General features: G+C 38.6%; 2 protein-coding genes across 3 annotated transcripts; one reads left to right on the top strand and one right to left on the bottom strand.

The window, feature by feature from the left end:
• The first annotated feature begins 18888 nt into the window (after positions 1-18888).
• SPMIP3 (sperm microtubule inner protein 3) lies at positions 18889-32945 on the top strand. The gene is made up of 4 exons (XM_063290401.1): positions 18889-18999; positions 20918-21010; positions 28806-28981; positions 32833-32945. Exons 1-4 carry the CDS (start codon positions 18932-18934, stop codon positions 32943-32945), a joined length of 450 nt encoding a protein of 149 aa, XP_063146471.1. The 5' UTR covers positions 18889-18931.
• A 3108-nt stretch (positions 32946-36053) lies between these two features.
• On the bottom strand, positions 36054-67436 carry ADSS2 (adenylosuccinate synthase 2). Of its 2 annotated transcripts, XM_063306164.1 has the most exons (13): positions 67122-67436; positions 53831-53933; positions 51323-51391; positions 50037-50087; positions 48242-48308; positions 45739-45846; positions 45432-45513; positions 43932-44058; positions 42933-43087; positions 41432-41556; positions 39840-39937; positions 39165-39314; positions 36054-38049 (listed from the first exon to the last, which is right to left on the bottom strand). In XM_063306164.1, exons 1-13 carry the CDS (start codon positions 67293-67295, stop codon positions 37997-37999), a joined length of 1362 nt encoding a protein of 453 aa, XP_063162234.1. In that variant the 5' UTR covers positions 67296-67436; the 3' UTR covers positions 36054-37996. The 2 variants fall into 2 exon arrangements, with proteins under 2 accessions (XP_063162234.1, XP_063162229.1); XM_063306159.1 differs by lacking the exon at positions 45739-45846 and having other exon boundaries at positions 67122-67424.
• Positions 67437-72089: the final 4653 nt, after the last annotated feature.

The raw sequence follows: 72089 nt of genomic DNA, 5'->3' as shown, positions 1-72089 counted from the left end.
CTATTTGGTTAAGATGGGTGGCCATATAAATTTGCTAAATAAATACATGAATATTGCTCCTATCCCTATTTAAAGTTTCCTTGTTTAAAGTTGACATAGAAAGGACATCCTTTTTTAAAATAATTTTTATTGAATACGTTTTTCAACAGAATTAAAAACAACACAAATTTTGAATTAAATAAAGAAAAGTAATAAGTAAAAAAGAAATATAGGAAAAGAAAAGAAAAAAGAAGATTCTAAAGAAGCAGCTTCCAACCTTCTTGACAGCAGTTATACATACATTTATATTTTATCCTCTCTCTCTAAGGTTACATCATAAATTCCTTCTTTCCATAAGCTACCCTTTCTAATCTTCATAAATCACAAGTTCATTTCTCCCTTTTTTCAGCAAAAAGTCCATAAAGGTTTTCCAGTCACTAACAAATGTAGTTATTGATCTTTCTCTAAGCAAACAAGTTATTTTTGCCATCTCTGCTAGTTCTGTCATCTTCACCAACCAATCCTCTGATGTGGGTATTTCAGAGTCTTTCCATTTTTGCACATCTAATAGTCTCACAGCAGTAAGAAGTTTCCCTTCCTTTTGCCTATTAATTGGCCACTCCTGATTCTCCATGTGTGACATTAATGATGTTTGTGGTGAAGGATTAGCACATAAAAAGCCATACTACAGTTGCAGCTACCAGTATCTTCTCTCTTCCTGTGGTGCCTCACCAATATTATCCATCACCAACAGTTAACACCAGTGCACTAAATATTGGCACAGTGCTTGCTACTTTTCCTACTTTGCTAATGGCAAACAGGAGAGCACTGGTAGCCATAAACCAGAGATTCAAACCCTGAGTCTTCAGAGCAAAGTGGGTCTCCAGAGACCTCCAAAAGATGCCACCAAATTATAATGGTTCATGTGACAGAAGAGGAACATTAATAAATAATATTATTATGAATGGAGAGTAATCATATTGCCTGCCTTCCATTTGAATTACATTTAAATGTAAATGAAATTAATTTAATTTTTGTCTTGATCCAGTGAGTCCTTTCATTGCATGGCTGGCTAACTGCATTGTTTTAATGTACAACACTATAGAACAAAGCTGAGGGCACAATTTACATTGCTTGATAAGCAATTAAATAAGCAATAAAATATACAGGTGCTTCTGTCTATGAAACTTTTTGGTGAATTATTCAACTTGGCCAAAAGAGGTCTCTCTTTCTCCACTGTAGTGTAGGCATAGCTTGAATTATTTTAAAAAATACATTTAAAATTCTTTTCAAAAAGTTTATAGAGCAACATTTAGTTATGGATGATCTTACCTGGATGTTCTAGTCATTCTGCTCCTAATCAGTTACTTCCAGCTGGCTTTCCACAATCCTTCTATATGTTTTGGGCTCCACATCACAGACCTTTCCCTTCAGCAGGTTCCCCGCCTATTTGTAAGGTTTGAGCTGCTAGAATGGAAAATCACTTTCTGCCCCGTTTTGGCCACTGTCACTCAGAATTCAACCCTTCCAATCCACTTGGTTATTTAATATGTTCATTTATGTGGGAGTCATCTTTTGTAGTAGATTTAGACATTTAAAGATAATACTGGACCCTTCCATTACACACCCATCACATGAGAGTCATCATCCTGTTACTGTTATAGTAAAAGTTTAGATTGAAATACAGTAAATATTTACGTACTGAATACTATGCGTGTGCATGTATGTGTGTGTTTTGTCTTCCTTCATATGAACATCACTACTAACACTCACTTACTGGATTCTAATATACGCTGTAATCCATTTAAAAGTCTGTCACACCAATTTGACAGCAAGCTGTGTTATGTATAGGTGAAAGCAACTGTGAAGAACAAACACACTATGTCTTTTCTTTGACATATTGCCTTTTGGCATTGTTATTACAGGTGTCCTTACTATACTGTACAGCCTTTAGCATGCAATATAAAGGGTGAAGTTTTGTTTTTTTTTACTAAAATTTGTAAAATTCCATCAATGCCAATGGGACCACTGGCTCATTGCTGTCTATTGGTGAATTGCACTTTTACAACTTAACCTTAAAATCTGTTATGCCAGCACAGAAATCCTCTGAAGAACACAGCATATTAACTGTTGTGTCAGCACATCTTTGGCCATAATATTGGAAGCAACGGTAGTGAGGGAGTACTATTGTAGTAAGAGTTGGCAAATAGAGACAATTGGTTAACGTACGGATCTAAAATGTGTTAGGATATGCAACAGCTAAGGCAAAATTCCCTGAAGGCTAATAAAGCCACTAGATGACACTATTATATTAGCAAAGAGTGTAAGTCAGGGAGGGGACAGCATACACCATTCTTTTTTTTTTTAACTGCTTCCTGTGACTACACCCTTTTTATATGTCTGTACATATATTGTTCTGAGCCTTGTCTTTTCACCAAGTTTGCTGGCCTAAGTTGCCTTTTACCAAGTAAATGCCATTTAAAGACCACTGACTGGCTGAACCACAGGGCAATAAGAACCCCCTGCCCTTAAAATGAGGGCCACTATCATCACCTGAAAATTGTGAACTCTGGGCCTTAGGACCCTGTCACTGAAATATAGCACCAAGGGAATAAAGGTTTTGCTACCTCCAGGTGATCTTTCCAACGTTATGTATCTATTTACTCCATTAGTAGGCTGACCATATTGGGATGGCAAAATGGGACAGGGTTAAACTTATGTAATATTCCATATTCACGAAAAAGACGATAAAAAAAGATATCAACAGTAAGCTGAGAAAGTGCAGGAGGGGGAGGTGTGGCAATGGTTGGATCTGGAGAGGCTGGTGCAGGGGTGGCGTTGGGCAGAGAGGTTGCAGGAGTGCTGAGGGCAGTGGCGGGCTGCGGGCAACGGCGAGCTAGGAGAGGAGGATAGGAACAAGGCAGCAGAAGGCTGGAGAAGCAGAGGGCTGAGAGCAGCAGAGGGCTGGGGCAGAAGAACAAGAGCGGAGGAGTCTAGTGAATAGTTGTCCCCGACAACCTGTTCCTCTCTGGTGCACCCTTTTATTTTATTTTCTTCCCACCATTTTGGCCTGAGAGCCAATTGGCTTCTTTTCTGCTGGGCACGCTTTTCCTACCATCTTCCCCTGCACTGATTGTGGCAGTAACTCTTCCTCTTGCTCACCGCCAATCAGCTGTTCCTGCAGTTCTCGCTCTAGGTTTCCTGCTGGATTGAGAACTATTGCCAAGTCAGCCTCCTTTTCAATTTCAATTTCAATTTTTTCCTGCTTTTCCCAATAACAGCTCCAATGTTTTTTAAAACAGGACAAAATTGACATTTATATTAAAACAACAGGACAGTCGGGAAATTTTTTAAAAATGGGACTGTCCCATTCAAAACAGGACATATGGTCAGCCTATCCATTAGGCAAAAATGGGGCCCAAGGATCTCATGAATTTTTTTATGCTTTCTCAGATTTCCTATAGGTTTAATAGTAGAGTTAACTAAAACTACAGCATTGAAGAGAAAACAACAATAACCACTGAACTAAGTTAAGAAAAAACCCCAAAGCAAGGAATTATGTGTGACAGTTTGAATGACAAATTTGCTGCATTCTCATGCTTTTATTGGAGAACAAAATGGATATTTGTCTAGCCAGTTTAAACTACAATCCTCTAGTTATTTAGAGCCAGTTTGCTGTAGCGGTTAAGGCATCAGGCTAGAAACCGGGATACCATAAGTTCTAGTCCTGCAAGAGGCACAAAGCCAGCTGGATGACTTTGGGTCAGTCACTCTCTCTCACCCCAGGACGGAGGCAATGGCAAACCACTTCCGAAAAACCTTGCCAATAAAACTGCAGTAACTGTCCAGGGAGACTCCAGGAGGCAACATTGACTCAAAGAGACCAAAACAACAACAAAAAGCTATTTCCCAATGATAAGTCACATTCAATTCAATGGTGCCTACTTGACAATGAAGATATTGAAGTGATGGAGAGCTTCTGCCTTTTAGGCTAAACCATCAATAGTAGATGAACAAACAGTCAAGAAATATGTTGCAGACTAGCACTTGATAGAGTAGCAATGAAGGCCTTGGAAAAGATATTCAAATGCTGTGATATTTTTATTTTATTTATTTTATTTATTTATTTTTATCCTGCCTTTATTATTTTTATAAATAGCTCAAGGCAGCGAACATACCTAATACTCCTTCCTCCTCCTGTTTTCCCCACAACAGCAACCCTGTGAGGTGAATTGGGCTGAGAAAGTGTGACTGGCCCAAGGTCACCCAGCCGGCTTTCATGCCTAAGGTGGGACTAGAACTCTCCGTCTCCTGGCTTCTAGGCCAGCACCTTAACCACTAGACCAAACTGGCTCTATATGTCTCTATATGTCTATACCTACGAAGATCGATTCATGCAAGCCATGGTATACCCTGTGGTACTCAATGGAAGTGAAAGTTGGACTTTGAAGAAGCAAAATAGGAAAAGCATTGATGCTTTTGAACTTTGGTGTTGGAGAAGACTCCTGAGAATACCGCAGACAGCCAAAAAAACAAACAAATGGATCATCAAATAAATCAACCCAGAGTTCTCACATGAGACACAAATGACAAGGCTCAAATTATCCTACTTCAGACACATTATATGAAGACCCAGCTCTCTGGAAAAGACTCTAATCCTGGGAAAGGTGGAAGGAAAGAGAATGTCATGAGTAAGGATGGCGAGCAGGGGGCTCCCACCCAGACTGTCAAGCGCATGCGTAGCACTGAGGAACTGTTCAGCCATTCAAAGAGACACAGATCAGGACCGCCTTAACCTTTGGGGTTTATATGGCTGGGTTTTTCCCACGCTTCCTCAGTTTGTTAGGATTCTTGTTAAGTACTAGTAATAAATATTAGAGACCAAGTCATTGTCTCAGTGTGTTTCCTGGTAGTTAGGACATCAATCCTAACAAACTCCTACTCCCATCGAAAGAGGGAGGAACAAGCAATTAAGCAGATACGTTTAGAAATGTCTTCAGAAAACCAAGAAATGTGGCTCGCCATCCAGCAATTGGCAGCAGCCCTACAACAACACCAGCAACAAGTAGATCTCCAGATCAACACATTACAAGCTGCCATGCTACAGCAGTTACAACAACCAGCTCCGATTAACCCACAACCGGCACCAGCAGCAGCAGCAGCCCCACCAGGGCAGTCTACCAGAGAAATTTGGAGGAGAAGCAGGACAGCTGAGAATCTTTCTCACACAGTGTACTATGTTCTTCGACAGCAGACCCGCAGAGTTTCCCACAGACAGAACCAGAGTCACCTTCATCCTAGGCCTGCTGAAGGGACCAGCTGCCAAATGGGCTATTCCCATGGTGGAGAACAACGACCCGATTCTCAACGACTACCAGAACTTTTTGGCAGGGTTCCGAGCACACTTTGACGACCCCATCAGAGAGGCCACGGCCAGCCGGGAGATTCGGAGGCTCAAGCAAGGTAACAAGAGGGTGGGACTCTACATTGCTGATTTCAAGTTGTTAGCAGGAGATCTGGACTGGAATGAGAGTGCATTAAAAGACCAATTCAAACAGGGGCTGGATGAGGAAATTAAGAATGAATTGGTGCACCAGGGAACACCAGCTACGTTAGAAGCCCTATATCAGCTATCGGTGGTCATAGATGCCAGGCTAGAGGAGCTTAGGCAGATGCAGCCGGGGAGAAGCAAGACCCTCCGAGCGTTTTCAGGATTTCCAGCTCCCTCTGTAGCAGCCTCTCACTCAGCACGAGAGGAGCCAATGCAGATTGGGGCAAGCAGGAGACTGATTTCCGAGACTGAGAGGCAGAGAAGGAGAGAGAGAGCCCTGTGTTTCTACTGTGGAGCCCAGGGGTACATGGTGAGAGCTTGCCCAGCGAGAGGCCAAGCAGCTCCAGTAAGACCCCCAGGGCAAGCAGCTGAAACAAGACCCATCCCCGCCTCTGTTTCCAATCAGGGAAACTCCGTTGGTCTCCCTCCCAAGAGCTCAGCAGGGAGACCGTAAATCAATTAAGGAGGGCTCATTCCGAAGATTCCAGGCAAGACTTTTACTACTTACCCGTAAAAGTCCATGTCAACCCAGAGCACCAGGTCAAGCTAGAGGCCCTCGTGGATTCTGGAGCTTCAACTAATTTTATTGGCGCGCAGACCGTACAAGACTGCAACATCCCGACCAGAGAATTACCATGCCCCATAGAAGTGGAGACCATTGACGGCCAGCCCCTCAAGGCAGGGCCGATTAGAAGGCTCACAGAACCAGTGCAGCTGACAGTGGGAGACCACACTGAGTGGATCCAGCTTTATGTTACTGCAGCGCTAAATGTGCCGGTAATCCTAGGCACGCCTTGGCTGAGGATCCACAACCCGTTGATGAACTGGACTACGGGAGCAATCTCCTTCCCAGCTAAGGAATGCCAGCACCACAAGAGTCAAGCCGCTTCACACTCTCCAGCAACCAACGCAGTCACAGTAGCAGGGGGGGTCCACTTGCCAGCCAAGTATGCAGATTTTGCAGACGTTTTCAGCGAGCAAGAGGCCACAGCACTACCCCCCCATAGGGACTGTGATTGCACCATTGAGTTGTTACCAGGAGCCAAGATTCCAGCAAGGAAACAATATCCCATGTCCCCCAAGGAGTTAGCCACCTTAAAGGATTACTTGGACTCCAATCTCCAAAAGGGGTTCATCCGACCATCTACGTCCCCAGCGTCTGCTCCTACCTTCTTCGTACCAAAGAAGCCCGACCCGTTGGCACCTGCAACCCAGGAGACACCCATGAGAGTGGTCCACGACTTCAGTTTTTTAAATAAACAAACAAAGAGAGAATCCTATCCTCTGCCCTTAATCTCGGAGCTGCTAGATCGCTTACAGAAGGCACGCATGTTTACCAGGTTGGATCTCAGGAGTGCGTACAATCTGATCCGGGTGAAAGAGGGGCACGAATACCTGACTGCCTTCGACACCAGGTTTGGAAAATTTGAGTACCTTGTTATGCCCTTTGGCCTGTCTAATGCAGGAGCCATATTTTCCAGATTTATGAATCACGTTTTTGCTGATTTACTAGACAAGTACATGGTCGTTTATCTAGATGACATATTAATTTTCTCTGAGGATGCCACAACTCACGTAACCCATGTACGTAATGTTTTGCAAAGACTGAGAGAGAACAGGCTGTTCACCAAGCTAGAGAAGTGTGTCTTTGATTTAACTGAAGTACATTTCCTGGGCTATATAGTATCCACAGAAGGCATATCCATGGATCCTGCTAAGGTCCAGGCAATTCTCTCTTGGCCACCCCCCCGAAATGTTAAAGATATACAAAAATGGTTAGGATTCTCCAATTTTTATCGGCGTTTCATAAAAAATTACAGTGAACGCACCAGACCATTTACACAGCTCTTGAAGAAAGGCTCAAAATTTGTATGGGGGGAGAGGGAGCAAGCAGCGTTCCAGGAGTTGAAGCAGCTTTTTGCTTCCCAACCGCTCTTAAGGCACCCTGACCCCACGAAGCCATTCATAATGTATTCAGATGCTTCAGATGTTGCCATTGGGGCAGTGTTATTGCAATATACAAACAAGGCAGAGAATACATTGCTTCCTTGTGCTTTTTTTTCACGCCTACTCTCACCAGCAGAGAGAAACTATGATGTTTTTAACAGAGAGTTGCTGGCAATTAAAGCAGCATTCCAAGAGTGGAGGCACTGGCTAGAAGGGGCGACCTTTCCTGTGAAAGTTTGCACCGATCACAAGAATTTACAGCTTCTACAGAACACCAGATCCCTCACCCCACGCCAGATCAGATGGAGCCAGTTTTTCTCCCATTTCAATTTTATTATTTCTTATGTGCCCGGGGCGCAAAACTGCTTGGCAGACGCCCTGTCTCGATCCTTTCAGGCAAAACCCCCCACTCACCAGGAAGTACAGGCTGCTATATTACAACCTCACAACTTTGATCAGCCGATGAGGGGGAGCCAAACAGAGAGTTTAGCAGCAGGCAGCCAAGCAGAGGCCCTATTTTCAAGAGCCAGAGCTCAGCAGCAACAGGACCCGTATGCCAGGGCCAGGATGGATGACCTCCAGAGGGCCCCGCAAGACACTGCCTCCCCATTCAATGTGGAGGCAGGAATCCTCTGGCATAGTGGGCGATTGTATATTCCCCCTTCATTGAGGGAAGAAGTACTGAGACTGTGTCATGACCACCAAACGGCAGGCCACGGAGGCGTTTTCAAAACTCTCCATAGAGCTCTGAGAGACTACTGGTGGCCTAAGATGGTTGCAGACATTAAGGGCTACGTTGCTTCTTGTCACACCTGCAGACGAGCCAAGCCTCTCCCAGGGAAGCCCACAGGACTCTTGCAGCCCCTACCCACCCCCAGTAGGCCTTGGGATACGATCTCCATGGATTTCATCATTGATTTACCCCCGGTCCAGGGCCTGACTTCCATACTGGTGGTGGTGGACCTTTTCACAAAGATGGCACATTTTATTCCTTGCAAGGGCCTCCCATCTGCACCAGCCACAGCGCAGTTGTTCATAGACCACGTTTTTAGGTATAGAGGCATGGTGAATCACTTGGTGAGTGACAGAGGCCCACAGTTCACTTCCAGGTTCTGGAGGGCCCTTTTCCAGTCATTAGGGGTCCAGATCCACCTGTCATCAGCACATCACCCTTCCAGTAATGGGCAGGCCGAAAAAATTAACCAGTGGTTACAGCAGTATCTCAGGTGTTACACCACTTATCGGCAAGACAATTGGCCAGCCCTGTTGCCCATGGCAGAATTTACTTATAACAACTCTGTGCAGTCATCTACCCAGATGTCTCCATTCCAAGCGCTCTATGGGGTTAACCCTCAGGTGTTGCCCACCTCCTCCCAGCAGGGAACTGTTCCAGCCGCAGCTGATTTTCTTAAAGAGCAACAAGCCGCACAGGAGTTGTTAAAGGAGCAGCTGAACAGGGCAAAGAGTGCTTACAAAAGGGCGGCAGACGCTCACAGGCAGGAGGGGCCAGCGATTGCAGTAGGAGACAAAGTGTGGCTCTCTACCAAGTTTTTGATCTCTACCAGACCCTCCAAGAAATTGAACTCTAAGTTTGTCGGCCCTTTCACTGTGGTGCAGCAGATAAATCCAGTAGCTTATCGTTTACAGCTTCCACCATCCATGAAGGTCCATCCAGTGTTTCACAGAGCCTTGTTAGCCAAAGACCCTCCCCCAAGTAACTTGCGATCGCAACTACCCCCCCCCCCCCACCTCCAGTAATTGTGGAGGGAGAGGAAGAGTACGAAGTGGAGGAAATTCTGGACTCTAGGAGGAGGGGAAGGGGCATCCAATATTTCATACACTGGAAAGGGTACCCTGAGGAAGAGCGCACGTGGGAGAATGCCAGAGATGTACATGCTCCAGCACTGGTTCATCGATTCCATCAGCTTTTCCCTCACAAACCCAAGCCTCGCATTTTACCCGAGATTCCTCTTTCGCCTGAGCAGGCCGAAGAAGCCCAAGCTGAGGAGTTTGTGAGTGTGTATTTCCCCCCGCCCCCGCCTGAAGCCTCGACTCCGGTTACAGAGGAGCCGGGTGAACCACAGCCCTCAACCTCGGGCTTGCATTTCCCAGGGGGGAGGGGGGCTGACCCTGCTAACTCTCTAGATGTTTTTCAGCAGCAGCCACCTGGCTCGGAGGCGTTATCGGATTGGGAGAGCAGCACTGCTTCGTCCGTGGAGGAGTTGTCCTTTGAAGAATTGCCTTCTTTGCCCAGTTCCCATGGGACTTTACAAGCAGACAACATATCTTATCAAGACTCTGGAGGGGAGGGGTCTGAAATGGAATATCAATCTGGAGGGGAGGGTGATGTCATGAGTAAGGATGGCGAGCAGGGGGCTCCCACCCAGACTGTCAAGCGCATGCGTAGCACTGAGGAACTGTTCAGCCATTCAAAGAGACACAGATCGGGACCGCCTTAACCTTTGGGGTTTATATGGCTGGGTTTTTCCCACGCTTCCTCAGTTTGTTAGGATTCTTGTTAAGTACTAGTAATAAATATTAGAGACCAAGTCATTGTCTCAGTGTGTTTCCTGGTAGTTAGGACAGAGAAGATGAGCAGCAGCAAGATGAACAGACTCAGTTACAGTAGAGATGAATGTAAATATATTGTTTTCTACTACAGATTAAGGTTACTATGGTAACTAATCATTTTGGCCGGGTGAAGAGGTTGAATTCAACTATCCCCTTTTCGAATGTTAATTTTTGCACCTGGGGAAAGAAGAACTTGCTTGGACTTGTTTTAGTTTCTGTTTCCTTTCTGCACAGGCATGTAGAGAGTCAAGCTGCTCTCACTGAGAGCCAAGCCTTTTAAATATGTTTTGCTTTCTGTAAATAAATTATTTTTATAGAAATGCCTGGTGTGTGACTTTTCTGATCTCTCCTGGGCCAAAGGCTTTCCCAGCAATCTGCCAACAATGAATACACTGTTGGAATCAGGTTAGGGACAGATCATCATGGAGAAAATCTATCTATGCAGTTGCTAAGAGTCAACCTGATGCCATGTAAGCATCGTCAACCACTTCAAAGTAAACATCTATAAACAATAGCGCACTGATAATGTTTCCCTCACAAAACTGCCAACACCAAAGCTTAAGCAATTCAAAATCATTATTAAAACAATGTGTTTTTTTCCTTTCTCTGATTCATTACCCAGGTGACACTGGGTACCAAGAAATGTCTCCCATATCATCTGTCAGCTTGTGGCAGGAGGAGTAATGAAAAAAAATGGAGCCTTTGTGTCCAACTGGCCTTTGACCACCCTTTTTTAAAAAAAATAATTTGAGTAAAAACAAGAGATAGTGATAGTAATGTAAAATACAGATGCACTGAGTAGTTAGCAACTCAGGAATCTCTTAAAATTCAATGGCTTTATTTTGTACTGCTTATTGTGTGCTTAATTTAAACTTTATTAGCAAATGTGTGTGAAATTCAGCATAAATCTTTCCCTGTCCCATACATGCATACACACACACAATGCAAACACACACTCAGATATCTGTCCATATAAGAGAGAAAGACTCAAAAACCAAAGATGTTATTAGGTAACTGTATTATTAAGCAGCTGTACCAGACATTCCAGATTTTGAATGAATAGATAAACTATTGATCTTGAAGGTCAAGACCAATGTGCATAATAGGCTGCAACACTACAGCTCGTTGCCAGTGATATTTCTGGGGCATATTTGGGTTCTGGTTCAAGGGAAGTGGGGACAAGACATGGACTAAGAGCTAGCAAGGTATGGTGGAGGCCACACCGAATCATAGGTACTTCAAATCATAGGTACTTAAACATCAAAAGAAGCTAAAGGGGGGAGTTGAAGATACAAGGGAAGAACTGAGAGAGGTAAACCTCTGAAAAGGAAGATTTTAAGTTATGATAGTAGAAAGAGAGAAAATATCTTTTGGAAAAATCCTGGGTGACAGAGCTTTCCCTGTAAAAGCTGCAAGTGGGAATGAGATAGACTCCTTAAACAGAAAGATGTGGTATCGATTACCAGTCTTGTTCTTCAAAGCCAAAACATCCTGTCAGTATCACAGATCTGTTTGATTAACCTGCAACTGTAGGGGCACTCAGAACGTCTTCCCAGCAGTACCTGATTATTCCTAGATGGATTTCTAAAACATATTGCATCACAATCCCACCTGCATCACAATGCAATGTACAGCTTGCTTTCATGGATATAGACCAAGTTATTATTTCTTTGAAGTGTCCAGTAGAGGTAAGCAGTTGACATGGGTATTTTTCATTAGGTTCACATTTTTCCATTTCCAGTGTGCTCATTTAAGACACCCATAATAAAGTTAGTTATCTAAAGCTATACACATGCATAGAAGAGAGCAGGTATGTGTATTTATACACAGTCTAGTTTGGAATCCAGAAATAGTCTTTTGGAAAATTATATGTATGGTCTGGCTAGACATATTCTTAGCTAAGTTGTAGGAAATCAGTGCTTAATTACTAGGAAACCAACAGACACTGCAAATTTGTCCGGGAAAAGAATCTTAGAATCTCAAGAGCCTTGCCCAACCTGGTGCCCCCCCCTCCATAAAACTATTTCCAGGTTGGGAAAGCGACTCCAGATCCTTTGCTTTCATCTTTAGCAATAGAGGATATGTATCCAGTTCTTTCTATGGACAGTTCTGTCTTTTCATATCCCAGAATTTGGCCCTGGTATTAGAAAGTGATATAATGGCTAAGTCTTTGTAGGTCCAGGCAAAAAATAAAATATAAATTATTTTAAGGGCAATATAAGAAATCCTCTCTTACAAATTAAACTGGAAAAGATGTTTCATGGACTTTGTCAGCATCTTTCTTTAAGCATATTTATTGGCAGTAGTATTACTAGTTGTATAATAGAAGTGAATCAGCACAGAGGGGATTATTTTAGGACAATGAGCTTGTCCTCAGCAAGCTGACATGAGTGGTTTTGTTTCCAGCATCCTTTGATTGAGCTTCTCTCTCTCCACGCTTTGCTTAATTCTATCAAGAACTGAACCTCTGGGGAAAACATATGGAAAATGTTCTTCCCTTCCCTCATTGGTTTTCAGTACTGAACCTAAACATAGATCGGTTAGCTGTTGTTAGTCCCATTTAAAATGGTAGGAAGTGCAATGAAAGGAGAAGGAAGAAACATAACTCAAGACTTTTGAGCCTTGTAATTACAAAGATGGGAATCAATGTCACTGTGCAGTCTTTTATGTGTCTACTCAGAACTCTGCCCCACATAATTCAGTAGGGCTTTCTCCCAAGTAATTCATCAGAGCATTCAAACTGGCAACACTTACGCAGAATAGTATCTTGTGCACCCAGTGGTAACTTGCAATAGGAAGCTTCTCCCCAAACCAATATTTAGTAACACCCTCATTTCATGATATAATCAGTGAATGATTTGAGAGTCATAGCAATATTGTTAATTATCACTAGAAAATGTAATAAAATAAAATGGGCAAGTGAAGTTATGATTGGATTTAAATAATTAGACATTATAACTACAATCTGCCACCCTCCAGCTGTGTTACCTTCTAAAGCTCATCCTATCTAACCATTGCATCCACTGAACATGCAATCTATTCCTAATGGGATTTCTTGTCCATCACAGTTGGAAGGTGGAGGTGGTGGAATGCAGATTTAAGAATCTGTTTATAAAAGCTGCAGTATTTAACTGTCAAATACTACTTTTGGGTTTAAGTAAATGACAAACTGTAAAATGCTCTTAGAGTACACAGTCTGCATCCTCAATAAACTTTCTAAAACAACCTTGCCCCTATACTTATGAATGTCTAGAATTTTAACTAAATCTTGAATAAATGTAATATAATAGCTACAGTATATACTGTACCAAACAGATGCAAAGTCTTGAATGCCTGTCAAAGTCTCTCTCTACTTCAACTCATCCTAATACAATTAAGACAGAGTTGTTTTGAGTTTCTTGTTCCTGCTTTCTACTTTCCCAGGACTCAGATATCTTTTATGTAACAGCTCAGCATTCTTCTCCTCCTTCTTTGAGTCAGACCCACATTTCTCCACAGGTTCAGCCTGAGTATGTTCCTCCCCATCCACATCGTAACTGTGTCCAAGCACTGGGTCAGGACTGCTACCCCATCACTTTCAGTCTTGCAACATTGTTGTCAGCCTTGCAAGCTAGTCCAGACAAGAAGCACACCCAGATGAACTAATCCTACTTTATCGTAAGGTTACATTAACAGAATCTTGCAAGACTGAAAGTATTTCTCCCCTCCTCTCTTTTTAGTCCCTGGGAAACTAGGGAGGGTCCCTTCTGAAATGCTTCCCAAGCTTTTCCCCCACCTGCAGACTGAGCTGTCTCTTAATACAAAATATATATATTTAATCAGACCCCTCACCTTTATCAGACTGTTGCCTAAGCTGCAGGTCTTTGTCCTGGCTCCCAAGGTCATTCCCACATACCATTACAGAAGCAATCTGATGTTGACCTTGAATTCCAGGTGCTTCACAGAACTGTCCACCAAAGCTTCAGAAAACTCCCTAAGAGCCCTTTGAATCATCTCAGGGCCCATCAGGTACCTGGAAAGGTGAGGGGTCTGATTAAATATATATATTTTTATTAAGACAAGGAAAGTAGACATTAGGTTACCAGCCTCAGTCATACCCATTTCAGATGCAGCATTTCCTGCTGATTAACAGTGGCCAATCAGCACAAGCACAACTAAAACCCAGTTTTACTCCAAGCATGCTTATGTTATGTGTGCTAGGATCTCTAGTCTGGAGACTACCTTGCAAGCCAAAATATTATTGACCACATTCCATCAACTGAGAAGTACATGCAGTGTATCAATGGCATTAAACATTATATGCATACATGCTCAGAGTTAGGTTGGAAAATGAAGGACAATAATTGCTTCTCATAAATTTGAAGTGAACACATCTAGTATTTTAATATTTATGTCCACATTCTATAACATAGTGGGAAAACAACCAATATAAGCAAAACTCAATATTGCATAAACTGATACCCACTCATGTCAATAAATAAACAAACAAATAAAGCCTTGCCTATCCTGAAACCTCCCTGCAGCTCTCCAAATCTTCTCCAAAGGATCTACCAGACCTCAGGACCAGAGTTTAAGAGTATAATGGAGGGAAGGACAATAGGCAACCTCTTCAGTCTTTTGACAATTCTAGAATGGGTTAACTGGACACCACCTTCTACCCCCATAAAACTATTGACTTAAACCTCAAGAGTTGATGAAGTAGAAATGTGTGTGAAATGTGCAGTTTCATAAACACCAGATTTATGTTCAAACACCTGTATTTGGCTATGAAATTTAATTTGCATTGAATGACATTTACATGTGTAACCTGAATATGAATACATAATATATAAATCATCATAGACTATAAGAATCATTCAATAGTTCTACAATTTACAAGAAAAGGGTAGGAGCTAAAATCAGAAATGTTGGTATTTGGTATGATGGAGGACTGAAAGCTCTGATGGCATTGCTGACAATTATGAAGACAACAGTTCAAATAGCTGGCTGACAAGAATATGAAAATGTTGATAAATATAACAGATCTCAACAGTTCAGGCTTTGTGTGTGTTAGATCAGAGATGGATCAGAGATGTCACATTTAAACACCATCCTGCTGTTTGTTCTAAGGTTAACTAAAATAACAAAGCTTGAAATATTTTGTAGACAATGGTTGCATTCCATTCAATAGTCTCACGTAAGCTTTATTATGATCATTCAGCTGTTAAGAAGGCAGAGTGTATAACTTGATAAATTAATTATAACTAGCACTCAGTGTTTTTCAAGTGCTTTTTGAAAGACAGCATCCAGCAATATTTTTACTATAAAGTGCCCAGAGAAGTGTGGTAATTGGATGGTATATAAACACAATAAATGAGTCAAAGCAAAGGTCAGGTAGATTTTTACTGAGAGACAAAAAAGGGAGTGACTTTATTTACTTGAGGCAGAAATGTAGAATTTTCTACTGTTCAGCCTCTGACTCATTCAGCTATTAGGTTTATATATTTGCCAGTGTGGCTGTTGTCGTGGAATAACCAAAACATAATTTATCCATGTGGTTGACAGATAATTTATGATGTTTTCCAAATGCTAGTTTGCTGTGTCATTTCTACTGATCAATTGAAAAGCAAGCAAGTTTTTCTGCTGCTTGCTTCACTGAAATTTATAGCAGAACTAACTCTAATGAGACTTTAAGAATTATAACATATGCAGACAGGCCAAGATAACTGGAGTAAGATTACAGGTATATTTAAAAAATAATAACAATAGGCCAGTACACAATACCACTCCTCACCAAGCTTTTTCAATTATGTGCCATTAAGACTCTTAGTGAGCACACGGATAAATTTTATCTGTGATGATCTGTCTTCAACCTGGTTCTTCAAGCTTTCCAATGGTAAACTCATAACTGTTGTAATTGAGTCCATCCATCTTGCTGCTCTTGTCCTCTTCTTCTTTTTCCTTCCACCTTTCCTAGCATTATGGACTTTTCAAGAGAGCTAGGTCTTCACATAATGCATCCAAAGTATGATCATTTGAGCCTGGTCATTTGGGTCTCAAGTGAGGACTCTGGGTTCATTTGTTCATTGATGCATTTGTTTGTTTTCTTGGCTGTCCACAGTATTCTCAGGAGTCTTCTCCAACACCAAAGTTCTAAAGTATCAATACTCTTTCTATACTGTTTCCTCGAAGTCCAACTTTCACTTCCATACAGTGTCACAGAGAAAATAATTGCCTGCACAATTCTGATTTGTGTAGGTATACACATGTTACAGTATCTGAATATCTTTTCCAATGCTTTCATTGCTATTCAAGGAATTGGTAGTTGCAGTGTATTTCTGGAATGGTGGTTCTTTTACTGCTGATAGTTGATCCTAAAAGTAATTTTACTGTCAGTTCTAGGGCTGGTTGCTGTATCTTTTGTCATTAGTTTGGTCTTCCTTATATTTAATCTTGGTCCCAAATTTCACTGTGCTCCTTGACTTTCATTACTAGAGCTTGCAGATCCTTTGCATATTCAGCTATTAGTGTCATTCACAAAGCTCAGGTTATTGATGCTTCTTCCTCCAATTTTAAAACCATGCTCATCTTTCAGTCCAGCTTCCCTCAATATATGTTCCACATATACGTTGAATAGATAAGGGAAGAGTATACAGCCTTGTTTCTCTCCTTTGCCAACCTGGAACTAGTCTGTTTCGCCATATTCTGTTTGTACTGAGTCTTCTGACCTGACTATAAGTCTTGCAGGAGGACAATGAGATGTTCTGGTTCTAAGAACATTCCCCATCAAGATACAGATCCTATTATATTTACAAATCTTGGCACTATGCTGGCTTTGTATAATAATGAGATAATCTTTATTACCACAAGCAGGAATGTGGGTACTTTGGCGGTAAATGCCTCTCGTAGTAATTCAGGAGTTACACTTGCATCTCCATCTACACTAGTCACAACTTCTTCCAGTATTTCTATTTCCTTCAACTTGCCATGTGTTCTCTCCAAATGTTATCAGGAACCAGGGTTTCTCAACCAGGGTTCCATGGAACCCTAGGGTTCTGCAAGAGGTCACTAGGGGTTCCCTGAGAGCACAATTTATTTTAAAAATTCTTTCAGTTTGGGCAACTTCACATTAAAGAGGTAAGTTTCATTCTTTATTTTTTGTTTAAGAAAAACAAAAATGCATATATGTTAATGTTAATGCATATATACAGGCCTATACATGAAATGAATATAATTTTGTAACATCTGACCTGTATTTGAGTCTGAAAGTGCAGGGGTTCCCCGATGCCTGAAAAATATTTCAAGGGTTCCTCCAGGGTCAAAAAGTTGAGCAAGGCTGTCAGGAAAAGTCTCAACAGTATAATAAAGAGGGCCTGCTGCTGCTGCTGCTGCTGCTGCTTTTGGAGATACCACTCCAAAAAAAAGTTATAATAATATAACTTGCTGTGAGTATTTATACTAAGGAACACCTTGGAATTTTCCTCTGCTTCCATCTGTAAATAATGAGGGGAAATTTCTTTCCATGCAAGTACTGGTTGAAGTGTTTATCTCCCAATCAGGTTCAGTGCTCCCCTATTTATGCATAACCTTCCCCAGAGCTGTGATTGAAGATTATGCAAAAGCTGTTGAGTACTCACTGCCATCTTTCATGATGTGTGACATAACTGCACCCATGCTATCTTGCTGAGGCTTCACAAGCCAGTTTCATTGGTAAGCGCAGACTATCATGTTTGAGCACAATGTCTAATGTTCCAATTTGCTTCTGTGGAAGCTTATTTGCATGTTTTTTCCCACTGTCATGCCCTCCCCACTTGTAGTATGGTGTTCAGATAGTATAGCAGGTGACCAAATTTGGCAAGAATCTATTATAACTATTAACCAGCCTAAAAAAGATCATATCTGTGACAGTTCTTGTGGACTTGGGGCAATCCAACTACTTGAATTTGCATACTTCACTTGTTTAGGCTTTGTGCATAAGTGGTGTGACCATATGTAATATTATGTTTAAAGAACTCAGATGTGTTGTGTTGTACTCAAAGACCAAGTCCTCCAACTGCTGCAGCGCTCTCTTGAGGTTTTCAAGATACACCTCTTCATTTTCTCCAGTGGCAATAACATAATGTAAATACCACTAGGTGCATAGACAGCCCTATAATACTTGGTGCAAAGTGCTTGTGCAGATACCACTCCAAAAAAAAGTTATAATAATATAACTTGCTGTGGGTATTTATACTAAGAAACACCTTGGAATTTTCCTCTGCTTCCATCTGTAAATAATCCTTTGCCATGTTGATTTTGCTGAAATGGCATTCCCTAGAGAGGTTAGCTATTCCAGAGGGTGAGCATAGCAACAGATTACCACAGATCCTAACAGTTCTGTTGTTTTTAGCTAGAGATCCATGGGCTTCAATTCCAACAGCTTTCATCTGATCCAGTTCAATTTCTATATTTTTGCTTTGGGTGAGTTGATGCCATCTTTGACAGAAGACAGGACCAGCCCTAATTGTACTATGTATGCTAACTTATGTTTAATTCACCATTTGTTTCCTATTGTTTAAGTAACCTGATTGAAATATTTACAATTTCAGGTAAATATTATATGGAAATATTTTTTTTAAGTGCCTATATATCCTGTATATATTTGTGAATAAACCCATCCACGGATAAGCAGACTCTCGAATTTTTAACCAAAATACCTTGAAAAATGTGGGTTGGCTTATCCCCAGGTGATGCATTTTTCATGGTATTTTGGTTAAAAATGTGAGGGTTGGCTTATTGGTGGATGGGTTTATACACAAGTATATATGGTAAGTATTATAATGAGACTATGATTTTATATATTGAGTAAATATTGAATTAGTAGCAGTAGGCATTATAATACATTATTTTTCCCTAGGAATTCTAATGGCAGGACAAGTTGCAGCAATAAAATTACGGCAGTTTATAGATCCAGCACCAGAGACCATTCCAGGGTAAAGTATCAAAAACAAACAAAATCCCTCAAGATTGATCCAGCATCTCAGAATGATTATTCTGAGGCTATTTTAAGACACCTTACCAATCATAAAATTAAACTAATTACAATGACACAGTCTAATTACAAATCTCAAGTGACTACTTTTTTCATGCATCATAGAAAGGAATAAGTTAAAAATCCACTTTAGAATATTATTTTGTGGTCTTAAAATACTTCACGGACATTATTATATTTATATTGTGACTTGTATCAGAAGAATGTCCTAGTAATCAGTAGGAATAATTAATATTTTAGACTGATGGGCACATTTGGAATTTTAAAAACCTGCCACAGGGAGGTTTGACCAGAAGACAAACGTAAAAATTGCTCACTGCTGCCTCTTCTCTAGCTTTTTTTGCCATTAATTTTCTGTCTCACCAGCTTACCTTTTCCTTTTCTTTTCCTGAGCAGGTGGGCATATGTTCAATATTTTTATTGGCCAAGAATGAAATTTACAGTACACTTAGTATGGAGGCCTATGGGCATCCCCTTCCTACCTCGAATTAAAGATCAGCATAAACCTGTGCTTAACACATCCGCAGTTTCATCTACAAGGAACTTCTGAGAAACCTGCACTGTCCTATACAGTTCTAAAGTAGTGTTTCTCAACTTTGGCAACTTTAAGATGTGCGGACTTCAACTCCCAGAATTCCCCAGCCAGCTGTGGGAGTTGAAGTCCACACGTCTTAAAGTTGCCAAAGTTGAGAAACGCTATAAGGAGTAGAATATCCCTTAACTTGCTCTCCCCTGAAAGATTGAAGGAAACTTTTGAGATGATGAAGCACCGGATGTTTCAGGCCAGGAAAGGAATTTCCTCCCTACCCCTTTTCAGCGGGATTGTTTCCAGGCCAGGAATGATCTTGCTGACAGAAAAGATCTATTTAGTTTCAGGATATACCACGTTAGGTAAAGTAGCTAAATATGGTTACAAACATTTCAAGCTGCAACCGAAACACACAGATTTTGATGCAATGGTACTGCTGTCTAAGTAAACGTATTAATGATTTGTTGATAATCTACTGTATATTCATGCAGCAGACATATTATATAGTGTGTAGTGTTTTACAGAATATAAAACAGATCCATAATTTGAGGAATGTATATTCTAATATTCACTGGAGGAGAATCAGAGAAAGGAAAACTGGATGCAAGAGACGAATTGGAAGTTACTTATATGTAATTTAAGTATATGATGTATTTAAGCTTAATTATAGGCCTATTTTGGCTAGTAACGATTAAATAACATTAAGTATAGTTGCAGTGATTTGTTATAAAAATCCTTTTGTATAAGTGTTCTAGAAACAAAGGAAGCATAGATTACAGTACCATAATTAACGGTGTTACAGTATTCCAGACTGTCCTTGATTAATACCATTTTCATTTATTATGATTTGATAAATAGGTAAACAAGACAGATAAGATTTATTTACTTAGACTGAAATTTTTTTATCGTGCCTTTTAACTCACCATGAAGCTCTTTGCGCTTTGGAGCACTTTTTAGTTTGCAAAACAAGTCAGTCAAAAACATCTGTTTCTTCCCGAATCACTTTGGGTGAGAAGGAGGAAATAGCTGTTTCCTTATTTTATGATAGAAATAACTAAAATCTAAAACAAATTGGACAACTGCAGAATGTATCACATAGTTAAATACGTACCTCTCTTATACAGGAGATCCGCCAGTTCTACAATAGCATCTTCAGGTACTTTCATTCTGTGTTAGCCATAGAAAAAATAGTGCAGCTTTTGACATTTTTATGATAGATTTTATTTAATAGCTGGATGTTTTACTATTAATTTAATAGGTAATGAAAATTAGAAAAATCTGTTTCAAATATAGATGGCTCATTCATTCATTCATTCATTCATTCTACCAGAACTATTTTTCATCAGGGAAAGGATGTTATTGGTTACTTTCCTGGACAACTGGCACGACTTTACATTGCATATCCTCCTGAAAGGCAGTTAAGGTAAAAAAAATCTCATTGTCCTTCATTATCAATGTTAAGCACATACCTAACACATTCTACAAATTTTCCTTTTCAGTCTTAATTCAGAAAATGATTGTGAAAGTAGGAGATTTGATTTTTTTTTCCTATCTGCCCTATACTCCTTACAGGCAGCCCTCGACTTACAGAGACTGTTCGAAATTACGATGGTGCTAAATGAGGGGGACTTGTGACTGGCCAGGGGACTTGTGGCCCTTGCAATGTCCCCACAGTCACATGATCGTGTTCCAGGCGCTCAGGCACCAGGTTGAGATTACATCACAGTGAGCACAGTCATGTGATCACAATTTGCAACCTTCCCTGTCAGCTTCCCGCAAACAAAGTCAATGAGGAAGCTGGCAGGGAAAGTGGCAAGTCGTTCCCGTAAGTTGCTCCTGCCATTTTTTCTCCCAAGAAGCCCCACTACGGACTATGAGATCCCAGGGATCTCATACTCCGTAGTACCCCCCCACCTGCCTGCTGCCCTTGCTGGCCTGCATGTGCTTCCCAGTGCCCACCTACTGCTCTTACTGGGCTGCCCATGCTCCCCAGCACCTGCCTGCAGCAGCCCCACATCGCCCCATATACCTGGGCCTCCTGCCTCTTCCCACTTAACGACCTGCGCAGTCCTAGGGTTGCAACGGCAATGAGGCCTGCTGGGATTGCCATCGCTAACCGATGTGGTCATGTGAGATCGCGCTTTACGACCACATCACTTAGAGATGGCAGTCCCAGTCCCAACTGCCATCATAACCCAAGGACTACCTGTATTAAAAATCCTCTAATGAAAATCATCCCAGCATTAGCCAGGGATGTTTGGTATACACAGGATTAACACAATATATATAGCCAGAAGTGCAGAACTGAAATGTAAAACAAACACACAAACAATAATTAAACAAAGGAAATCAGAGTTTATATAGCCCCTTGTTTTAAAAAAACAGAACTACTGTAAAATGACCAAAAAAATATTCTTACTTAAGCAAATATCTTTCTATACAGTATGGCCATCATGATTTCCTAAAATTCTTTGTTTCAAGCTCTGGGTTATCTGGACTGTTTGAAAGAAACATCAGAGGTAGGAAAACCTCTACCCTTGTTTTAGAATTCCCACTAACAAAATTAGCCTGTTTTTTATTAAATAAGTCTTTAGTAACTATTTATGAGCATCTGTTAGTGTATAGACATCCTCGTGTGGCTCAGAGTGGTAGGCAGCAGTATTGCAACTGAAACTCTCCCCACGACCCGAGTTCAATCCCAGTGGAAGCTGGATTCTCGTGTAGCCGGCTCAGGTCAACTCAGCCTTCTATCCTTCCGAGGTCAGTAAAATGAGTACCCAGCTTGCTGGGGAAGGTGACGACTGGGGAAGGCAATGGCAAACCACCCCGCTCTATATCTGCCGAGAAAATGTCGCAAAAGCGGCGTCCCTCCAAAGGGTCAGACATGACTTGGTGCTGGCACAGGGGACCTTTCACCTTTTCACTTTCACCTGTTAGTGTATAGGGGAAACACAGAACAAGTCATTTATGTCTAGTATATGAACATTCATATAAAACATTTTTGGCATTTAAAAATCACACCACTATAAATTTAAAATTGCGTCTTGAGAATTCAGCTAACTTTTGAAAATATCTTGCCCATGACTACTTCATATAATCAGTGTTGAATATAGCAGCTCCTTCCTGACAAGAATAATTTCACATACCTTGTTCTGAAAGGCTCACTAGTTTCTGTAGATTCTTATGTTCCTTTGAATTATTTACTAACATTTTGGAAGCTCATAGGACAACAGCAAAAACTGATATTATATGTTCTTGTAGATCTTCATCTATTATATTTTTTATTAAATATAATTATGGGCAATGACCAGCAATGTAAAATACAGAAACAGTGACCAAACAAAAGCAATGAAACATTCATATAAAACCTAAGAAGTTGTGACTTAAAAAAAAGTCCCTACTCTATGACATCTTATGTACCCTTATGAAAATCATTGCAAATATTATCTTCAGTCAAATCACTGTCAACTTTTAGCAACCACAAAGGTAGATTTTCTCCATAATGATCAGTCCCTAACCTCATCCTTCAGGTCTTCCAATGGGTCACCATCATCACTGTATCTGAGTTCATCCATCATGCTGCTGGTCATCATCTTCTTTTTCTTTCCACTTTCCCACCATTCTAGACTTCTCCAGGGAGCTAGGTCTTCACATAATGTATCCAAAATATGGTAATTTGAGCCTGGTCATTAATGCCTTGAATGAGAACTCTAGATTGATTTGTTTGATGATCCATTGGTTTGTTTCCTTGGCTGTGCACGGTAATCTCAGGAGTCTTCTCCAATACCAAAGTTCAAAAGCGTCAGTGCTCTTTCTATCGTGCTTCTTCATAGTCCAACTTTTGCTTCCATAGAGTGTCACAGTGAATACCATTGATCACACTATTCCAATCTTTGTAGGTATAGACTCATAAGGCATGATCTTTATCAGATATTAGGTGTAAAAGTTTGATTCAGATATAAGTTTTTGAGTATAGTAGTTTCTAGAGCAGGAGTGAATAGCATCAAGTATCATTTTTGAGACCTTCTACTGCTAGTCTGCAGCTTATTTCTTCATTGCTTGTTCCTCAAAGGCAGAAGCTACCTACCACTTTAAATATCTTAATTGCCAGTTCTAAGGCTGGTTATTTGCATTAGTTTCATTTTCTTTATATTCAATTTTAGTCCCATTTTTCACTGTGCTCCTTGACTTTTACTATAGTTTGCAGATCTTTGTTTTCAGCTATCAGAGTAGTGTCATCAGCATAGTACAGGTTATTGATGTTTCTTCCTCCAGTTTTAAAACCATGCTCATCTTCATCCTATCTAGCTTACCTTAAAACATATTGTCAGCCCTTCCAGGTAAACCAGACAGGAAACATGAACTTGTTGTTTATTCATTTAGTCGCTTCCGACTCTTCGTGACTTCATGGACCAGCCCACGCCAGAGCTTCCTGTCGGTCGTCAACACCCCCAGCTCCCCCAGGGACGAGTCCGTCACCTCTAGAATATCATCCATCTTGCCCTTGGTCGGCCCCTCTTCCTTTTGCCTTCCACTCTCCCTAGCATCAGCATCTTCTCCAGGGTGTCCTGTCTTCTCATGATGTGGCCAAAGTATTTCAGTTTTGCCTTTAATATCATTCCCTCAAGTGAGCAGTCTGGCTTTATTTCCTGGAGGATGGACTGGTTTGATCTTCTTGCAGTCCAAGGCACTCTCAGAATTTTCCTCCAACACCACAGTTCAAAAGTATCGATCTTCCTTCGCTCAGCCTTCCTTATGGTCCAGCTCTCGCAGCCATATGTTACTACAGGGAACACCATTGCTTTAACTATGCGGGCCTTTGTTGTAAGTGTGATGTCTCTGCTCTTAACTATTTTATCGAGATTTGTCATTGCTCTTCTTCCAAGGATTAAGCGTCTTCTGATTTCCTGACTGCAGTCAGCATCTGCAGTAATCTTTGCACCTAGGAATACAAAGTCTTTCACTGCCTCTACATTTTCTCCCTCTATTTGCCAGTTATCAATCAAGCTGGTTGCCATAATCTTGGTTTTTTTGAGGTTTAGCTGCAAGCCAGCTTTTGCACTTTCTTCTTTCACCTTCATCATAAGGCTCCTCAGTTCCTCTTCACTTTCAGCCATCAAAGTGGTATCATCTGCATATCTGAGATTGTTAATGTTTCTTCCAGAGATTTTAACTCCAGCCTTGGATTCCTCAAGGCCAGCTTGTCGCATGATGTGTTCTGCATACAAGTTGAATAGGTAGGGTGAGAGTATACAGCCCTGCCGTACTCCTTTCCCAATCTTAAACCAGTCTGTTGTTCCGTGGTCTGTTCTTACTGTTGCTACTTGGTCGTTATACAGATTCTTCAGGAGGCAGACAAGATGACTTGGTATCCCCATACCACTAAGAACTTGCCACAATTTGTTATGGTCCACACAGTCAAAGGCTTTAGAATAGTCAATAAAACAGAAATAGATGTTTTTCTGAAACTCCCTGGCTTTTTCCATTATCCAGCGGATATTGGCAATTTGGTCTCTAGTTCCTCTGCCTTTTCTAAACCCAGCTTGTACATCTGGCAATTCTCGCTCCATGAACTGCTGAAGTCTACCTTGCAGGATCTTGAGCATTACCTTACTGGCATGTGAAATGAGTGCCACTGTTCGATAGTTTGAACATTCTTTAGTGTTTCCCTTTTTTGGTATGGGGATATAAGTTGATTTTTTCCAGTCTGATGGCCATTCTTGTGTTTTCCAAATTTGCTGGCATATAGCATGCATTACCTTGACAGCATCATCTTGCAAGAGAAACATGAACTAATTCTACTTTATTGTAAGGCTACATTAATAGAATCTTGCAAGTTTGAAAGTATGGATCTCCCACCCTCCCTATTTATTGCTTAAATGGCCAGGGTGTCTTTCCTAAGTTTCTTCTTTAGATCATTGCCTCCCATTGACTTCCTTTCATCTGATCGTTCCCTAGGCAGCATCTCTTCCCTGTTTTCCAAGGTCACCCTCACATGCCACCACACCTATTCAGCACATACATTGAATAAATAAGAGGACAGTATACAGCCTTGTCTCACTCGTTTGCCAACCTGAACCTAGTTTATTTCACCATGTTTGTACTGTAGCTTCCTGTCCTGTAGATAGGTTTCTTATGAGGGCAAGAGATGTTCTGGGATTTCCATTTTCCACAGCTTGACATGATCGACCCAAAGGACTTTCTATAATCAATGAAGCACATACTTTTAAAAAAAATATTCTTTGGCTTTCTTGATTATTCGGTGTGCATCAGCAATAATGTCTCATACTCCTCAGCCTTTTCTAAAGCCAGCTTGAACATCTGGCATCTTTTTCCATGTACTGCTTTTGGAGGATCTTCAGCATTATTTTGTGGGCATGTGAAATTAAAGATTCCATATAATAGTTTGCACAGTGTGAAGTCTCCTTTTTTGGTATTGGAATGTAGATTGACTTCTTCCAATCTATTGGACACTGTGTCATTTTCCACATTTTCTGGCACAGCTTGGCTAAAACCTTTACAGAATCTTTACTTCCGTTGCTTGTGATATTCCAAAAATTCCTGTAGCTTTCCAACTTGGTAAGGACTGGAGTGCTGAAATTTACTTATTTATTTATCTATCTATTAAATGTATATTTATTTATTTTCAATCCCACCTTTATTATTTTTATAAATAACTCAAGACAGCAAACAAATCAAATACTCCTTCCTCCTCCTATTTTCCCCACAACCACCACCCTGTGAGGTGAGTTGGGCTGATAGTGACTGGCCCAAGGTCACCCAGCCGGCTTTCATGCCTAAGGCAGGACTAGGTCTCCTGGTTTCTAGCCCGTTGCCTTAACCACTAGACCGAACTGGATCTGTAGCCACCCATCTCAGGAATATGACTCTAGGTGGCATATAATAAAAGCAAAATAAAAACACATCTTAAAATAGCCATAAAAAACAAGAAACATGCATAGAACAAGACCACGGGAAAGTGTTAAAAACTCAGTACATAATAAAGCCATCTTGTGCATTCCCTGATCCCAAGGAATCCCTAGGCCTGCTGGTAAAACCACATCTTGAGAGATCTCCAGAAGGCTAAGAGGATCAGGGCTAAGACCTCAGGGGGAAGATGTTCCAAACGGCAGGTGCTATGGCAGAAAATGCTTGCACCTTGGGTCCCGTCAGATGGAACTCCTTATCAGACGGAGCCTGCAAGATGCCTTTCCTGGGATGGGTAGATGTAATCAGGAAGATGTAACTTCATCTTCTAATACTAGAGGTTCTTAAGTAAGAAATACAGTCAGGACCAGAAATATTGGAACAAGGATAACTGTTTTGGCATTTGGCCTCTGTACACCACCACATTGAAGTTGAAAGGAAACACACCCGGATGGGAGCGAAGTCAGGACTTTCAGCTGTAATTCAAGGGGTTTGACAAAAGTGAGGCACTAACCATTCAGAAAGTACAGCCAGTGGCATACACACACACTCATTGTTGGTGGCTTATAAGTAATGGAACGAATGGCTGACAAGCAGCTCCATGGCTAGGTGTGGCCTGTTTCCTGGGTACCCCATGACCAATCAAGCCGATAAAAGGCCTGGAGGTGGTTCTGAGTGTTACATTTGCATTTGGTAGCTGTTCAGTGGAACTCTCAACATGAGGTCCAAAGAGGTGTCCATGTGAGTGAAGGAGGCCATCATTAGGCTGAGAAAACAAAATAAACCATCAGAGAGATAGCAAAAACATTGGGAGAGGCCAATACAACAGTTTAGAACATCCTGAAAAAGAAGAAATTAACTGGCAAGCTCAGCAACAGCAAAAGGCCATACATGCCCATGCCATAACACTGCCTGCACCATGTAAAGCACTTAAATAAGCCAAAAAAAAAAAAGACAATGTGCTAAGCAAACAAGACTGAATAAATAGTTTGCAAGTAGAAAGACTTTCTAACTTTAAACCCAGCATCGATTATTGGCTTAGCATCCAAACTTCTATGAGATCAAAAACACCCTGACAGATTTTGTCTTTAGCTCTCTCTAAAACTAAGGGCGGTAGAGAAGAGAGAGGATGCAATGTCACACGTCCATTAGACATCATCTGAAGAACTCATCTCTTGATATATTTGAAAAAGCATTTTACCAAAGAAAGTTTTGCTGTAAGATTAGAAATCTGGACTATCTGTGCTTATTATATGCTATTACGTTATATATTTGCCTATTTTTTTATGGTGGTAAAGATCGGAGTGACTCTGCCTTCTGCCTTTGTGAGATGAGAGACTGCTGATCCACAGAATAAATCAAACTAAAATTAAAATAAATTAGTTTATATTGTCAATGGAATAAGTTGACAACTATTGGAAATCTGGCAAATGACCCTCACCAAATCTTAAAATGAAAAATGTTAGCCCTTCAAGGTAGTCCAGGCAAGAAGCACAACTATGATTACTAGCTCTATATTCATTGTAAGGTTGCGTTAACAGAATCTTGCATATCTGAAAGTACCCCTCCCTTCCTTCATCTTTACTTTCCCCAAAACTAGGAACGGTCCTTTCTGAGGTGCTTTCGCCACCACTCCTTCCTCGGACTCAAATTTCATTTATCAGATTGTTGTCTAGGTTGTGGCTCTTCCTCCTGTCTCCCAAGATCATTCCCACCTACCATTACAAAAAATAAAACCACAAAGAGAAAAAAATGTGGCCTAATGGCTAGAATATCATTCCTTCTACCTGAAACAATATTGGTCTTCCTGCTGAACACTCATCCCCCTTTTTATTTTTCTCTCTCATGCAAACATACAAACAGCTATTTCTTGAACCTGTGATCCAAACTAAGTAGAAATGAAGGAGGTAACAAACATTACACCTCAAAAATCAGTGAATGTTTCTGATCCTTAATGTAGAATAATAAAAACCCATCTGAACTGAAAAGTATTATTATATGAAACGATACGTTTCTGTACTGCACAAGGTAATTACAGTACTTGCAAGATGCATAGCCTCATTTCCACTATTTCAAGGCTCTGAGATGGCCAACTTAACAATATTATAAAACTCAATGTAAGCTTTCACACTGCTAATATTTACTGCACTAGCAGTACATAACCTGATAGTCTATCTTCATCAAGGTCCTCAGAACAAACGCTTGAATATGGGGTTATTCTTATGGGTATTTATGCTTTAGCAAACTAGATTCAGCATGAGATCCCTAAACTATTTATGCTTTTCATCTAGACATTTTACAAAACTACAGCCAGCTCCAGAAAAAGATGAAATTATATATCCACATGAGTTTGATTATTTAATTCTGCAGCAGTATATTCATTATCAAAGTGCAAAGATGAAGGTCCTTGACTGGTACACACAAACTACATACAAAGAATCATTTACATTGCCATGTTTCAAATCAGGTGAGCAACTTCATACCTGCTAACACATTTCCTGCAAAACACATGCTAATGTATGTTTCATTAGGAGACTGGGATAGAACTATCTATGATCAGCAAGCCCTTTCAAGATTACACAAAACGCATTTGAAGAAAAGCACTCTATTTGCTTCAAGGTATAATGTATACTGGACTTTTAAATAAAATATTTTCTGGTTTTACTATACCAACATATTTTATATAAGATATGGATGTATATTATGTACCCTGAAATTGAACAAGTGACATGAATTTTCAAGTATAGCAGACAAGATGTACTATGCCGCTAGCCCATCATTACATGTAGCTGAATTAAAATTTAACATAGCATTGAATTTAGTTTAGAACCTACTTAGAAGCAATTTAGTTCTCTAAAAGCCTTCTTTCAAAATTGCAGGTTTCATGAATTAGATGAAGCTATCAACCCATAGATTAACAATTTAGCATAATTTCTGCTCTGATATTTTAGCAGAAAACCTTGTGTTGAATACTTAGCTACAGATTTTTTAAGAATCCCACTTCTGATAATTTAAACACATAATGCTTTTTATACTCCTAGAAATATATAAGCCTGCACCAAAATTGTAAATAAAATTCTACATATTTATGGAATTTTTGGATTTATATATCCCCTAACATCCTGATCCTAAAGCTTGGGGAAAAGGCCAGGTTTTAACATCCTTCCAGAAGGCCAAGAGGATCAGGGCCATCTGAATCTCAGAGGGGAGGCTTTTCCATAGGGTAGGCACTGTGATAGAGAATACATGCCTCCTGGGTTCTCAAAATGGCACTGTTTGGCCACCCTGTTGAATCTGGTAGAACAGACTGTAACCCTTGGAAACAGATGGTCCCACAAGTAATTTGGCCCCATGCCATGTAGGGTGTTAAAGGTAATAACCAGCACCTTGAATTGCACTCATAAGCATACTGGAAGTGAATGCAGCTCATGCAATAGTGGTGTGGCACTGGTGAATTTTGGAACTCCCAAAATTGTGCATGCCACCATCTCAACAACCCTCCCTAAAAAGGGAAGGTTGGAAACTGGATGAAAGTTGTCAAATACTGTTGGGTCTAAGGAGATCTTGAGGAGGGAACGGACCACTGCCCCCTTCAGAACAGATGCAATCAGCCTCTCCAGCCCACAAGCATTCACTACCATTTGGACCTAACTAAATGCCACCTCCTGGCTGGCCTTTACCAACCAGGAGGGACATGGATCTATAACACAGGTGGCAGAGCTCACAGCTCCAAGGACCCAGCCTACTTTCTCAGGGCTAGGTAGGTGAAACTCAACCCAGATAACCTGGAGGGTGTGCCTCAGTCCCTTCCCAGCTAGAGTTCAGCTCCAAACAGATCCAAGAGACTTTGTCCAACATATGCCTAGAATTATCCTCAAAGCAACCCCAACTTCTCCTTACCAAGGAGGAATCTGGTCACCTGAAACAGGGTCACCAGTTGGCTATCTGCAAATGCAAAAAGAGAGGAATGAACCCATTTTGCTGCTCTTACCACCACCAGGTAATCCTAATGCAGGCTCTTAATTGTGCTCAGATTTGCTGCTTGTCTTCCTCCAGTGGCACTATAGGCATCTCTTATGGGATTCATGGGATCCCCAGTCACAGAATCCACTAAGGTGCACTCTGATCTAAGGCTATCATCACCTGCTCATTCCAAGCAGCAGCTATACCTCAGCCAGAGCGTGTAACAGTGCTTCAGGAATAATATCAAGTTCCCTTTAAAACCCAACTGGGTCCATCATTTGGCTGGGGCTGACAGATCAAATAGGTCTTTCCTCCCTCCAGTGGGAGGCAGCCACAGAGTACTCCAGAGCTAGAAGGGAGTGATCTGTCCATGGCAAGGAATGATGCCACAAAACAAAAACCAAGGCCAGAGTGTGTCCTCTGGTGTGAGTCAGGCTATCAATAATCTGTATCAGGTCCATGGTTGCCATGGTGGCCATAAGTCAACACCTTTGACTTCAGGTCAGGTTGAAGTCCCCACAAACCATTAATCTAAGGAACTCTGCCACCAACTCAGCCAGGGAAGCAGCTATACTGCAGGGAGGCTGGTACACAAACAGTAGTATCCCTTCTGACCCTTACAGACCAACTTCACAAACAGGGCCTTACATCCATCTATGTCCAGAGCAATGCCCATAAAAGCCACCAGAGATTCCTGAATGAAATTCCAATGACCAGACGGTTGGAATGTGACTTCCATATTAACATCAGGTTACTTTCCCCGAGAATGGCCCACACCCTATCTCCTGCCATGTGATACGTAGCTTCTCCCCAATAAGGTGCAGACTCGAACTTAGGCTTGCTAAGGAAAGCTGGTTTATTGAGAAGGATACGGTCACTAGAGAAAGACGGGAATGAGCACGTGTTGAGCTCCTTCCCTTTATATATATGCATGTAGGCCTTGCCCCTTTCCGCCCCCCCCCCCCCGTCCGTGTGTCCGTTCCCGGCCCTCTTGATGGGTGATTCGGGTGGGGCCGTCCAACTGCCATTATCCTCCTTCTGAGTGCACCCCAGGTGAATGCCCTGAGGCCCTTTGGAGTGGCCGGTGGTTATGTTGATGGCCACCCGGCCTTGGGCATGCCACCCGTGCAATCTGTTCTTGAGGGGGACAGCCTATGCATGCTTCCTGCCCCTCCCTTCCAGCAGGAAGGCATGATCACGTTGTGAGGCATGTATGCCTTAGAACGGGGCATGACATGCCATATCTTCCCTTGCCCATCACCACCTTGATGTTCCCATCTGCCCTCTTCCCCTTCACAGCACCTAGCCCTCCTCCCAACCCTCACCCATTCCCCTCCCAGCCACAGGGTCCCATCCCAACTTCCAAACATCTTCCAGGGAAGATAGGGGTAGGCAACAATCCCAACAACTAGGTGCTTCTGAAAATCATTTACCACCCAAGCCAAAGGAGCCTACCCACCTCTCCTCCCCAACCAAATTATCACCCACACTCACACCATCCACCAGCAACTTCATTCTCACCCAAATATCCAGGGAAGTAAAATTCAACTTAAACCAGGCTAGGTGGGCCCAAACTGCCCCCCTCCACCTCTCACCCAAGAGGGGGCAAGCAGTTGCAGCTTCCACTCTCCAGAACCATCTAACTGGAAGATCTACTCCTTGTGCTTCAATCTTTTGGAGTCCAAGATGCAATCACCCTGGGTTTGCCACAACCTGAAACAAACAGAGCAAACCCCAGTCCTTCCAAGACCTCAGACCAGAAAGCAAAGCAGAAAGAATGCCAAGATGGGTGTGGTATCACATGTCCAGATTAGGGGCAACCACAGGACATGGTCAGTTTTCTCAAAAGACCCCCAATCTGGTTCTACTCTATCACTCTATAGAAATTGCATGGTTATATTTAGTTAATTACTCCTCAAATGTATTTTTTCTGTAACAATGCTTGATACACTTGCTCAATCCTTTCAAACTAGAATTGTTTTCTAATAATCTTAGTAGGACAGCTATTTCACAATTTAGGAGAGATTCAGGACAGGTTATTCTGAACTGGAAAAAAAATCAAAGGGGAGAAGAAATAGAGGATAGTGAATAAAGGCAAAAGATGAAACAAAGAGAGAAAAATGCAAATATATCAGCCATGGCAAGTCATGAATTAAAAAAGAAGACAATTCCCTGAAGAGGGCAAGAGAAAATATATTTAAGGGGAACATGTATCTGGACAATTTGAAGTCCACTTATATATTAGTATATAGATGGTAGAGATGTTGTGCATTGCTACTGAATATTGTCAAATTTGAATTTCATTTGTGTTTTCTAAATTCAGAAGCAAAAACCATTTTTCTTTTTAAATTATAGGCAGTGCTGATGATAGCTATCGCCGAAGATCAGATGCTGAAATACTGTCACTTTGGAAAAGTACATCAGCTATGAAGAAAGACAGAGTAAAACCTTCTTTCATGGGAGTTTGATAACTTCTATCTTCTGAAGTTCTTCTCTCTTTTTTAAAGCAACAGTATGAAAGGTCCTACTAGGCTGCTTCTAATCCAAGTATACTAAAGATGACTGCTAACACCATACAAAAGTCCTGGCAATTTTAAATAACTATGAAACCCTTTTAAAATTCCATTGTAAATAGGGAAAGATACAGAAAATACATTTCAGCAAAATAATGAAATAAGAAGCTGGAACAGCCTCTCACAGTGGCACAGTCATTGTTAGAGGAAGCATCTCACAAACAAATCTATTTTGTCTCAAATAGACACAAAATTAAAAAGCAATATTCAACATCTAAGAAACAACTTTCTCCCTACTATTTCATAATCACTACATGATTATTACTAGAAGTTTTTTTTTACCATCTGCTTGGATAATTTAATTCTGGGTTTGATGGAGTCACCATACATTTTGAACATTTAGAAGTGTTATTGGCACCATTTATTTTTATTTATATTCTTCTAGGAACTTTCTAGTGCACTGAAGGGAAATAATTTAAGAACACTGAATAATTTTGCACAATAAAAAAGTAACACCCTGTAGCTGAGCACTCACCAGCATACCCTGTTATTACCAAACCTTTCTTTAGGTCTGCTTCAGTCTTATTTTTAATAGTTACAGAAGTGCTCCAGCATACAAGTGACATGAACAACATAGATCAGCAGCTTCTAAATAATCAAAAAACGAAAATGATAAACTTAAATATGTCACAAAGCAATCAGAGTATATTAGAAAATAAATCAGGATTTAATGATGTTAAAAAAGTTAGATATCTAGGGATTGAGCTAACAGCAAAAACTAGTGATTTATTTCAAAATAATTATGTAAAAATATGGAAGGAAATTAAACAAGATTTATTGAGGTGAAAAAATTAAATTTATCACTTATGGGACGAATCTCCACAATTAAGATGAATATTTTGCAGAGGATGTTATTCCTATTTCAAACTATCCCAATATTTATAACCGATAAAACTTTTAAATTATGGCAAAAAGATCTCTCAAAATTTATTTGGCAAGGGAAAAGACCAAGAATTAAATTTAAATTATTACAGGATGCTAAAGAACGTGGTGGCTTGGGTCTTCCTGATCTTAGGTTATACTATGAGGCATGTGGTTTATTATAGTTAAAAGAATGGATCACCCTGCAAGATTATAAATTACTAAATTTAGAAGGACATGATTTGAAATTTGGCTGGCATGGATTTTTATGGTACAACAAACTGAAAGTGAATAAAGCATTTAATAATTGTTGTATTAGATGGTCTATTCTAAGAGTATGGGAAAAATATAAACCTATTCTAACATCATCATTACCATTATGGATCTCTCTACAAGAAGCTTTTACAAGACGAGAAAAAATAGAAAACCATAATTGGTTAAATATTCGGATTTATTAAAATTTGAAGGGATTAAATATAAAATGAAGACAAGAGAAGAATTGGAAAATGAAGGATATTTATGTCAATGGTTTACATATTTCCAACTAAAAGAACCATTTAAGATAGATGCCAAAAATTTTAAAGTTACAAAAGAATTATCTTGGTGGGATGATCAAGTCTATGCTAATAATGACCACATGGTTTCTAAAATATATAAAAGGTTGTTACAAATGGGATCGGTAAATGTGCAAATTAAGCAATGTATGACTAAATAGGAGAAAAATTTTGGATATAATATTGAATATGAAGTTTGGGAATGTGGACTAAGGGTTTAAAATTTACACTTAATTATAATCTGTAAGAAAACTTTTATAAAATGATGTATATGTGGTATATTACTCCAGATAAACTGTCAAAAATGGTTCAAAATACCACAAACACTTGCTGGAACGTTATAAGCACTTCCATGGCAATGTAACTTAATGAAAAATGAAACTGATATGCACCTTGCATGTTTTCTGGAATGTGTGCTTATTTCACTCCTGGCCTCAATGTACATTGTTCCGTTGGGTGCGAGGATCATGGCCACCCTTGAATAACCCAGGATATAATTCAACAAATGACAGAAAAGGCCAGGATATATATACTATTTCATTCACGCTAGTAACAGAAAAGGATTTTCCTAATAGAACAAAGTCACTCCAAGTTTTGCTACAACTGCAAAAGCAGACTGGATGATGAAGATACTAAAGCTCTGAATGCAAATACAATTTTTGAAGTTATTAATCCTTTTTTTACCCAAATGTAATTGTTTAGAGCTAAAGACTTGGGACAAACACCAATTTTATAATCAGTAAAATTGTTATAGAAGTGGTTCTGAGGGATCTGTACCATCTGTGATGTCATACATGGCCAAAAAGGACAAGTAGTAAGAGCACTGGTGCTTTTTAAAAATACTAGATCTTCAAGCACGTTCATTAGTTGACGAAGTTCTAAGAAACTTGATAAATCTAGATACAGAACTTAAATGTGTGCAGAGTGCTGTAAACTAAAGTCTGGGGATTTTTTTTTTCTTCGTATGTGCAAAAGCTGAACTTGTAGCATATATATAAAATATAAAGATGCTCCAGCAACCAATATATAGTAACATTATTCACTCTATTCTACATATGCTGCTTAAGTAAAACATATAATGTTCAAATATTCAATAAGCAAAAGAAAGCAAAGAGTAGAAAATACTAGAATCAGTGTTAATTTTCCCAGTGTATTCTATCAACAGTGGGCATTAAATCCAAAAGACAGATCCAGAATACATCAGTACTAATCTAGTAAGGAAGCCTGATATACAAGAAGCTAACATTCCAAAATGTGGACAGGGAGAGTTTTGAACGAACTGCTGTCAAAGCCTTATTCAGAATCAAAACACAATTCTATTCTATGAAAAGAATTCTAACTGCAGGGCTGAGGGGTTGTTGTTTTTTTTAAGTTTCAGCAACCAGGAAATGAATCTTGACACAACAGTGAACATTTCGTTAAATAAAAAAAGAAAATCAACTCAGCATAACATTGAATAAAAAGACAAATGTAAAAGAAGAAAAACTACTATCATAGTATTTACATGCAAGAGCATAAAGGTGGCATTTGTTTGGGCCAGAAATATTAAAAATAACATGCTTCTGAGTACAAAGGAAACTTGGAAAACTTTGGTTTTCTAAAATATTTTATCTTGTCAATAACAGATGACTTACAATCTTTGCAAGATCATGTTTAACAAGCAAGGAATCCTCTAAAAAGGCATCGTGGCACCATGGTTTCCATTTATCTTGTCTGTAACATCTTCAAAACTTGGAGTCAAACTGAAGCACATGATTTTTCTGACACAGACAGCTTTGTATAACAGTCTAAGATTATTCTGTGCCCCTTTTGGCTGACTGTGAATTTCCCTTTATTTCAAAATAAAATTCCATGTGCAAAAGAAAACAGAAAAAAGAAATGACAGCTATTACAGTGTTGAACCATGGTTATTTTACAGTGAGGATTTTCTATTTGTCTTAGAAATTCATCATGTTTCTTCATGCAATATCTGTATCAGTCTAAAGCTTACTGCTAACTTTCCCAGAAAGTGAGGTGGTATTTTCATAGAAATTTTATTTTAAAAGCTGCTGTTTCCCCTCTAATCCTCACATTTTACCAAAAGGAATTAATACATTATTTTGTTTAAGAGTTCACACCCTAAGATATATTTTTCAGAACTCACTACAATGATCATGAAAATGTACATTCTGGAAAATGTACTTCCAGTAACATGATTTCATACATTGCAAATATGAACAGGACTGGAAAACTTAAGTTAAATTCCCTGATGTTAGCATCTTGTTTTAGATACCTGTGCTGTAGACAAGTATTAGATATAACCTCTTAATAAAATGTCAGTTAAAAATATACATGTACATTCACTTATTGCATCCTGTGTGAAGACCTGGCTCACCCCTCCTAAAATACTGCAGAAATAAAGGTACAGAAGAATTACATAGAGTGAAAATCAGCATTCTTCAGCTTACAAAATAATGCCCACAGAGTAAGAAAAGGTCATGAATGGTATTAAGGTTAAAGAATGTAATTGGCTTGAAATTTCTTACATTTCTACAAGCTAGATCAATCTAGACATACAATATACTCAAAAGAAAGGTCTTTAGCAAAGCACAACTAGGAACTATGGAATATATTGTCTTGAGTATCTGCCAATGATGAATTCAGTTTTTTAAGAAGTCGATTTACATAAATATTGTCTTCAGTGCCTATTTACATAGGTAGCCAAGTCATCTTAACCCACGTGGACTCTGTGTGTTAAGAAGCAAATTAGGTGATACTTAGGTCATCCTATTTCCAATCATCCTCTGAATACCAGCTGCTGAATAGATCTGGCAATAGGCCAATGAACTGATGAATTGAACTGAATGATGAAACTCTGAAATGTAAAAGTATAATAACTAAGGGGAAAAAAAGGAATGAACTCCGTACAACAGGGAGTATAAGCACTTCCAATATTATCATTTATAAATTAAGTTGTACTGTATACATATTAAGCACTCCATCTAAACTACTAGTTCATTATTCTTTTAATAAAAACTGTAACAAAAATTTAGTTTTATCATCATTATAAAATCACCCCTCTCTTTAATCATACACTACATCAGCAACCATACAAGGCATAACAGCTTTAGGAATACAAATGAAGATGTAAAACTGTGCAAAACTGCATTATCTTAAGCATCCAAAATTTCAGGAAGTAATACCACCAAAAGCAGACATACAGTAGACTCATAAAAATAAAAGAAAACGGGTTTGGGGATACATCTGGAGAAAAAGCATCAGTGGCAAATGGTGGCAATATTTGCAACCGGAACTTACAAAGTAGTAAGAGAAATGATACTGATCTGTCAACGTTTTATAGCAATAACTGGTTTTTTTTCCCAGACTATCTCTGGTTGGTTTACACTGTGGTTTTACAAGATGTTTCCAATTTCCCCACCCTAATAATTGCTTATTGGGTTAAGAGATGTGTGTCTGTGTGTGTGTGAATGTGTATGTGAACAAGCAGTCTTTGTGGAGTGTGCTTTCTTTTCTTCAATTTATCCAATATCTTTAGAAGAGCTGGATCATCGACTCCCTGGATTTTCCTACTCCAATCCATTTAACTGCAAAAACAAAAACATTTTTGCATCATATTTCGAAAGACTTTCTTATGAACTGAGTATATGAAACTCAACAGAATAAACCATTATTGCTTAAAATTTTAATAACTATTCCATGATGTACATGTATATGTTAGAAAACCAATTAACACTGTGATTGATTCTCAAGAAAATCACCTGGTTCAAAATACATAAGACACCAACTGTATCAGTGGCACACAGCTTCTTGCACATTGGTGTGCACTATTTAAATTGCATCAACAGTTAGTATTTCAATTTCAACCGTCCAGAGTCCCCTTTTTGGGAGAGATGGGCGGTGATAGAAATTTGAAGAATAAATAAAATAAATTTCCTTAGTAATTTGGACATGCTGATTCATTATTCACAGATAATTTATATCTTCATTTAACTGATTGGCCAATTGTGTGATGTTCTGTTCCTTAATCTTATGTTTTGTGTTGATTAGGATCAAAATTTTTCAAGCAGTTCTGTCAAGGATGCAGCATTGATGCAGAAAATAAAAGTTTACTAGAAAAACTAGTAATTTTGCCATGGCAGGGGTGGGGGGGAATCGAATATATGAAAGCTCAGTATTTTCCATCAACGATCTCTTCTTTTAAAAGTACATTTTAAAAATTGATAATGTCATCTAACCTAAGTGTGGAATATGAACTTTTCCAGTTTATCAAATAATGAAACAATGAATTGTGCTTGCTAAAGCTTAAACACATTTGGGAATACAATTCCATTCATGAAATATTAGGACAGTCATTGGTTGCTCAAAGTTTAAAGGTAACTTTTCATTCAATCAATTTAAATTATTAAAATAGAACCATTTCCTTTTTAGAAAACAAGTGCATTAAATGATCTAAAACCACAAGCATCTAGTTTAAATAGGAACATGACTTATCAATATTCATTTGTAAAGTCAAGATTTCAGATTCCTTGATGCTTCTTTTTCACAAACTTAAGATTTACAGAGGGTGATTTGATGGCTAGAAATAGCTAACGACAAAAATTATGAATTGTTGTACAGCAACATGAAGACCCCCAAGGACAATTTTACAACACATATTATTTGAAGAGACCCTTCAAACGTGCAGTTGTGCTGTACCTACCCGGAACTCCTAGCTCTATTTCTATAAATCGAACAAAGTTTTGTGCATTTAGAGGCAATTCATCAAATGTCCTTGCATTCGATATGTCTTTCTTCCATCCTGGGAGGGTCTCATACTGCATCTCTACTTTATTTAAGACTTCTTGGTTTGCTGAGAAGAAAAAACACCATACTAATAGACATAATTACATTTATATTACTACCACTAATGTAAGACTAATCAATTAATGAGCTCAGGAATTTCTACAGCTGAAGTAACTAAATAATTAGTTATTAAGAGTTCAGAACAAACTTGTCAGTTTTGATCAGAAAAACTGTTGTAAAAATAAGTTTAGCTACCCCAGTCACTGAACTGAAGAATCTAATCCCATCCTAAAATGGTAATGAAGACAGAGAGAAACAATAAGAAAAGCAATTGGCATCATTCCCTTGGTAGTTTACAAAATGTATGTGGCATGGAAATAAACAACTGACGTTTTTTATCTATCACACAAGGGAAAAGTTTCCTATCCAAATAATTAATGCAAGGAACTGTAATTTCTTTATAGATGAAATATATGGAGTCATATCGACCAAACTTACTGAAGCAAGGGAGCACATCTAATAGTAACTGTATCTTTTTTACTGGCAGTAAAGCTGTAGAATGAACATATGTGGTACACACATATTTGCTCACCTGGGAAATGAGGTATGATTTTATTATCTATTTTGTAAGCAACCCCAATTTTAATCTCAGGAAATACATCCAAAATATCCAATTTGGTAAGAGCCAGTCTGTTTAAAAGAAGTATTCAAATTTTAGTTATGTGTAGACAAACATAAACTCTTGGATTTTAAATTGAAATTTACCTTCTTAAAATAGTATCTACTCAGTTATTGACTGAATATCAAATTACATCATTAAATAAATTGCAGTGTTAATCACTAGAGTTGACACACTGGTCAGCTGCCTGCTAATGTGATTGTTGTTCGATATTCTGTGATGCCAATCATACCACTGAGAGGTGACAGCTTACTTTTAGAATCTGCACACAGCTATTGCTATTACTTTTCTTCAAAAATATATGCCATCTTTAAAAGCAATTTTTTTCCTAGGGCAGCATATAAACAATTTTAAGATACTAAATCTAAAATTAAACTAGAAACAAAAGCTAAAAACACAATAATAATTTCTAACCAGCAGAAATGGAGAGTCCAGGAATATTAGATTAAAATCTTCATGCGGCATGAGACGCTTGTTAAAATATTACTATATAAAAAGGCTTAGGAGTATTAAAAATATATTTGCTTTGTGCAGGAAAGGAATTCCATAGAAGGGTTTCAGTGGTGGCATCACTATTGAAAAGTACTATAATTATATTATTAACCAATAGAAGGACTGTTTCAGTAGAGATCTCATATAATGTAATGGTATGTGGGAATGACCTTGGGAGACAGGGCAATGAGATGCAACCAAAGGAACAGTCAGATAAAAGGCAACTTAGTCCACAGCAGGAATGTGGGCAGGGCAAGAGGCTCAGAAGAGACCCTCCCTAGTTTTGGGGCTGTAAAGGGGACAGGGGGAGAGAAATACTTTCAGACTTGCAAGATTCTGTTAACATAGCCTTACAATAAGGTAGAATCAGCTCATCTGGTCGTGTTTCCTGTCTGGTCTACCTCGTAAGGCTGACATAACCAGGATATCCTTCTCTTGCTCAACTCTGGTGCTATACTCTCCATTTTTAGGGGAAAAAAATACTATTCCACTTGTTAGAACACTTTTTTTTGGGAACAATATTATAATAAGGAAAACCTAAGTGAATTGAAAAAATCCAAAATTATGCCTAAAACTTTAATTAATGCAAGACTTATTCTCACCTATACTCAATCCTACCAACATATATGACTCACAGCATGTTCCTAGAGGTAAATTAAAAAAAGAGATGCAGGGATAGAAACTTGAGCTAGATGTAATTAATCACTCAGGGGAAAAAAACAGCTGCTAATAGTTATTAGCATTAACCAGTCTCCCATTTAAATTCAAAACAGACAGCACATTATTAATGTACTACATTTCCATCAAGAAATATGTATAATTAGTTCACACAATAAAAGTCTTACACTGATTTTTATTTCAAAATCATTATGGTTTCTACAATAACATTCAAAAAACGGAACTTCTTTACTTGGAGTAAAGATAATTTTCATCTGTTACTTTGGAATAATATACAAAGCATATAAACACCAGTCAATGTGAAGGTCATCATGAAACTAGTATAAATTACTCACGCGGTGAATCCATTGATCATATGAGCATATCTAAGCAATACAAGATCAAGCCAACCGCATCTTCTCTTTCGCCCTGTGGTTACACCAAACTCTTTACCTCGTGTCTGTAGCAATTCCCCAATTTCCTAAGAAACCAACAATGATGTTACTATCTCGGAACAATTTTATCAACTTATAAACCAGATGTACTTATAACAAAAGAAAGTGTATTTTATATTCTATCCAAGTAATGTACACGTAAGAAAGCTGAAGACAGAAATACAGAAGCTACCTTTATTAATGTCAGATATTAATTTGAAAATACTAGCAGAATAAGCAATTTTCTCATAAATCCATGTTGATTGCACTTAATGCCTACCTGCTATCTCACAGGAGGATTTTGTTCATGTATTGATTGCGAAGTTCTGAAATTCCTGGCAATTTTAAACTGTCATTCTTTCAGCTTAGGCAGACAGATTCATAAGAACATTGCTACTTCTAACACTCTTTAACTGGAACTTAGTTAACAATTATGCTGAAGGGTTATGAGAAAAATAGAATTCAGCTTGCTTTCCAACAGAAATAGAAGCTCTACAGGATTCAGGATCAAGCAGTTGTTAAAAGTCTCTACTGTTAGGAAAATAGCTATCAAACCCTTAAGTAATATTGCAGAAAATTAGATGCATGCACTTGAGGCCATGGATGCTTATCTATATACCACTAAAACTCTCCTGTCTGTTTGTACTTTGTAACCTTTAACTGGGTGAAATAGTGCATCATAGGCCAACAATTTTTGAACCAAGGTACCTCAAATGGGCTAACTTACAGAATGTGTCCAAAATCCGGGACCCATGACTCCCGTGGAATTGAAATTTGGCAAATTTTATAAAATATTTTATGACATAAAATTATCATAAACCATTTTATGACATAATACAAAATGCCATAAAACATTTCCTGCAGTCAACTCCTGATGTTTCACTCTGCTATACAGTCTACATGGGCTACTTTCAAGATTGATACATCTCTCCCAGAATTTTTAAGAACTTTTTCAGTGAAGGCAATACATTAAAAGCTCTGCCATTGTTGGAGGCATTGAGGAACGTGGTAAGGTCTCCTAAGGATCATGAGGGGATGGCAAATTGTGCAAGGGGAAGAAAAAAGGAGGGAGGGAGGGAAGGAAGGAAGGATGAGTGACAGAAAGAGGAAGCAAGGAAGCATGAGGAGGGGAGGGAGGAAGCAACCAAGAGAAGGAAGGGGGGAGGGGAGGGAGGGAGATTTCCAATGCTCCCTGCCAGTTTGCCACAAGCAAAGTCAATGGAGAAATCCCCTCCACCCAGCAAAGTGGCAGGCAGTTCCGTAGGTCAGCCGAGGAGGAGGAGAAGAAAGAGGAGGAGCCTTCACCAAGGCTCTGCCAAGGGTCGTGACAGGAGGGGAAATGGCACAAGCCTATATTATATGCATAAAAAAGAATGACCCAACAGGTCACAGGTTGTCTAATTTATTTTAGTACTATACTTACATTGTTTTGTTCCGTAGGAAAGGCACCAATCCCAACTCTAGTTGTATATGCTTTCACAACTCCATATACTTCACCCACATTCTGAGGTGGAATACCTAAGCCAGTGCAAACCCCTCCCACAGTGCAATTTGATGAGGTCACAAAAGGATAAGTACCTATTAACACAGGTTAAGAAAGGGTACATAGATTGTAAGATTTGTATTGTTACAACGAAAGCTACTGAGCAATGTATAACTTAATAAACATTTCCACTGAGATATACGGCTGCAGCTCTTGTTTATGTTTTACAGTAATAGCAGCAATTTTATTTAACATACTTGTAAGGGTCTACTCCAGACAAAATTTACAGCTCTCTGCAAGGATATTTTTAGACTTAAAACATCTCCAGCATAACTATATTGCTGCTTAGTTCAGAAGTGATTTCTAGTAATAGCTCTAATTTATGTGCAATATCTGAACATGTATTATATGTTATCTAATATATCTGCACATACTGTATTTAATGATGCTCCATTATAGCACCACAGTATCTATCAGAAGAAAGGTATACCTATTTCTAAGGCTTCTTTTGGAATGCAGGATTTTTAAAGTAAATGTCTTGGTACAAACTTTGAAGGGGAAGTCTAGTTCCACTTGAGGAAACCTATCCCAACATTTTACATTCCAAATTCTAGACAATTTTATAAAAAGTACATTTCATCTCTATCATCATTAGAATGGAAATAATATTCACAGAATTGGCAATAATTTTCAATATGTTCTAGTTAATAAATAAGTTTTTCAACATTACTTATATTACCTAGAATTTATAACAGTACCAAAACAAATAGTGCTATGGCACATTAAAGACTAAGCTGTAGCAATCTTTAATAGAACAAATTATCCCAGGCAAGTGGGATAAACTCACTCATCTCTTAAGGACATGAAAAAATAATTTGAGGCATTATTTACATAACAATCACTTTTCCAAAGTGAACACATTTTGATATTCATACTTACCAAAATCAATGTCCAGTAATGTTGCATTTGCACCCTCCACTAAAATTTTCTTTGGAGGGCCATGCAAAGCTTCATACATAAAATATACACCATCCTTCACCATTGGTTTGATTCTTTCAATATAGCCCTAGACAAATAAGCATATTGCAGAGATTAGGATTCAATTAGTAGATTGTGATATGCAATAAATACTTAGTAAAGTTTGGTTTATAAGACCGAAGTGCAATGTAGATATTATGCCAAATAAATTAGCAGTAATAGCCATATGTCTTCCCAACCCGGTATCCTTTATTGGAGTTGAAATTTAGAGCACTGGATTGTGCCAGTTTGGTGAAAGCTGGTTTAAGGGTCCTGCTTTAAAATAGTTATAATTGCCAGCAGTGAGCTACTCTTTGAACAAAAGAAAAAGGTATGTATGAGCGTGATTAAGCAGTAAAGTATTTAAAGGAAACAAGGAAGTTCTTTCTTACATTAAAAATTAAGAACAACCCCATTGGATCAAATCAAGAGTCTACTGGATCATGCTGGCAATATTTGCCAGTCAAGTACTCTCAGCAACATTGCAAACATAATAGGAAGGCCATTAGTCATTCCCTCCCCTTTGACCCACAGCAAATGGTATTCCGAGGTACCCCTCTTCTAAAGTATCATACCTTACAGACATTTTAGACCTCCTTAATAAATCTGACCTACTGTATATTCTTTAAAGTCAGTTGTCAGCATCACATCCTGCAACATTCAATTCTGTAACAGCTTGCTTTTTTAATCAACTCCTCTTTCTTAAAGAACTGTAGAGTGCCTTATTAATCTCCTGTTTGAACTTAGTGCTTTGTCACTTCTCAGTTACCTGCTATATTATGTATTGTCTCTGTTGGTGGAAAAATATAGTGTATTATAAGGATCTTATTCTAAAGGAGGACACAATCTCTTTTTAGCAGCTGTTGTCTCTTCATGCCCCATCCCATCCAGGGGGTTCTGGTCTGATGAGGTTCCTGGCTCGGAGCTGAACTTTAGTGTTGGTGTACTTATTAGTGATAGTTATGTTTCTGATCCTGATCATTTCTCCTCCTGGCCACTCAGGGTTCTCAAACTTTTGTCTGCACCAAAATTTATACCAGTCGACTCCACTAGGTGATTCTGAGTTCGAATACTACAAAACACTGCATAGTATCCTAATACCATAAAACAAATGCCTATCCATCCATAAGACAAGATTCCTATTACAGATGCTCACAAGAAGTATGAGCTCCTAAGAGATAACCTTCCTCAAATTATCTTGTTTGAAACAGAAAAACAGAATTCACCATAGAACAATTTTAATCAAAAAATACCTTTCCACAGAAACATACAATGACAATCTTTTTCTAACATCTCTGAAATCTTCATGCAGATACAGTAGTTATTACTGTTGTTGGTTTCTGTTTTTTTTAAAAGCCTTTTCAGTAGAAAAAACATCCAGAGAAAAATCCATCAGCTAACAGGCCAATTCTATGATTTTACCTTTAATCTTTTCAATTCCCCTTCAATGTCAATCTCTAAGGTAGGGTAAATAGACTTGTATTGATTAGCCAGCACTTTGAATCTAAAAAGTAAAAAAGTTTATATTCTATTATATCTGTAAAAAATTCACACAAATCTTTGATATAGACTTTGATTTTAGACAGTGAAAGAGAGAGAGAAAATTGTAAGTGAGAAATCCAGCAAGGATTTTTTTAGAGTATGAAAATCAGAATCTACAAATGAGAAAATTGATTGTCCTAGTAATAAATATACATGGAATGTAACATTACACTAGAGAAATTGTTACCTTTCTGAAAATTCATTGAAGTCAGAAACTAGATCACACATTCTGAGCCCACTTCGAGCTGCTTTAGAAGAATACACTGGACCAATTCCCTTTTTTGTGGTTCCCAAGCTTTAAAACACAAAAAATAAAAAAGCACACACACATACTACACAATCTGGTTGACTCTCAAATGAGATGACTAATTTCTTGTTAATATCTTTAAAAATAAAATTCATTTTGGTGGTTTGTACTTGCCACCCACAGGAGTTAAACTTGCTCTCATGTGAGCAACTGAGGACTGAAAAAGGGCAGAATGCAGCAGGCAAGTGGGATAAAAGGTAGACAACCATTCCCAATGGCAGACTTTTGCAGACACTGATATAAATAATTTAAATGTATGTATGTGTATGCATGTGCATGCATTTATACACACAGACAGTTTAAACACTAACTTTCTGATGTTAAATACGATAAACATCTAAAAATACACATTTATTGTACATTAGTTAAAATTTACACAAATTTTTACACAGATCTCACTGACCTTTAATGGTATGATTATTAGCATGTCAGAAATTGCTTTAACATAAACTGGTGCATAGAAAATATCTCAAACAAGCCGGCACATTGCTAAATTTTAAGATTATTAAAATTCAAATGGCACAGATATTATCATTCAAAGTGGTCAAAAAGTTTTCTTTCGTGGTTGGAAGTAAAACATTTGCTGTCTTAAGTTCTATAGCATGTATTTCTCATCTGACCCTCAAATTATTCATTGGGTAGTTTATACATCTTTTGGCCTCTAACCATAAATAAAATAAATAGTTTATACATTGTACTAAACTAAAGTTTGTTTTAACTATAGTTTGTTGAACAAACCAACATTTCAGTCATAAATGTTGGTCTTCCAAAACACAATGGCTGAATTCACACATCATTCTATGCCTAAACCAGGCAAGTCACATAATGGATTAATGCAATGTATGATCTCAGCCACTATATAAAAGAAACAGAAAGAGTTCACTATACTATGCATCAAAGCGCTCTAATGTTACTCAGCTGATCTGCACCAATGTCCAATACAAAGCTGAAAGCATTGACAAAACTTAATTTAAGCATAAATGACTTTTATATCTGGGGTTTGAAGCTGTTAAATCTTAGTATTTAGACCACTGGGTCAGTTAACCTACTCTTCAGATATTGCAGAAGAAAAACAACCCCCAAAACTGATCTGATATCTGCACTTCTGCATTTTCAAGTGTGATATCACAGGGAATCCTTAATCAGTCTGGAATGAAGCAGCATAGAAACCCTGGTAATTAATAAATAATATAGTATGCTAACATAGTAAGTTAGCAGCCTACTATGAATCAAATGGTAAAAATATTTTTGCTAATTTGTTAATTAGCAACCAAATTTTATTTTGTTTATGGTTATTTTATATCAATAGCTAAAAAGCATTCTACTATAAACAAAAATTATATACTGAAAGATAGCAAATATTAAAAATACAACTACCCAGAGTTATTATTACAGGATTTTGGATCCAACAATCTAACACCCATCAAAACAATACATGCCACACCATGAGTAATCCGGTATTGCTCCTTTCTATATTGTGATAAAAGTCAGTTTTCCATGTTTGCATTTTGCCTCTTTAAAGGCAAATCAGGATAAATCAACCAGGATGATTTTTTTTAATGGACTTATCAAATGTTTGAAAAAATTATTTGGCACTGCATGGATGAAACTAAAATCACGTTTTTATATTTTGCTACTGTATAGAAAGGAAGAGATCAAGAAAAAATAGCTCTTCTAATTTGATCATTTGTTCTTGGCATGACAGATAACACAGACAAATAAAATGACAAGCAAATAAACAGAGCTATCCCTTCCCTCCTTGGACCCATCACCATTGATCAGCGACATCATGCTGCCATTTCAACACATTAGCACAGAATCTCAAACGCTTTTACTTAATATCAGCTACTATTCCTGATTCTGACCAAGATTTAATAATTATATGCATCTAGCTCAGAATCCCAAATCTCTAGAATGCACTGTCTGTTTACACTAACAAGTTGTAATCTGATCCTGGAGGTTCAAATAGATTTTCTATTGTGGATCAAGAACAAGATTTATATACTGTAATGGGTGGCTGTTCTTTAGATACATGTTCCACCTTAGAAAACAGACTAATATATTTTTTCTAATATATTCCTTGGGTTATAATACATCCAGGTTGAGGCTTACAATTTAAAAGCAAGTTTATTGTACAAATCATAGATTATGTGTATTCTGGTTATGCCATTTGGGTTGGGAAAAATCTAACTTTTTAAACCTTTAAATTGCCTGCCTTATCAATATATAAAAATAAGTAGAAATTTATAGATGTTTCAGACATCCTGTAAAACTTTCTGAATAATCGTATCACAAAATGTCCTTAAAATATTCCAGAAGAATTGACAAAAAAGACCTTTCATGACATTAAAAAAAGTAAGATATTTGACAAAGCACAACATACTTTTTCCCTGCTTGCTCTTGTCTTTGTTGTTCTTGAATGCCATCAGCAGCTTGGTGGAAGTCAAATACTAAGAAATTTCAAGAGTACAAAATGAATGGACTTCTATACAAATTTGTATCAGTTTTGGAGATCTTCATTTTCATTAACAACTAAATAAAAATTCAAAGAGAAAATACCAGCAGAAAAAACTTGTTTATAAACTATACACTTCAATTTGGTAAGACTGGAAATGTGGCGGTTGTAAACTATGTTGTCCTATGCTGCAAATAAAATTGTATGTTTAAATAATTTTTTTAAACAATTTGTCAAGCAGAATCTAAAAATGTGACAAATGTGAACAGTCTCAGAGTTAAATTGGGTGAGGTTTTCCTATGCAATTTCATATACAAACATATGGTAACACAAAGAACCCTCTGAAATTAGGGTTATAAAAACCTTTCATTGGCTGTAATGATTGCTTAGTCCCAAATTAATAGTTTTCTCTTTAGTTAATGATCCACACCCAAATCATTCTCACATAGCCATTTACTGTGGGGGGGGGGGACCTAGTGCCAGTGGAAAACTTTTTAAAATCTATTTGATGAACTGGAGCGGGTGAGAGACTATGAAACAGAACTAGAGGCTCTCCAGGTGACAGACTGCTAAATCCTTTTGTTGTTGTTGAGTCGTTGTGTCTGACTCTTCGTGACCCCATGGCCTTCCTGTCCTCCACTGTCTCCCAGAGTTTACTCAAATTCATGTTCATTGCATTGGTGATGCTATCATTAAATGGCTAAATCCTCACCCATGGTTGAACAATAAATCTTTAATGTAGCTTATCAGTGATGATAATTGTCATGGAGAAAATCTGTCTATGTGGTTGCTAGGAATTGAAACAACCTGATGGCACATAATCATAATCATCAGTGATGAATGGGTAACTATGATCATGGGACTAAGACTATTTAGAGTAGTAGCAGGCAGGTCTTTCTCATTCATTATAGTACTCACAGTGCACTATGAGCACCTGACACTCTTGGAAGCTCACATTTCCCAGGATACCAGTTTTTTCCTGACTAAATTTTTACTTTTCCTGAAAAGGTTCTCATTGCAACTGACCGCATGAGTGAAAGGTGCTAAAGATGTACTTTTAACAATTTCTCTGATAAAAAGTTGTCTGCTTGACTCAAGATTTGGTTAAGTAGTATAATCAAAGTTAGCACTCATTATCTGAATCTGATGCTAACAATGAGAATGCAGAAATAAGTGTCTTGTCAAGTCTGGAATAGGGAGTATTCCCTGGCTGAACAATTTAGTTGCCAGACTAATTGGAGAAAAGGGTAACCATCCTGTTGAAAAACTTACCTTTTAATTCGAGAGAAGTCAGCATTTGATTCTAAAACACTAAGCTGGTTTTAAAATCAGAATCTCAGTGAGACTCAGTGAAACTAAGTATAATTAGAAAAAACTGGTTTGAGGCACACAATACTAATCATACTTTCCCCTAAATGCAGTCCTAGGATGCTACAGACATAAAAAATGGTGTTTGGAATTGTAGTAAGTAATTTAAGAATTGACAATTAGCTCCTTGTATTTTGCGAGATGTTAGACCCAAGTATCCCCAGAGCTAGTTGCTGAATTATGCTATAGGGGGAGGAAACCTCAAAAAGGCTCCGCTATATATATGGAAACTTTCTGTGCAGCCTCAGGAGCCTAGTTTATATTATTGTGAAGAATTCATCAAGAAATCATGACTTCATAAAGAATCAGAATTAATACAGATACTGTTATGAATGCAGTCAATATATTTACTTACCAATATGGGCTCTGTCCGATATAATTAGCCTTTTTTCCCAGCCTTCTAAACCTTTTGAAGAAATATTAGGTAATATTCATTAATTTTACTTTTCAATGTTTAATAGTGCAATCCTATGCATATCTATGCAAGAGTATGTTCCACTAAGTCAAATTGCTATTACTCCCAAGTAAGTATGCACAGGATTTCACCTAACCAATCTGGGCTGATCTCAAAAAGCTATGCAGAGTCAGTCCTGGTAAGTGCTTGGATGGGAAACCATTTGGGAATTCCAGGGCTGCAAGCTAGAGTAGAAAGGAAAAAGAAAAATCCCAGAGGAGGACAGCAGCAACCCATTTCCACATTGCTACCAGAAAAACTATATGATGCCAATGCAGTTGTAATGGTATGTGGGAATGACTTTGAGGGACAGAGGAACAAATACTGCCTAGGGAACTATCAGATAAAAGAGGAAGGAGCCCACAGCTGCTTAACGGTCAGAGAAAGAAACTTAGGAAGGATCTGCCCTAATTGATCAGGCTGTAAAAAGAGACAATGGGAGATTTGCATTTGCAAGATTCTGTTGCAATAAAGTAGAATTAGCTCAGCTGGCTGTGTTTCCTGCCTGATTTACCTGGGAGGGCTGACAGCAGTTGAGTTGTGCTTGGAGATTTAATTTTTTAAATCCATTTTAAAAAAGTGGTATTTGACAGAATGACTCTATCTGGCAGACAAAGCTAAAAAGTTTGAACCACAATGAGACTTCTAAACTTTGAACTTTCACCAAAAACTCGGGTGGGGGTCTCTAACATCACATAAGTGAACTTGGGTTCATGCAGTGAGAGTTCCCCTCCTTCTCCTGCAAATCCTGTCTTCAGAACTGCTCTGAAGGATCTTCCTAGCTGCTAAAGTAGAGTTAGAGGACAGGACAGTGGGATGCTTTGGAGGATTGGTTCAGATAGGTACAACTGGATTCAACTGAAATAGGTAGTGTTTGTTCTTCCGCTTATAATGTATTTTTATAAAGGCTTTTTATTTTTATGATATGCTATTAGATATTATCTAATTTAGCATCATACTTACCTCATTTCCATTTTAGAGCACTGTACTGCTACAGATATTAGCTACATGAAACAAGTAAGTATTTTCTAAGAAAAAAAGCCAATGGGAATTGTTTATTTAATTGCTAATTGGATATAAGGCAACTGAATGGGAACAGCACATTAACAAACACTCAGTTCTACTATACCGTTGTGAGAAGACCATGAGAACCTTTTTCAAATACTATCTTACCAAGCTATTCTCACCTTTTCCTTTTTTAACATTTTTCTCTGCTTCTTCAAACAATCCTGGCAGATGAATTACCACACCATTTCCTGGAAAAAACCATAAAAGAGAAAGTTCAATGAATAATGTAAGATATGTTGCAAGTCTCTTCCAAAGGCCACATTTTGGAGTATGATAAAATAATGCAAATACTATTATATACTTCATATTTTTATCATTTCACTTCCAATATAAAAATTCTATGTATTGGTGATTTTGGATTGCCAGAAAATACTTTTTCTCATGCAAGGCAAAGCACCCACTTTTTATCTTCTCACCACCTCTCCCAATTGCTCCTCCACTGGAGCCAGAGGGTTGAAGCATCCTCTGGAACAATGTAGGATATGGAAGGGAGGGTCTTTCATTCAGTAGAGAGATTAACACAAATCTGGAGGCTCAATTTACCTAAGAGTACGCACTCTCAGTTAGCATAATACAGCCACTGGATACAGACTGAAGAATTTGAGAATTTTACTTTCACACTAGAGTTAGTTAATATGAACTAATTTCTACTTATTACTTGTATCAGAGCTTACAATTTAACCTGAAATTACTTCTATGGAAAGTACACATTTTAAAATTTTTCAGGTTGTTGCCATCAACATTTAAAACTACCGCATTTATCAAAAAACAAACAAACCCATATTTAAGACTATTCTTCAAACAGAAAACACAGACAAACAGAAAAAGAACCTACCTTTTTTTAGAGAATCTAAGATAGCCTTCCCAGATATTTTGGGGAAAATGACCCAATATTGCTTTCAGGTCAACATGGTAATACTATTCCATATGCCTATCCATATACCTGTTTACCCACTGCTTCTGGAATGAAGGACCATCTGAGATTTAGAGGAAGTTGTGACTGCTCTCACAAAATGGCTGCCACATAGGGGCATATCATTTACAACTTGGTTCCTATCATCAGTGGCAGCCACAGTCTAGAAGACAAAATGATGAAAATTTCCCACCTATTCTTAACCTCCTCAGGACTATGAGATGCAGCTTAACTTTGTCTTCATATTGGACAAGCAGATGCCTTCCAAACAAAGCATTCGGCTACTGCCACCTGGCATTTTAATTTTATAAGAATGTCTAGGGTATCAATGTAAGGCCAAAATACATTTTCTGAAAATAAAACTACAGAGTCTGGCTCTTTGCTTTATACTATGCCAACTTCTCATTACTTAAGAGAGGTGTCCATGGCTGCATTGGACTCATAGATGTCATTATGGGAACTTTAAGCAAGGCATATTTTTTATTTTATTTTATAAATTTATTCACTGCCCAACTCTCCCCTACGGGGGGACTCTGGGCAGCTTACAATAAAACAGGATTAAAATATTTCCTTATTCTCTATGGTATAACTGCTGTTACTGCTCAAAAATGTCCTTTGTGAAAAAGAGCATCTATAATGTTTGCAGCTATTCCTGAAAAGAGTATCCTCCAGACTCATTAAACTGCAACTTCTATCATGATGGTTGAGGATAAGGTGAGCTGTAGTCCAAGACAGTTAAAGGGGATAGGTTGGGGTGGGCTACTCTATAATATAGTGCTGCTGAGTATGTCTGCCATATGAGGAATGCAGCTGGCTACTGCCTATCCTACTGCCAGACTTGCATGAGTGGGTATCATAATTTTTACTTGTAAAAGTTCCAACAGACATAGGGAACCTGCTTAGCCGATTCCTAGTTTTCATGTAGGATGTCACCTGTGCAGTTTAACCAATAAAAGCTTGATTTTTTTCATGTATAAAGCAGATATAAAAATTATATTCATGTATGGAAATAGAAGAAGAATGACTCAGAAAAGGTAAATGATACAGTCTTGGTTCCCACTTTGCATTGCCATTAGATTTACTAGGAAAGACAGATGGTAATGCGTTCACCCTGAATTCTGAGGTCAGATAAACAGGATCATCCTGTGGCACACAGCAAGGAATAGGCAATTCCTTTTGTTTAGCATCCTTATATCAGCTTATTTGGAAATGGCATATCTTCTGCAAATTACTGCATAATAATAAAACACTGTTTCACCTATCAAAGCGATCCCCCAAAGCTAGCATTAGTATCACTCAGGAGTGAAAAAACAGCAGCAACACCCAAATACAATCTGCATATTTATTGCTCTTCCTTCCCCATTTTAACTTGAGAGGTTTCCCAGCATTGTTTCAATGATTTTTGCAGCTAGTTATAAATAAAGCTAAACATCAAAAGCAGAACTACAAATAGTGTGGTCCTAAGAGGAAACAAAAACAAACAAATCATTTCCACAGATACCACTAGCTGGGGTAGAAATGTGTGTTTCCTTCTTTATTTGCACAGATATTAAAGCAAGTGAGATATATCCTCATTTAGATAGTAACTGTAGTTACTGCACAATACATTTCAAATTTTGTACATACATTGAGGTCTTGAATATTATTCAGACCTAGGATCAAGAAGCCCTGGAATACAGAGTAGTATGTTTGTACAGTAGTAAAAATTACTTACCAATAAATGCTGTGACTTTTGGATTGATGATACCACTGGGCAAGAGATGAAAATCATATTCCACAGAATCCACAACAACTGTATGTCCAGCATTATTGCCTCCCTGTTGAACAAAATTTATTGTATTTAGCTTTATATAAAAATAAATATGAAAAATTATATTCTCACTAAAGCTACCTTGACTTTTTCAACAAACCCTTTTTTACAGCTAGAGGGCATATATCTTATCTTAATAGCATAAACAAGAAATCCCCTATTAATATTCTTGAGTGCACTGATATCCACTTGACTGCTTCTTCCAATGTGCCTTTTCATTGAAGTGTATTAATAAGTAAGTAAAAACTATTTATTGACAGGGGGCAACTTGTTTTTATAAAATTTAGAACTGCAGTGGGTTGTTTTAATGAAAGAAATATTTCATTAGCCTTTAAAGTACTGACACTTCCATTAATTTAATAGTTTTCAAATATATGCATTTTGATCAAGAATTTCTGCTTGGCTTGTCCAGAAATCAGAAACATCAAGAAAACTGAATGGCTCTGTCTATGGTTTGTGGTATATGCAAACCAGGAATCCTGGCTTGTTAGCAGAGAAACAAGCTAGAGTTGCATATAATGCTTAGCAAAGCGGGGCATATTTACGCAATTTTGTTTATTCCTACAGCAGATGACAACTAGGTGCAATTTAATACTATGAACTAGCATGCTGCTCATTAACAATTGACATTCACATCTGTTTACTGTTTTATGTAGATTGTTATTTTTATATTGTCTTGCACTGTGAGCTGCCAAGAGTCAGTCTGGAGTTATTTTTATTTTGTCTGGAGTTGGGCAGAGCCTAAATAAAATAAATAAATACATTAAAATATAGATACTTTTCACAAATATGTAAATACTACAGCAGTAACCATGGTAAACCACTTGTGCAAGTATGCCATTAAATATAATACTTCTGCTCAGATGAATACACATACACACACACACACGGAATGATATGGACACTTTAGCTGATGAAATAAAGCTGGAGTGGGTAGCTATAATAAATTTAAAATAATAGTAATAATAACAACATCTAGAAAAAGAGAGAAGTATTGAAGAATGCAATAGTTATATTTATAGTTCCTAACTTGATTTACGGTTTGCCTTAATGCTCTGGTGAGCACTCAAGGCAACTAACAAAATTTAAGAAGAAAAACAGAATATAATAAGTTATCAATACAAATTAAAATTAGTGATAAAACAAATGTTAAAATCATCTAACAGTTAAAAGCCTAGTGAAATAGTTGCATCTTCACAGAATTCCTATGTGCTGAGACAGCAGGGGCCAAAAAACAGTCTCCTTTGCTTCCTGGACATGATGCAAACCACTGTAAAACACAGCCCCCCCCAAGACCCAGTTTCAACCAGTTTCCAAAAGGATACTACAGTTAATGGTATAAAAACCCACCAAGAAATACAGAAAAAATAGCAAAACTGTGTCCCCCAGCCCACTTCAAGTTTCTTGGTGTCAAGTCATTTACTACCTGACAAAGATAGCAAGGGGTATGTTTAGCTTAAAGAAGAGATGACTAAGGGGAGACATGATAGCAGTCTTTCAATACTTGAAGGGGTGACACAACAAAAAGAGTGTGCGTTTATCCTAGGCAGCATCCAAGGGGACGATAAGAACCAATAGACAAAAGCATTACAGAGGGAGATCCAAACTCAAATTAGGAAGCATTTCCTGACCATGAGAGCTCCTAAACAGTGGAACAGCCTGCCTCCTGGAATCTTGGATTCCTGACCCAGGCAGTGGGTGAAGACCTTCAAGTTTCCTTCCAACGCTGTGAGTATATGAGCCCTGCTGAGTACATGTACCAGATACTAGCTAAGATAGGTTCCACGGCCATGATGGAAGGCTTGCACTGTACTTCTGAACTGCACTTAACTGGCAATTCAGCATGGACACTGAAATCCTACAACAAAAAAAAGAAGCCTTATAGCTATGCTACTGTTGAATATTTGATAGTTGTGCTAATTGAAAACTGAATAAAATATTCAAAGCCAACTTAATACAGTATCATTTATTGGGATATTTATAGAAGTAGACCACACTATCTCTGACATGCTTTAATACCACAGGCAATTCAGAAAGCCTCTTGTGCATCTGTCTACAGTTTATTTGAGAGTCTCATTAATTCATTTCTCTCACATTTTCTCTTCCATTCATCCAAAATAAAGTATTTAATTCCAACGTGGAACTCAAAAGTGGAGTGCTGTAGCTTCATGCTTTTTCTTTAAAATGTTTTAAAGAACCTTTCTACGCTTTATTTATACCTAGACTAAAATGTAATTTCAGCTCCTTTTGTGATATAGCCAACAAAAGTATTCCTCTTCCCATTGGGCCCGTTGTAATATCCAATAAAACCAGAATTTAGTGTTCAGATGTGTAATGTGAGTTTGCTCCCAGAAAACAGTTGTCCACTATTATCCAAAGATGGAGATGGTCCTCCATAATGGCTACATGCTTGTGAAATCTCTTGGGGTATGGCAAACTCTAAGGTGAGAAATTAGAAATTAGGCTGAGAGATGAGAAAACTGATATGCCAGGCACATACCTCTAAATTTTAATTGTCTCAGATTCTCTCATAGATCAAAAAAAGCAAAAAATGCTCCATATTCTAGATGTGCTTTTAATTCCATGCTAATTGAGCAATTTCCTATTTGACCACTTACAGTTTCAGCAAAGAGTCACAGCATTATACAACTAAAGTTTTGACACATTTGAGCAAAAATTTCCTTCTTTAGTCTTGGATTTTATTTGTCATATTAAGAGGATAGAACACTTTTAAATTTTAATTCTGCAAACCTTGTGAGAATTCCTAAAAGGAATTCTGGCTACATGTATCTCACAGGATCAAGCAAGATATTATACTCCCTCCTCTCACAGAGATTCAGCACTGTGTTCTGGCACATTATCTCCCCTTTCCCCACTCAGCCAGCATAGCAATATGAAATTCAAGAGTACAACCTATGAGATTGTAGACTATCAAAATATTCAAGGGCTCTGTTTACAAATATTCTGTTTCTGCATGCAGTTATACATTGATTTGAAAAAGTGTGATATGTTTCTTCAATTGTTAAGAATTTGTAGTGTAGCATTACTCAATATTCATGCTAGAACTTTGACTAAGTCTGCTAGTCAGCATCTAGCACTATTCTTTCTTGAGCTATCTTAAAATTTTTGAAGTTGGCAGCAATACAAGTGATAGAAACATGTTAGGGAGAGTTTGACTCCCAACAGATGGTAGGATAATTGAAGTCCCCCATTACTACTAGTTTATGTCTCTTTCAAATATCTGCAGTTTGATTCTGAAATGCAGAAGCCTCATCTTCTCCTTGGTTGGGTGATGGGTTTGTTGACATCACTAAGGAAGATGTTAAGAAGCCAGTCTTGTTTGTAGGTTTTGCTGCATTACAGCTGATCAAGAAGCTAGATCTTGGACCATCTGATAATTTGAGCCTGTAGGGACAGAAAACCTGAGCCAGTCATCAATACAAACTCGTTTGAAACGATTTCCTGACATACTACCATAAAGCAGACAAAATTATTTTTGTATGGAGTTTGTGCTCTAAAAACATTCACAGATCTGCCATGTGTCTCAAAGAAATAAGGATTTATTAGCATTGGCATCAGCTAAATTCATGTAAGATACAGCTATTGAACAACCGCAATTTCCAGCACTGTCTTATTCTGAGAAATATGCAGCAATGCTTTCCGTAAAGGTATTTTCAGCACAGCTAGAAAAAACACAAGTAGAGCACAAGGACAGGGTACACGGGGGTTAGAAATGGTCACTGTGTGGGGACTGCATTTAAATCTTGTATCCAGAAACACTGTACAGTACTGAACAGTTACAAGCCACCAATTTAATTCATAAAGCAAAATCTGATACACAAAGACACCAGCAGTCAAAGAAAGAAGCCTTTTAAAAGGTGACAATTTCTGCTTGAGCCCCAGTAACCTCACATGAAATATTTAGACATATATTATCGTTCCTATAGTGGCAAACATTTCTTCCATGCCGGTTAGCTCTTATTCACCATGCAGGCATATATCTTGCTTGCACTTAGGGAAGACTACTCCCACAATTCTTAATATTGCTTTATGCCCAGTTATTTATGTCTTTTTCCGCTACATCTATCCATCTAGCCCTTTAGGACTTGAAAGAACACGCTGGGCAGGGACAGAATTTCTCCCACCCCCCAAAAAAAGTGAGTAACCCCATTACAAGAATCAAATCCCTATTTTGGATTCTGTCATGTTAACAGAAGTGTAAATAATATTCTATTTGCATGTTTAGGAAATATACGAATCAAGGAAAATGAAATTTAAGAATAATTCTGACTAAACTCAACTCAAACATGGTATTTTACATCTTTGTTTAGATTATATTATTAATATTATTATCATCATTGTTTTTTTCATCCAATGACCGGTCAATAATTTAAATCAACTCATTTTCTCTTCCAAGAAAATCTAGGTAATATCTATCATTATCAATCGTTTCTGGCAGTTACCAGAAAACCTTTAACTACAGATATGGGCAAGGACTTCATGGATGGATGCATTCATACATATTCAAAACACACTGAAGCATTTTTTTTTCATGTGATCAACACTGAAACTGCATTCATTTTTTGCACAAATTTAAGAATCTTCATAAATGCCTCAGGGCTAATTTGGGGCTTAAAGTATGTGATAGACAGATCCAAACGGTAATCCTGTCCCCATATCCCACTGTCATGCTCCCTCAAATTCAGATGGTTAGTGTTGTGTTCAGATGGGGAACCTTTAAGAGTTTTTATTGAGTTTCCTATAAAAGACTCACGTAGCTACCACTCTGGAAACATGTGAAAATTGATTCTCTTTTTGTTTACTTTAGTACAGGCCCAAAGCATTGTTCATGTAACACAAGCCAGTGTAGAACTCATAATGTAAACAGTGGCATTCTCTCTCTAAGCTGTACTACAAGAATTTGAACTCCTGTGAATGCCTTCATATGTACAGCACTGTGTGTGAAGCTTTCCTTGCTGCAAACAGTCACATTGTACTTGTAGTTAATCAACATCGCAGTATGATTTACAGAGCAAAGAGGCTATTTATTACTGCTTATGTGGTTGAGTTCTCCACAGGTTTGTGTCACCTAAGCAGAGCTTTATTGTTTTATGATATTAGGCCTTGCTTTACAGTATCAACTTTCTATTCGTGTTCAACCAAGTGAAAGTTATGTTGTTTTTCAAAATTTGCTGTTCAACACAACAAAGTCTGAAACTGAGGTGGCTGAGACAACATGTATGGTCCATCTCCTTCCCCATTAAATTGGGAGCCGGCTATTTTTTTCAGATACCAAAACATAAATTTTATAAAATTTATCTAGTGGTTAAGGCAACGGGCTAGAAACCAGGAGACTGAGAGTTCTAGTCCTGCCTGAGGCATGAAAGCTGGCTGGGTGACCTTGGGCCGGTCACTCTCTCTCAGCCCAACTCACCTCACAGGGTGTAACGGTTACCTATCCTAAAATACTCTCAGACTCACAAGCAGGAGCTTAATAAAATCAAGTTTATTTAAGAATAGTATGCAAGTACAAAGAAAGCTGAGAATGGGAAAAGTGCGCCAAATGCAAACTAAAAAACCCTTGGTACAAACAAGATCCCTCCCCCCGTAGAATCTTCCCAGGCTCACAATCCCAGGTCCTCCCAACGGCTTCTGATGATGCGGTGGAAAAGTCCTTGAGCCGAGCACATAACCCAAACACATTCCATTGAAACGAACATAGATACAGAGCTTGGTTGCTGTTGTGGGAAAATAGGAGGAGGAAGGAGTATTAGGTATGTTTGCTGCCTTGAGTTATTTATAAAAATAATAAAGGCAGGATAGAAAATAAATAAATAATAATAAATAATGGCACAACTTTTCATTTCATTGTTAAACATGAGAATTCCAATAGCAAACATGAGAATTCCAATAGTAACATCCAAAAGCAATGAAGTAAAAAAAAAGTCCTTAAAAAAGAACTAAATATTTACTAGCTTAAAGGTTCTATATGTGTAGACATGCCACACTATGAATGTCTTTGCTGCACCATCTGCATCTTGTGTACTTGTCTATCTGATACCAATCTTCAGGAACTTCATTAATATATGGCCAAAAAGAGCATGCTTAGGTTTTAAATAACAAAAAATACACTGCAGGGCTAAAAATGTATTCCTCAAATCCTCAGGAATGTGTCCTGCTTACTTTTTATTTCATATTCTACTCCTCTACCCTGGCCCTTGCCTTTATATCCAAACTCTTTTTTACCCAACTAACTAGCAGCACCTAGCCAACCATGGCTGATTCAGAACCCTAAGCAGGATCAAATTTGGTTAATTTTTGGATAGAGGTTCACCAGAAAACAATGTATTTGTAAGTTAGAGTGGGAAGTAGAAACAAAAATTCTGAAAGGTGGCAATGGCAAACAATTTCCATGCTGTTTCCCTCCCAAAATTATCCAGACATGACTATAAAGGCATTAGGAATCAATTTAGATTTAACGAAGTCTTTCCTTGAATTTTATTACTTCCTCCTTGCCCAGAACTACTCTATCACCTCAAATTCAGTATTCAGTTATCTTCTCTTTCTTTCTTTTTTAGAGAAAAGTTAAGAGGTTTATTAATTTATTTCTTATCTCAATAATAGCAAGTAAAATAAAATATAATTAGATATTTCTGATTACATCCCTGAGCCAGCAATATCCACAGACAGCAGAACGATAAAAGCAGCATTGCACTGTTGTGACACAAGCCCCACCCCTTTTGTATGTACAATATGAAATTGCATGCACATCCAAAAGGGATGGAGCTTATGGCACAACAGTATGCCGCTGTTTTCATCATTTTGACAAAATCAGTAAAATCCTGGAGACCTCCATGCTTTGAGCTATATTCATTTTTATGAAACATTTTTTAAGTTTTAAAATCTTGAATAAATATAACAGATTTAAATGAAAAATCTGGTTTTTATTTTTTTAAATCATTGATTTATCTCCACTGAGTAAAAACATTTACATGCATATGAAAATATCTCCATGTTTACTAGTAACCATATTAGCTAATTCCTTGAGAGCAAAGGAATTAAGAGCAAAGGAACTAACTATTAAGAGTTGAAAATAAATAATAAGCAACTTGTCTGAAGTCCCAGTGGAGCCACGGATACAAAGAAAGCAACAAAATACATGACCTTAAACTACATTTTAGTAATAGTCTAATCTAGCCATCTCTCCAAGGAATGCAAGCTAGCAGAAACTATACTGACATTTCATATTCTACTTCTGAAAGAAGATTTCAACCTTTAATATCACTCTCACATTAATAACATAAAAAGGAGAAAGAATGCACCCCTGATTTGGACATACTGGAGTTGGTCAACATTTTATGTATTAATTAATAAACTTATTTAGACTTTAATTCTTCGTTAAATCATGCTTAAAACCATGTCCAATCAAACCAGAAACCTTTTATTACTGTCCCTCCACTAAATGTGAACTCAATGGCATTTCACAAAACATATGTCAAATATCAGTATCAGAGAGATACTGATCTTGCAGATACTGATCCTGACGGTATCATGCGCAGAATCCCTAATAGTTCTATTGCAGATAACAAAAAAGGAGAACTATTGTGGATTAGCAAAAAAGGAGAACAAATGCTGATCTCACTGCAATAACAGCTTGATTCACCGAGATCAAGAAGATGTTCAGACAACATCCTCAAATTCTCTCCCCTATCAAGTTCACATACTCCTATGTAATCAGTCTAATATTTAATCAGGAGAAATCAGAATGATCATCAGCAAAATGTATCAAATGTAAAGAAGCACAACTGCTAGAACAGGCCACTCTCTCATTGCAATTACTGTATACACATTTGTAATCCATAACAGATATTCTAATTACAAACATACCAGATAGTAAGTCTCCTGAATCTAGAACTGAAAAAACATTCATCTTATTCAGTCCTTAGGACTGCTATTAAATAAAGGTAAGCTTTGACAATATAGATGCCTCTATCCCATTTATTTCAATATGTCATTTTAATAAGAATAAAATCTTGTGGTAAAGCTTTGTTTTGTAACAGCAGTGGCAGAAGAACCATTTAAAAAATCATACTCGTTGGCTAAGATTGTTACAGACATGAATGCAATATCTGACCACTAGTTGATAATTCTAAAATATCCAGATTTATCAGCATGCACAACAGTTAAATAAACAGGCTTCAAAAGAAAATGATATAGTAATCTAACAAATTAACACTCTACAGCAGAAAGTAAGTTCATCATTGGCATGCCATACTGTGCATTCCATGTATGTTTACTTAGAAATACATCTTCTCCCTGTATTTAATAGGGCTCATTTCCAAGTAACATATTCAGGATGATAGCCTAAATTAGCAGTATGATATGAGAAATAATTAAAAAAAATTTCAGGGCAAGTATATAATAAAGCTGCAGATGTAATTAGTGGCATATTTAGAAGAGAAATTATCAACATAGAATGGCATAAAATTATTTGAATAACTAGAAGCAAACAAAGGATAACACATCATTATTATTGACCTCTGGTAGCAGTTTCTTATAAGTACGTTCAGAATTATGAAACAAGTATTATGAACAAAAAAAAAGTACAGTACAGTATTGCTATCTTATCCAACAGAGCAGAAGAACTGATTGCCCAAGATGACTATGGTAAATTTGCAACAGAGATTCAAAGAGTCCTTGAACAGCTTGGCTTGTAATACCATCCTACAATAAGCTAATAGATTGAGGAGAGCTTTTCTTAAAAAAACAAGCACAACCCCTCCCCCAAAACTCCACAGGATCATAGGCGTGGCATACTATTTCCTGCTTAATTCTGTTGCAAAGAATTTAAGTAAGAGGATAGGCTTCTCAATTTTGTTTCCTAACTTTTTAACAAAGCATATTTACATCATTCAGAAGGCATACTATCAAAAAGTACCTAAAACTGAAGAAGGAAGATAGCCTTGTAAAATGTTGCTTTGAATCACACTTTATTTATTTTTGGGAAAGAAACATAATCCTTCTCTAATTTCCAAGTTCTTTAAGTTCCATGTTCAGATCAGCCAGCAGATATTCAGACATCATTATTTTAAAACCTATTTTGAACAGCTGACATTCATGCTATAGTGCAAACTGGTTTTGAAACTCCTTAAATAAAAGGGTTTCAGCAGATGGCAGCACCTACTTGACCCTGGCTGATATCAGAGGCTAAGCAGGCTTACTCCTGGGTAGTATTTGGATGGCAGAATGGCTGGAAATCCCACAGCTGTAGGCTGGACTGGGAAGTTGAAAAAACATCCTAAGAGAAAACAAGAACAAATCACTTCCATATGAAAACTGCATTCCTGAATAGGAACTATTCACATTATCCCAATAGGAAAAGATTGGCCTTGCCACACCAAAATTATTTCAATCAATTAGCAATTCCTTAAGTAATTCCAAAAGTATCAAATAGTACCAAGGAGACTTAATGGCACAAATTGAAAAAGAGTGAATATTTCAACAAGAGATTTGATTGATCAACCCAGCAATGCCCTAATGGATAAAAAAAAGACAGAATAGTAGGAACAAATTATATTTTATAAGTCTATTAAAATTTATAAATTATATATTAAATATACTTATATAACCCTTTCCATACAACTACGTCTCTAAGTGTTTTACAATAAAAACATTCTAAGTAATAAAACACAGAGAGAGAGAGAGAGAGAGGGAGAGAGATGGAAAATATTCAGAAACGGAAGACCTATAATGGTATGTGGGAATGACCTTGGGAGACTGGGCAAAGAGATGCTGCCAAGGGAACAGTCAGATAAGACGCTCAGAAGGGACCTTCCCTAGTTTCTCGGGTAATAAAGGAGATGGGGGAGGGAAGAAATGTATTTTCAGACTTGCAAGATTCTGTCAATGCAGCTTTACAATAAGGTAGAATTAGCTCATCTAGTCATGTTTCCTATCTGATTTGCCCTGCAGCGGGGACAAGACCAATGTGAAGAGAAAGGCCTTTAAAGGGCAACTAAAAGATGTTAGGGTAGGCACCTCACAAAGACTGGGATCTCCCAAATGATCTTAATAATCAACCAAGTCTGTAACAGTCCCAAGTTATTTAGTGATCTATATGTTATAAAAAAAAAACCTTGAACTTGGTTCAGTAGCTAATTGGCAGTCAGTGCAGTTGCTTCAACTGAGGTGTAACCTGACTATAGGCAGGTGTCCCATTCAGCAACTTGACTACTGCATTCCAACCAGCTACAATTGGATCAAATGAAAGGGTAACTTTGCATACAGCACAGTTCAGTAATCCAAATGCAAGGGTACTGGTGTGTAAACAACATTAGCTAGGCTGCCTCTGTCCTAGTTGCTATACCAACAATTACTACGCTGACCAAAGCTGGTAACAGGCAATTTCTGGCTGCACAGGCCACCTAGGCCTCCAATGACAATGACTTCAGATGTATGCCCAAACTACTTATCACTTTCTGAGGAAGTGCATCCCCATTTCCTTTACTCACCCACCCACAACCTCTCCATCTTCTCAGGATTCAAACTCCTTCATTACTCCGCATCCCACCCCATCACTTATCCAGCTTCAGAACACATACAGCCTCTCCTGTATGAGTATTATGGAAGGGAACCGAGTGTCATTGGCATACTGATTACACTTTGCCCCTGAACTCTTGACGACCATCTCCAACAGCTTCATACAGATGTTAGATAATATTGGGGACAAAGCAATGATTTGCAGCACACTACAGCTTGTTGCCAGAATGCAGCTACCAAATACTACTCTCTGACATATCTCCGCAAGTAGTAGATTCATTTTAGTAGTCTATGCAACTTACAGAGATGATCCAGGAGAACAGCATAGCTGATGGTATCAAAAGCCATTAAGAGACCAAGCAGGATCAATAAAATAATACACCCCCTGACTCTATCTTGCAGGAAGTCCTCTACCTGGCTTGGCTGATTCTACCCAAAACCAAGTCTTAACCTATATCAGGGCTCTCCAAGAGTATCTACAGCTGCACAAATATGGTACACGTTCTCAAATACAGTAATTTGCTCAAAAGGGGTGGGGTGGGGGATGGATGGATTGATGCTTATTTAGGAGTGGATGGATCAATGCTTCCTTCAAGGCTGACAGCATCAGTCTATCATGCAGACATGTTTTCACTACATCTTGGATACACTCAGATAATCCCCTTTGACTATATCTATTAAGCCAAGATGATCAGGAGTTGAGACAGCATATGGTAGACCAGACAGCTACAAGCTTCTTATATACATCCTTAGATTCGATCCCGTACATTAAACAAGAAGATGTACTGGACACTTCTGTATGTAATGTATTGAAAGCAACATTCCAGTCAACACCAATATAAGTGATTTATCCTCAAAGCATTTCACAAATCTGTCACATGCCAAGGTCCCTGAGCTGGATTCATTATTATTACCTTCTTTCCTTTTTTGCATTAACACAATAGCATTGGCAGGTCTGGAAGCTTCTCTGACCTTCTGAGATGTTTTTCAGGAGACGTAGGAAGTGGTAAAAATTTGTTGCATCGAACAATATCTAAGCCCATTCTTTAAACAACATTGTTACTTGCTTATTCTTGATGGCTGTAAACAAGGAAAGCCTCATTTAAGCTGATCCTTTGTAAAAAAATTTACAAAGTAACACTGCCAAATGTCCATAAAGTAGATGACTTGTGCAAAAACCACTTTAGTGTTCCTAAACAAGACGGTGTGTTTCATTTTTGTTTCCTCTTAAAAATAAACAAACAAAAAAGATGCCAAGGTTTTGTCCTAACTTGTACAAAGCAGACAGACAATGAAGCCTACTTCATTACTGTGTCTGATTTTAGAATTAGTCTAGCTATTGTAGGCAATCTTATTTTTCAACTTCTAAGTGTGGAACTAAGAGAGAGCTAAGTCTGCTATAGTGGTTAAGCCATCAGGCTAGAAACCAGGAGACTGTGAGTTCTAGTCCCACCTTAGGTACAAAGCTTATGGCTGAGCAACCTTTTCCCAGTCTGAGTCTGTTTTGAAATAAACAGATGACAGTCTAGACACAGAACACTCATAGCACTTGTGTGGACCTTAATGTATTCATCACAGGTTCTTCATCTCCCTCATTTATCATTTCTGAAGACTGGAGAACCCAGTTTCTGATGCAACAAGAGGCTGCCCTAGTAAGATAAAATTATGAATTTCTTGGGCATACATGGAAGACTTAGCTGTGAATATTAGCCAAGTCCAGGAATAATTCGACTACAAATTGTAATTTCATCAATGTATGGACTAACTCAATACCTGCAAAGTCATTCAACTACAGACAAGTCTTTTAAGGCTTAATCCTGATGGACTGTAATGTATGTTCTTATATCACTTCCACAGCACCTCAGTGTACCTGACTGATAGGAACAACATCAAAAAGGGCACAAGTAGGAAGAGTCAGGATCTCTGTATATTTTCGCACTAAAAAAAACTTGTTGGATCATTCGGTTGCCTTCGTTCAGGCAGGAGGAAAACCTGCTGCTCTTTATCCTAATATTCATTCTCTGCTCACTGGCGAGTTTAGGATGGAAGCGAGGACGAGGGCAGATTCCTGGTAACGGGAGAGCAAAGGCCTCACCCGCCACCACAGCTCTTCTCGTTCACTCCTATGTTTGGTCCTGCAAGGCTTTTCTGCCGCGCCCAAATCGCGCGCCTACTGCACTGCAGGAACAAGGGACAACCGACTGGCGGGCGACAAAGCCATCCCCACCCTCCTCAGGCGGGAAATGGCCGTAACGGGCTCGCCGAGGAAGAAAAAAGAGATCGCCGCGATCGTCGTCCCCGTCATAAAGCAGCGTCGTAAGGGAAGACGGGAATTCATTCGCACGGCATCTTCGGCACTGTACCTCCGGGTAGCGGAAGGCGGCGGCGACCCGGCATGGGAGCAATCACGCTAAGCGTTCCCGGGAAGCCCCGCTGTGAAAAAAGCGGGGGGGACCGAAGGCGAGCAAGCCCGAGAGGCAGACAGATGAAGGGGCGCAATTAATCGACCCAGCGCGCAGCAGCCTCTCTAGCAACCAAGGCGGGAAAGGCTCCAAAGGTGCCTTTGGACCGCGCTGCCGCCTTTGTCTTGAGCCGGCAAGGGCTTCGCCTCCAGAAGGCTCAAGGTGACACCCCCTCGGCCCGTCGGGACGCTCACCTGGCACCTGCAGACGACGTCCGCGTCCTGCGCCAGCAGATCCACCACTTTCCCCTTCCCTTCGTCGCCCCATTGTGCTCCCAGGACTACAGTGACTTTGTTGCCAGGATGCCGGGAGGCGCTCCCTCCATTAGGGATGGTGGCGGCGGCGGACGCGGAGCCGCTTTCAGACATGGCTCCCGCAGGCGAATGTCCCCTGCTCGTTCGCAAGACACATGCGAGGAGGAAAGGAGGAAACGGCTCGGCCGGCGAAGGCGCCTTCTTCCCCGCCTTCTCATACAGAAGGTACACCGTTGCCGCATCCGACAACTGCGCTGCCCGCCGCCTATTGGTCATTCTTCGATAGCCCTCTTGTACGCGGGATCAAGAGACCCGCCTCCTCATTTGCATAGTCTGAAAAGGCCGCCGCTTCGTGCCCATATATAGAAGAAGGGACTACGCTGCCCAGGATGCTACTGGGCTAACGTCGCCGCGGGTCATCCTGGGAAGCATAGATGCTGTTCGTCTCGCCCGAACGTGGGAAGGAGCGACTGGATAGGGCTACTAAGGAGCCGTTGTTCCATGGTAGGGGAGGCTTGTTAGTCTGTTGTTTATTCGTTCAGTCGCTTTCCACTCTTCGTGACTTCATGGACCAGCCCACGCCGGAGCTTCCTGTGGATCGTTGCCACCCCCAGCTCCCCCAAGGTCGAGTCCGTCACTTCTAGAATATCATCCATCCGTCTTGCCCTTGGTCGGCCCCTCTTCCTTTTGCCTTCACTTTCACTAGCATCAGCATCTTCTGGTTATGTGGCCAAAGTGGGAGTCGTCTGGTAGCATCTTTCCCGCCTAACACATGTTATTCACTTCATCAGATGCAGGACTTGACTGATGGAGGATTTCAGTTGGGGTGGAGGGGAAGACAGGTTGCTTGTGCAGATGAAGGTTCTGTGTGAGATCGATTACAAATACCTTATCGATTAACAAGTCTAATGTGTTAAAAAACATGTTGTGATATGAGTTCCACAATCTCTCTCTCAATAGTGCTGTTCAAATCTTGTTTTTCTCCCTTTGAAATCTGCAATAGAGTGCCCTAGGAAGTTGAAAGGCTCTCATAATTACTTTATCCTTGTGTTGAGTCCTGATGCCAGACTTGTGTCCATGCATTCTTTTGTGCAAAATTTGTCCTAGATAAGGGCACTGCTGGTACATGCTGGCATGTATCCCATTAGAGGCAGAGCATGTGACTGCATTCCACTGTAATCTCAAAGGGGCCAATTGGGAAAAGAGACTAACAGTACCACAATTTATTAAAAGCAATTTGGGGGTGTTAATAGCTCCCTTTTTGAGCTAACTTGTGCAGACCTAGCCTTCCTTGCTGCTCTACATATATTAAATTTATCAGGAATCTAGAGCAGCTCAGAGATGTTTAATTCTACCTCATTTGATATGCATATGGATGGCTCCTGTTAAAGTCATGTTGAAGAACATAGATATATACACACATACACATCAGAAGAATAACTGTTCCATGTTTTTAGTTAATTGGTATATAGTATAAGTGATGTGAGAAGTCTAATTTATATTAAAAAAAATACTCTGCATAGTGATCCAGATATTGAACTAGGACTGAGGAGACCCAGGTTCAGGTTATCCTCAACTTTGGAAGCTCGCTTGGTCTAGTTGCTCTCAGTGCACTGTATCTCACAAAGCAGTTGGGAACAATTAGCATTATGTTGGAGGAAAGGGGCAGTGTAATGCTAACAGATAAACATTTTAAAAATGACCGGAATGTAATTCAAAGCACCCAGACATACACTAGAGCTACTGGATTGTGGCAGCTATGAAACCAGTGGAGAGCTTAATTTATTTAAATCTGCCTTTTCATTTATTATTCATCAATGTATCCATTTGTTTATTAGATTGATATCCCACCTTTCATTCAGGAGGTCAAGGTTCCAAATGTAACTGAATGGAGTACAGTGGAAGTAACAATCTACTCAATGGGAACTTGTAGATTTTTTCCATGGAATCCTCTTCTAACCATGCAGTTGTGTACTAGAACAAACACTTCACATGAATCAGTTAAATTTGCAATATTGATTTTGAACGAACACTTAAATATTATACATGCACATATTCATGATTATCTTCATATCATGTTGCTTTTTTAGACTATTGGTGCTATTATTTTAAATTTATTTTCTAGGTGTAATTATATCATACATTTCAAGCTATATATCCTGAATAAAATTTTACAATGCAGTATTTTTAGTAATCAGAATTCTTCCTGCCAGCAGTTCTGTGTGGGAAGAATGCAGTCCAGCTGGAATATAAGGAGATTCCTGGGATTATCCTTGCTGGCTTTCCTCTGTTTCCTGGAATCTTTCCATAGAATAATTAATAGTTGATTGGAAATAGAAAGCAGTTGGACTAACGTTCTTTTTTGTAGCTTCCCTCACTCTCCTGAAATTCTTTCTACAGGGCAGTTGGAAGTGATCACCAAAATGACTGCTGTGAGAGAGCATCAATAGGCATTGCTGTAGCCTGAAATATTGGGTAAAATTCCTTCATCTCTTTGTTTGCACTGTATTCTTGAACATGCAGGGAAGAAGAGGAAAATCAAGAGAGAGAAAACAAACATAGCACACAACAGAAAAATACATGCTGAGAAAAACCCCAAGAGGAAAATATGTATTTCTCCACTGACGTGTGTATGAGCGGGTAAAGCTGCTCTGTGGAAAGCTAAATGGAGGTGGGGTGCTTGCTCATCTACAAGGAGCCAAGAGCATCTTTGATACTGGTCCGGCTCCTTACTGCAACTGTTTTTTGGCAGTGCATGTTTCTTGCCTTCTGGCATCTCCTGATATGAAAAATGTCCTGGATATAATAAATAACAAAAAAGGATGCAGGACAAGAATCTGGCAGAAAAGAAGCAAGGAAGTGCACTAAAGCTGCATTGTTATGAGTGAATCTTAATATTCAGAAAAGCAGGATAGGAAAGAGCCTGTTTTCAAATTTATCCTCCTATTCTCCTTTCTGTGTGAACTCCTCAAAACAAATCTAAAAACTGTATGTAATAAGCTAAATAACTGATGCCAATCGGTTTGAAATCTGAACTAATACTGATTACTGAGAAAATGAAATGTCTAACTTAAAACTTCTTTTTTGAACTTTGAGGATAGAGAGCACTACTTAATTCTATTTGCTGAGATTATAGGTAAGGTAATTTAATACATATTATCCTGCCAATTACGTTTTATCATAGTTGGATTTGCTTTTTCTTTTGAAGCTTGATTTGCTTTTCAATACTAGTTACTACTTATTTTGCAATACTTGCTATGCTCCAGCTATGCTCCAGCTGGTTATATTTACACAGGCAAATTTTAAAAAATCAATGTATTTGGGAATATGGCCCACGTATCAAGAAATATATGCTTTATTATTGTTGCTGTAATCAAATTAATAGATTTTATTTTAATCCTTTTTGCTAGCTAATTACATAGCTTTTTATCTTGAGTCTGCCCTTGGGTGGTGTCAGAATGTGACCGAAAACAGCATTTTAATGCTAGTACAGCTAGGAGCCACATGAGCCTGTCTAACATGGGTTGGGGACAAGGAGAAGATAATGTCATGGGAACAACAACAACAATAGGCCACGATCCCATTTGCACCTAGCCATGGCCTAACCTGCCTAAAAATATCTTTTTCTGTGTGTCTGCCATGACATTATCTCCATTTCAGAAAAATGCCATTTTTAATACAGCATTTTCAGAATCATTCAGGAGTAAAGACTTTTTCAGTTCATTTCTGGTGTGGGGGAAGGGATAGAATTATAGCTGGGACTAGAATAGAAGAGTTTTTCTCTTACACACTATATTCACAGAAGCTAATACCCTGCTTCAAAATTATAAAATACACGCATCCAGAAGAAGGCACCTTAACAATAAAGACATTCAAAAATAAGAAAAAAGAAAAAGAAAAAAGAATGATACAAGAAATGTATGGAGCAGGATTGTAAAATTTACAATGCAAATTACGCTGACTGCTTTAACAAAAGATCAGCAGCCATACTGCCAATTTGAAGGCTACTTCAGCTAATGTTTCCTAACAGCTCTCTTTCAGCCTGGCATAAATCTCCTTGATAATTTTCTTCATTATCTGCTTCCTGAATAGTAATGTCAAATGAAAACTTGAAAGCCTTGTTACTATCAGATTAAAGTTCAGAAAATAATATCAGAATTATGCTACCTCGCACTCCCCTCTATTATATCACTGATAACGGGTTTTTTTGAATCACATACATTAAAAATCCATGCAGAATAATAAATAAAAATTAATAGAATCACACCCTGAGACAAATTCTAAACAGTGCTGATGTTTCTCCACATTTTTGCTTTGGAGGAAAATTGGGTATGAATATGCAAGAACTGCCCAGGACCAAAACTTTGTCCCTTTGTCAAAACTTTGACCTTTGTCCCCAGAAGCTTTAGTAAGTCTTTGAAAGCAGAACTGATTAACTTCATGAGTTAATCCACTCAGCTGCTGCTCCAAAGGAAATACAAAGGTACTAGCAGTATTTCCTTTGCAGCTCTGGTTCAGGCAGTTGCCCATTGGTGGCAGCTTCCATCTCATCTGGCTTCCTGATCCTTGGTACTTCTCCTGATCAGTCTAAAAGACTCCTCCAACATGGCAGTTTATTAATTTTCTTCTTCGTGGGGAAAACAAGACAGCAGTGAAGAAGACGGGCTAAGTGCATGTTCAATCTAAGAGTTGGACTCAATGAACTATGATGAACATTCAGCAAAAAACAGGATTTATGAGGTTTTTCCCACTGCATATGGGAGTGGTTTGTGTGTGTGTGTGTGTGTGTGTGCGCGCGCATGCGCGCATGCCTTCCAGTCATTCTTGACTCCTGGTGACTACCTGGGTTAGACCCTGCAATTTTCTTGGCAAGGTTTTTCAGAAGTGGTTTGCCCTTGCTTCCATCCT

Source organism: Candoia aspera, chromosome 1 (genome assembly GCF_035149785.1).
Source record: "Candoia aspera isolate rCanAsp1 chromosome 1, rCanAsp1.hap2, whole genome shotgun sequence".
Lineage (NCBI taxonomy): Eukaryota > Metazoa > Chordata > Lepidosauria > Squamata > Boidae > Candoia > Candoia aspera.
This window is presented reverse-complemented; position numbering and strand designations above follow the sequence as displayed.

Coding starts and splice junctions, on each gene's coding strand:
- SPMIP3 (XM_063290401.1), top strand. CDS start 18,932: ATGGCAGGACAAGTTGCAGCAATAAAATTACGGCAGTTTATAGATCCA. Junction 19,000..20,917: donor GCACCAGAGACCATTCCAGG/GTAAAGTATCAA, acceptor TCATTCTACCAG/AACTATTTTTCATCAGGGAA. Junction 21,011..28,805: donor CCTCCTGAAAGGCAGTTAAG/GTAAAAAAAATC, acceptor CTTTTCATCTAG/ACATTTTACAAAACTACAGC.
- ADSS2 (XM_063306164.1), bottom strand. CDS start 67,295: ATGTCTGAAAGCGGCTCCGCGTCCGCCGCCGCCACCATCCCTAATGGA. Junction 48,309..50,036: donor ATCGGACAGAGCCCATATTG/GTAAGTAAATAT, acceptor GAAATTTCTTAG/TATTTGACTTCCACCAAGCT. Junction 38,050..39,164: donor AATAGAGCTAGGAGTTCCGG/GTAGGTACAGCA, acceptor TTGTTTTTGCAG/TTAAATGGATTGGAGTAGGA.